The 57,596-nt window shown below is 45.9% G+C and overlaps 1 protein-coding gene and 1 pseudogene across 1 annotated transcript; both read right to left on the bottom strand.

Annotated features, from left to right (window-relative positions):
• Positions 1 to 16,093: 16,093 nt before the first annotated feature.
• Positions 16,094 to 32,976, bottom strand: Ino80c (INO80 complex subunit C). Its single transcript, XM_057788740.1, has 5 exons — positions 32,735 to 32,976; positions 28,284 to 28,394; positions 27,030 to 27,141; positions 26,041 to 26,108; positions 16,094 to 16,486 (listed from the first exon to the last, which is right to left on the bottom strand). The coding sequence occupies exons 1-5, from the start codon at positions 32,885 to 32,887 to the stop codon at positions 16,355 to 16,357; spliced, it is 576 nt and encodes a 191-aa protein (XP_057644723.1). The 5' UTR covers positions 32,888 to 32,976; the 3' UTR covers positions 16,094 to 16,354.
• An 11,194-nt stretch (positions 32,977 to 44,170) lies between these two features.
• Positions 44,171 to 44,981, bottom strand: LOC130886532 (tubulin alpha chain-like; annotated as a pseudogene).
• Between the last annotated feature and the right edge of the window lie 12,615 nt (positions 44,982 to 57,596).

The following is a 57,596-nucleotide window of genomic DNA, read 5'->3' as shown; positions in this document are numbered from 1 at the left end:
TTTCCAGAGGACCTGAGTTTGATTTCCAGTATCCACATGGTGCCTCACAACCATCTGTAACTCTAGTGCCAGGGGACCCAGCCCCCTTTTCCCTTCTCTATAGGCATCAGGCACCTACGTGGTGTTCAGATGGACACACACAAAAAAGCCACTGGTATACATAAAAAATAATTTTAAAAGAAAATATACAATGTATATACTACTGTGTAAATAGTTAAATATCGTTTATAATAACAATTAAAACCCACAAATATAAGGAATAAATTTAACAAAATATATGAAAAAAATCTGTATACTAAAAGCTATGAGAAACCGCTAGGAGCAATTAAGAAGGACTTATATTACTGGCCAGACAGGTCAAGCTTATATTTAGAGTACTCAGTACTGTTAAGATACTCAGTCTTCTCAAACTGATCTGTAGACTCAAATCAAAATCCTAACATGCTGTGATTTTCTAAACAAAACAAAAACCAATGGTCTGGCCAGGTGATGGTGGCACATGCCTTTAAAATCCCATCATTCAGGAGGCAGAAGCAGAGGCAGGAGGATCTCTGTTCAAGACCAGTCTGGTCTACAGAGTGAATTCCTGGACAGCCAGGGTAGGACAGAGAAACCCTATCTCAAAAAGAAGAGGAGGAGGAGGAGAAAACAATAGTCTGATGTACCTGTTATGTGGGGAATAACACGGACCTAGAGTCCCCGGAACAATCTTGAAAAAGACAGAACTGGAGCCTCACGGGACCTGGTTTCAAGACCTGAGTACATCTGTGGTGAGGCTGGTGAGGTGGGTCCGTGGGTAAGAGCATGAAGCGTTCTCGCAGAGGACTGGAGTTTGGTTCTCAGCTCTGTGTCAAGTGGCTAACAATTGCCTGGGAAGAGCTGTGGGGACGCAACAGGCACCTTCCTCACCTACGTGCACAAACCTCCATAGGCACCTTGTGTTCACATGCACTTCTTACCCTCACACACACACACACACAATTTGAAATGAAATAAATCTATAGTAAATATGATGACTCATTGCTGTGGAGAGGGGCCAATGAGCTACAACATAAAAGAGAAAGAATGGGTCCTCACACGGATATCCAACTGGTCATCAAGACAGGTAACTACTGTCCTTCACTGGGGAAGGAAAATCTCTTCAGCAGACATTACTTGAACAACAGAATGCCGATAGGAGTAGATAAAAATAACATTGCCTCCCACTTTACGTCCTACACAAAATAATCTGAATTAGGTCACAAGCCTTTTAGAAAGATAAAGCTATAATGGCTTCTGAGATAAGCAGGGAAGAATAGCTTCATGACTTTGACTGGTGTAGGGGCGATGCTTTCTTAGGACACACACAAAGAAGGGAAAATGAAAAGTACTAGACATACAAGAAGGACACAAAAAGGACATCTACGTAAAAATTCAACTCGTCAGAATGAAAAGAGTGAACACCATGGAGCCTCATGCAGCCCCAGCACCTAGGCAGCCTCTGCCTCTCTGCTCCAGAAGTTCGGATCATGTAAAAGCCCTGCTAACTCCTACCTGCCTGTCTGTCACATAGACTGACAGGGTTGACAGGTTGTGAAGAATGAGTGCAGCTCTACCCAATCAAGAGATTTCCCATCTAACAACCATGCCCACACTTGGAATGTCACTTTGGCAGAATCTTCTGGGCTGTGGTTTTCTCCTCATTCCCTTGGCTCTGAATTGATAGCCAATTTCCAGGCACATAAGGCATTCAAAATAACATTTTGAACATCACGGCGAAACTGACATTTCTGACACAGCCGTACAATACCCAGGCTTGAGGAGGAGCTTATACTGACGACACCAAAGAACTTCGGTGTGCATGTGTGTGTGTGTGTGTATGCGTGTGTGTGCGTGTGTGTGTGCGTGCGTGTGTGTGTGTGTGTGTGCGTGTGTGTGTGTGTGTGTATTTAGTCCTCCAGGACTATGTAGACCAAGTAGACCTCATGGCTATCCTCCTATCTGCACTAGGATCATAGGCATGAACAAACCAGCAGCATAGCTTCGTGTCAGTGGCACACTGCAGAGCACTTCCGTGTAAAGTCTCAGAAGGACCCTGCAGCGTGGAACCGTGCCTTTGAAGGTGGGAGCATCAAGGCTTCTGATGTTCTTCAGCTGACCCTGGCGCACTGACGTCAGTGCTAGAGCTCCAGACTCTAGTCCAGTGTTTCTGCCTTTTCTCAGGCCAAGGCCTAAGAGAACAGGGGATCAGCTACTGATTGATGCTGATAAATCAGGTAAATCTGCCTGGAAGTAAGGTTTACTGTAGTTACAGAATAGTGAGGGAAGCAGCCAGGCATTTTTGTCTATGTCTGCATAACACTGTGCTTAGTGACAGGCCAATCCTGCTGCCCCAGAAGGCCCTGGGAGCTCCAGCTTGTCTTGCAGTATTCAGTGCCTCAGAAAACCCAAAGCTAGAAGACCAGCTGATTCTGCATAACTTTGCTTCAGTGGGAAGCATTAAAACTCTTTTTAATTAAATGGCACAAATTATGACGATCGTTTGACAAAGGACTGAGCCTGCAGGAGACGTGATCAAATCTGATGGCTAAATCTCCCTGCTGCTGGTCATTTAGGGTTTGCTGTCTGTGTTGGCTCATATATAGGTGCAGGTCTCATGCTAGACAGTAAAACACATGAAGGCAGGAAGAGGCCAGCAAAGGGCAGAAAACAGGAGGCCAAGACACTGTGTAAAGCCTAGGAGACGAGAGAGCTGGAGAGAGGCAAGGCGAAACAACACTGTAGTCTGTGCAGGATCAGGCTTTTGGAGCTGAACCAAACTTGTTGAGGCTTCATGGTGTGTGGCGTATTTCAGTCTTTCAACGGTGTGTTTGCCTGATTGCTTCTTTCTTCTGTGACTTTAATTAGCTTGTGTGTGATGTGCCACAAATAGGCAAATCAAGACTATAGTTGCTGAGTATAGGGTAGGCACCTATGATTTGAGACGGATGGGGGATGAGAATCAGGCGTTCAAGGTCATTCTTAGCCACTTAGCAAGTTCGAGGCCAGCCTAGGTTACAGAAGTTTATTCCAAAACAAAGAGCTCAGGGCTGGAGAGCAGGCTCAGTGTCCAAGAACACTGACTGCTCTTCCAGAGGACCTGGGTTCAATTCCTAGCACCCACAACAGTGGCTCACAACAGTCTGTAAATCCAGTTCCCAGGGATCACCCCCATTCACTCTTCTGGCCTCTGTGGACACAAAGTATGCAAGACAATGACGACAACAAAGGGCTAACATGAAGGCTGTTGCAGACTACATGCTTAGCAGGGGTGAAATCCAGGGCTCCACCCCAGACCAGCATTTATTTCATAAACTGTGCACAGCAATGCATGCCTGTAATTCTAGCAGACAGGACCTGGAAGCAGGAAGACTGGAAGTTCAAGGTCATCCTCCGCCACAGAGCAAGTTTGCGGCTAGCCTGGAATATGTGGGACCTTGTCTCAAAATATAAATAATAAAAGTTAAATAAATTAAAAATTTTAAAAAGACTCTAGTGTTCTATTTAAGTCATTTCTCCTGGAGACAAGGAAACTTTTCTTCAAATTCACCTCTTGATTAGCGTCTCTCTCCCAGTGAAGTAACCGCAGCCTGAGAGACTCACAAATCACTGCAGGAAGGGATAGATGGGACTCTGTACTGCAGCCAGGTACAGGTTTGACATTTGTCACAGCTGGCTACCACTGGAAGCAACTATTTTCTCTCTGTCTCTACTGGGTAGAATGTAGCGCAGTGATTAGGCATTCAAACTCGTTTCCAAAACATCTATTAAGGGGAGCTCGGCAATACACAATTTCTTAAGGGAGGCAACACTTTGACAATAATTTCTTGCTTTTTCAAGTCCTATTCAACACATTAAACAAATAAGGAGCTGCCTTTTGAATCAGAAATAAGTTAATCCAGGATTTTAAAGTACATATTCACAGTTCCTGTGGGTTGCATAACAGACATCAGAGAGGCTGGTCAAGAGCCAAGACGATGAGTGCTTGCTCAGTAGCAGCGGCTCCATAGCATTCCTGTGGGCTGGAAGGCTGTGTGGAGATTCACGAGCGTGATGGATAAGCTTGGTAGCCTTTGGGATCACCTAAGACACTTACTTCTGCTCGTGTCCTGGAGGGCACTTCTGAAGAGGTTTAAATGAAAACACTCACCCTAAATATAGGTAACACATTTTGATGAATTGGGGACCTGGACTAAATAAAAAGGAAAAAGCGAGGTGAACACGTGCATTCTGCTCCCTGTGCTGCCTAACTCTGGATGCAATATCGCATGCTCCAGACAACATGCATGTCGCCAACCTGAAGACCTCATGCTCCTGACACCAGGGATGCTACCAACTTGTCCTGCCATGGTGGACTGTACTCTCCAACTGTGAACTAAAATAAGTCTTTCTTCCCTTAACTGACTTCTTAAAAAAATTATGTGAAATATATTTTAATTATTTTCTTTCCCCTCTCCATGTACTCCCGTCCTTATCACGTCCCTAGCCTTAAGCTTCATCTCTCTTTCGACTTCTCTCTCTCAGAACAAACAAATCAACATAAAACAGAGGGCAAACAACAAAAACACCTAAAACCAGTAAGGCAAAAATTACAAAAACAAATAAAAAGTTAAAATGTTTACTATTTGTAATTCAATAGTGAATCTTTTATTTATTTACTTTTAATCTCCGTTTTAAATTAAAGTGTTATATAAACGTATTAACACACAGCTCTCCTTTTATTAACTCCTTGAGTATTTCATACAATGTGGTTTTATTACATTCACCTCCTATCCCACCTTATCACAGATCCACAGCTCTATCTTTAATCAGCCAACATTGTGTCTACATTTTTTTTCTTTGAATCCCCACACGTCAGTTTTTGCTGGCCGTAAATTATTAGGTGTGTAGCCTTCTGCTCAAGCTCAATCCATCTACCAGGGGTACACTCTTAAGTCAAACGAATCTCCATCTCTTATCAGCTCTCAGTTTCCAATAGCTCTACCGCTCGTGGTGGGCTTTGTTTCTAACTCTCTTCTCTATGCCTACATTTCTCTGACTTTAGCTTTGTTATCTCATTTTCTACACCTCTGCTTGTTCAGAACTGTTTAGCTTCTCACCTGATACCCTTCTTCTTCCCATACTCTCAGTCCCGCTTTTCTGCCTAACCCTATCCTTCCTTGCTATTGGTCAGTCAACTTCTTTATTAAACCAGTCAGAGAATAATTTGCACAGTGTACAGGAGTATTCCACAGTAAATTTTGTCCAGTGACGAACAGGAAATACCTTTATTTCTTCTGATTAATTTTAGTTTGAAGTTTATTTTGTTAGATATTAGACTAGTTCTACCAGCTTGCTTCTTCAGGTCTGTTTGGTTGGAAAGTATTTTCCCAACCCTTTACTCCGAACTAATGTCTTTCTTTGAAGCTGTGGTATGTTTCCTGCACACAGAAGAAGGTTGACTCCTGTTTTCATACCCATTCTGCTAGACCGTGTCTTTTTACAGGCAATGTCTATTGTATTGCGGGTTATAAATGACCAGTAATTGCCTTAACTGACTTTTATGGGGTATTTTACCAGTGTAGTGGGAAAAGCAAACAATGAGTAAGATTCTGCTTCATGATATCTGACAAAGTTGTGGCTCCCCAACACCAAGTAGGGGTGAAGATGGCTTTCAAGTCTTCATTATTCTTTATCTAAGTTTTAAAATAGTTCAGATTTTCAGATAGGTGCAAAAGTCCTACACACCCTTCCTAAACCCACCTAAGTTTCCTTGTTGTATTCTTACCCTGTGTATGGTGTCTTTGTTAGAATTACTAAACCAATACGATGCATTATTAACTAAGGTGCATAGTTGATTCACATTATACCCAGTGCTCTCTCCCATCTCGTGACCCCGAAATACATTTAGTTGCCAGTCTCCTGGGCTCCTCTTGACCATCACATTTTTCAGACTTTCCGTTTCCAGTTCCAAGGAGTACTCATTAAGCATTTTGTAGCACATCCTTCCAGAAGAATTTTGTTCATGACGAGTCGGGGGTTACTGGACCAGGGAGGAAGATGATAAAAGGGGACGTGCCACCTCACTGTGTCTTAACCAGGGGCACATGCTATCCAGGTGACTTGGTACTGTGGGAAGCAATGGGTTGCTTTCTGGATTCAGCAGCGGAGAAAGGGGGAGAAACCTGGCCAAACAGGATCTGCCTGCCTCACTTGCCTCCCAGGGAGCTCCAGTGATTTACACCACTGAGTGAAGGTGACTGCTTCAAAGAAGGGAGGAGTTACCCTGCCTTCTGGAGTCCCTGGGTGTCCAGTGAGTAGATGCCCAGCAGACACGGACTGGGACACAGGAAGCGAGCGCAGGAATCCTGTGAGTGATGGGAGCAGCAGCAGTTCAGGTGGGTCAATGATCAGTGTGGCCATTTGCTTAGGATGCACGAATCAGGCCTTTTGAAAAGAGCACCCCACTTCTTCAGATCCTGGCTGTCATACTTTAGTACTGACTGTTAAGCTTAAGGCCCTGGGTATTCTAGGCAAATGCTCCCCCATGGAGTCATCCCAGTTCAGAGCACCCTAAGAGCATTAAGTCATAAGCATGGAACATGTATAACACAAACTGGAGCAGAAGCAGAAACATCCTGCAATTTGAACCATAGGTTCCAAGCTACAGGGCCTGGGAGCTCCCCAGAGTAGCCTTGGGGAGTGTTCAGCAGCACTGCATGAGTCCGGAGTCCGCAGGATCTGTACTGGCCACCCAGGGCCCACTGGACAGCAGCAGCTCCGGGCCTCAGGGTTGGAAGGGCACTCCCCCAGTTTCTTCTGCTCTTCCTCAAGCACTGTGCCTGGCATGCAGGCCAGAGTTCTTGGGAGCTGTGGGTTGTTCCCACATGGAAAGTCCCAAAGCCTCTGCAGGATGTCCTCCTCAGTGCCCCATCCTGTCCTTATCACAGCTGCAGGCTGCCTGCGCCACATTCCTCCTTCCTGAGTCACTGCTGCAGTCCTGGGCTCCTTGCTGGAAACCAGGCCACTGCCTGCTCCATCTCTGGCTTCTCCTTGACTTCTCTACACGCGTTACAAACTTTTTAATTGCTGTAGGAAATGACCACTATCCAGGGAAAGTTTTCTGTTCTTAACTTACCCTCTTGCCTTTTCTGTGTCCTCAAAACTCTAGCCTATTCCTTCCCTGCTTTGATTAAAGCATGACAATACATCTCTTATTTATATTCCCCCGAATATTCCAGTACCATTTTTGGTGGAGAGAGCCTACTCTGGTCAGTTCAGTCCAGGTCCCATCATCTTTCTGGTGCATCTGACCTTCATGCTTATCAGTGTCTCTTCCTGGCCGCCCCTAGCACCCTACAATAGCAACCTACAATAGCAGCTACCACTGTACCATCTTCACCCTGTCCATTTTGGAGACAACCCCCTGTGTAACTCAGGCCGGCTTGAATTTGCTGTATTGTTCGGGCTAGCCTCATAATCCTCCTGCCTCAGGCTCCCAAGTGCTAGGATTACCGGTGTGTGTCACCATGTCCAGCTACCTTGATCATCATTTAAATGCTCATGTGGCGGGACGTGTCTCGCCATTCCCAGGTGAATGGAGAAAGAAATGAAAGAGGGCAAGGTAGCTGGCTCAGCAGGTTAGGGAACTTGGTGCATAAGCATGAAGAAAAGGGTGTAAAGTTCCAGCACCCTGTAAAAGGCCTTGTAAAAGCTGTGGCTAATGTGCACCTGTCATCCCAGCACGGGGTGGGCAGGGGTGTGTGTGAAGGAGACAGGAAGGTCACTGGGATTTGCTAGCCACTAGCCTAGCTCCAGACTCAGCAAGAGATCTGCCCCAAGGTCTTTTAAGAAGGAGAATGATAGAACAGGATCACTCTGGCCTAAATATGTCCCACATGAATACATACCACACATGTGTGCATGCGCACACACACACACATATGAAAGGGAGGGAGGGAGGAAGAGAGATCGAAAGAAAGAGAGAGAGAGAAAAAGAGAGGGACGAAGAAAAGAAGGAAGAAAACTGCCAAACTTCTAAACCAAATTATTTTGAATTGTATCAACCAGCAATTTTGAAATCAGGTAGACTTTAGTCTCCTAAAATCACAGAAATCGCATGTCAAATTTCAAGTTCAACATAAGTAGAGCATAAAATTGGGGCTAAATTCTGTTTTAATTCCTAGATTCTAGAGAAGCAACGGAATGGCAGTGGATTTAGCAAGTGTATGGAAAGAAGACAAAGTTGCAGGCATTCTCTCTATGGGCACTGGCAACTTTACCCAAAAGAGCGGTGCTGAAGGGTTAGGGCATTGCCCTCAGAATACTCGCACTTTCAGTTACGTTTATTCATTGTGTGTGGGGAGGGCAGCTTGCAGGAGTCAATTCTCCTTCCTCCACATAGAATCAGGCGTGGATCATGAGACTTGATGACGAGAACCTTTACCCCTGACCCATTTCACCTACACCACCCCCACCACTTTGAAGAACTATTCATTATTCTGCAAGTTGCACGTGATGCTAAGTGCCAAGAAGTTTCTGGTTGTATTTCCTCCATTGGACACCTCCTTCTCTTCCTAGGTTAGCAATACCTAATAGTTACTAATACACATGCTAGACTGGCCAAGGCTGACCTTGAACTTCTGATCCCCCTGCCTCCACCTCCCAAAAGCACTGGTGGTTAGGCTTGGTTCCGTGTGGTTTTGCAGACTAAGCTTGGGGTGTCATGCATGCTAAACAAGTACTCTGAAAGACCCCCAGTGTGGGGAGGCTCTCACTCAAGTCTCGGGATAACACGACCCCCCCAGTAACTCACGAGAGACCGTCCTTGCTGCAATCACACGAGGTTTATTTGACAGGTACCAGTGCACTGGGGCCGAGACTCATAACCCACACGGGGGGGGGGGGGGAGGAGTTTGACCCCGAGTAACTGGGAGAAGGAGTTTTTTTGTTTGTTTTTTTGGTTTTTTTTTTGTTTTTTTTTTGGTTTTTCGAGACAGGGTCTCTCTGTGGTTTTGGTTCCTGTCCTGGAACTAGCTCTTGTAGACCAGGCTGGTCTCGAACTCACAGAGATCTGCCTGCCTCTGCCTCCTGAGTGCTAGGATTAAAGGCGTGCGCCGCCACCGACCGGCTGGGAGAAGGGGTTTTTAAGGGAAGAAACCACAGCCCAGTAATTCAAAGGGGTAGGGAAGGCATCATAGAACATTCCAAAAATACCAGTGATAATCACAAGGGGGCAACTCCCTGTATCTCAAGATTATAATCTAACTTTATCTTCAGCTAGTTCCTGAAACGGAACCGGCTAATCCTAGATTTCTGATTCTTCCCTCCCTGCTTAGATTTTTGGCTCTATTTTTTCCTGCTGGGGGTGGGGGTCTGGATTTATCCAGGTCTTTCACTCTACTAGGTGAGCTACATTCACCCCCTACTCCTCCTGTGGGTGTTTTTTTTTTTTTTTTTTTTTTTTTTTGAGACAGTGTCTTATGGAGTCCAGACTGGTCTCAAACCCAAATATATCTGAGAATAATCGCCTACTCCTGCCTCTACATTCCAAGTGTTGGGAAGACAGCTGTGCACCACCACAGCTGGGAGATGTTTCTTTTTTTTTAATAAGATATATTTATTTATTATATATACAGTGATCTGCCCGCATGTATGTCTGCAGTCCAGATGAGGGCACCAGATCTCATTACAGGTGGTTGTGAGCCTCCATGTGGTTGCTGGGACTTGAACTCAGGACTTTTGGAAGAGCAACCAGTGCTCTTGACCCCTGAGCCATTTCTCCAGCCCACAAGAGATGTTCCTAGAGCTCTGCTGCATTCAGAGTCTACATGGAGTCAGTCTCCCAGACCACAGGGGTCTCAGTGAACACAGCAATTATGGAGCGGAGATCCATGGGAGGATAGCAGGAGGGAGGGGTACAGAAGTTCTCCATAAAGAGGTAACTGCTGAACTAAGTGCTGAGGGACGATCGGTGACAGGGACTGAGAATGAGCTTGCCATGATGCGGGAAAAGAAATGGGACATTGGATACAACTTAGTTCAGGAGACACTAGACCAGAATCGCCGGTGGGACCTAAGAAGCACGCTTCGACACGCAGAACGCAGTTCTGAGAACCGTGAAGCCAGGATGCAAAGCCGCGAGTCTTCATCAGAATGAGGATAATGGGGTGGGGAGGCCAGGGAGCCAGCACACTCCTCCCTGACAACCCTTCCCTCCCAGAGGCCGCTGCACAGGCTTGAGCCACGACTCTCATGTAGCTTAGGTGAATGGACCACTGTCCCCAAGACTGTTTCCTTCGTGGTTAATAATGAGGCAATAACGTTCTGTGAGTACTGATGAGACAGCATGTGACCTGCTTACAAGAGCAACTGACACAACCTGGTTGTCACCAAGAGCAGAATGGGGGCTGGGCTCAGCAGGTTCATTGACACAAAATCCACCTCTGTTAGACTCCATGACTCCAAAGGGAACGTTTAAAGAAACATCACAGCTGACAAAGACATCAGACATCTCTGCTCTTGTAATTGTTGTTTTACCCAGAAATTTAAAAAGCACATATGATGTGTGAGACTCACTGGTAGGTCTGGGAATGCCAGTGAAAAGTGGGTTTAATTAAATGTATCTATCCAAATGTCCCTGCCAAGCAAGTGTATTGGTCAGGGTTCCTCAGGAAACAGCAGGAACGACACACAGTTCTGTAAGGTACTGGGAACCTCATTCTTTTTCTTCTTCTTGGAGGCCTTCAGAAGATCCGAGACCAATCTCAAAAGTACCCCGTCAGCGTTTCTCAATCTATGGGTCTCAACCTCTGTGGGTTGTCATGCTCAAATATCAGATATTCTGCATATCAGATATTTACATAATTCATAACACTAGCAAAATTACAGTTATGAAGTGGCAGTGAAAGTAATTTTATGGTCAGGGGGTCACCACAACGTGAGGAAGTCGCAGCGTTAGGAAGGTCGAGAACCACTGCTCTAGACACATTTGACTCAGTTCCTGGGGGCCGTCACCGCAGTGTGGGATCCCACACTGAGGATAACGTGGGTGTGCTTACCCAAAGTCCCTGTCTCCTCCTTACCCTCTTCAGGGGAAGCAGAGTCTGAGGTGCCCTGAGCACAGACAGTCAGGCCTGGCTGGTGACCCTCCCTGCTCCCTGGGAGCTGGGCTGTTTCACCCTTGAACTTCAGGCTCCCTGGGTGTGAGGCGAGCACTCTGGACTGCTGGGAGCATGCAGCACACTTGACAACAGATACTTTGTGCTCTACTAGGCGTGGCCACTGCCCTTCAGCAATGGCTGAAGCTCACTGACTCGGGGCAGAAGGGGCCCCGTGTCCTGATGGAGGAGGTGGGCTTATGGAGTAAGGCAGTAGAAGGGAGTGGGTCCCACACCAAGTATGTGAACCCGAATTCCGGGGGGAAACATCAGTAGTTTTTTAACCTTGAGTTAAAACAAATTTCTCTCTCTTTCCAAATATTTAAGCTCACCTTCTTGGCCACCCTTACCCTCAAAGAATCTATTCCCTCCCTAAAATTCACCTATGACCTCCCTGACAGGAACCATTGACAGGAATCATTTCAATAGTTTCTTACGTTTTTTAGACTATAAAATGGTGTTGGGGCTGATCTGTCTCCTGTCGCTATGTCAGAACACCACACACTGGGTAAACCGACAATAGCAGAAGCTCGCTGTGTTGCCGGTTCTGAGGCTACAGGGGAAGAGCACGGTGTCAGCACATGAGAAGCCTGGTGCTGCGCCATGGCGGAAGGGAAGTGGTCAGCGATGGAGCCCTGCAGAGTCAGCACACACCCTCCCTCGCTCTCCTTCCCTGAGGCCCCCGGCAGGCTCAACCATGTTTCCTGTGTGAATGGCCCAATATCTGAGACTGCTTCCGTCACTGAAGGACAAATGAGCACTCGGCGCACAAATAATCAGGCTACAGTTTCTCTACAAAGCCTACCACAGTCGAGTAAGAAGTGCGGGCAACTGTACACTTTGTACGCAGTGCACTGTGCTGTCTTTGGATAGATTCTTTGAAAAGACCAGAAGCTCTCTTCTTTATCTCCAGCTTCCAGTTTCCTCCCCAGTTGTTATTAGGGGAGATGTCACTCATCAAGGTCTCGACTGGATTGCTGCAAAAGCCCTCCGGTGTTCCACACCGCACAACTCTAGGCCAGGCCGTCCCACGTGCGTGATGGAGCGAGCCAAGACGTCAAGTCACCAGGCTGGTGGATGTGACTCATCATCTGACCCCAGTGAGGGGAGAGCTGTGTTCGGTGCCCACTGTGCACCTGTCAGCAGCCAGCATCCTGTAGGCCAGGAAAACATCAGCTCTTCCAGGAAGGGCTTTGTCTGTAGCTGGAACGGAGGCCACTGAGTCATGGAAGAAACCCAGGTGGATCCAGTTCTGTGTTTACAGCAGAAGAGTTCCCTGTCTCCACCCCGCCCAGTCACCAACACAAGCGGACAACTAGCCCTCATTTTTGTTTGCCTTTAAGCGTTTATGGCCTGTTATCCACAGGGAATTGACAACGGCAGGGTACACAAGGAATACGAAAGGAGGCATAAAGGAGGCTCAGCAAACACTTTTGCTGGGCTCCTTGTTCTTGCCTCAGCAGGAGCTTGTCCATCAGGGGCTCTGCTCGCTACCCACCATGCCTCACTCCCTCCTCATCTCCATCACAGATCCTGTTTATTTCCTCCTTTCCTCATGTAGCCTAGGCTAGCTTCAAGCTCACTATGTAGTTGAGGCTGACTTTTGAACTTCTGAGTTCCTGCCTCTACCTCCAGAGCGCTGGGATTAGAGGTGTGTGCACAGGGATGGTTTTCAGTAGCGCTGGGGATGGACGCCAGGCTTTGAGCGTGCGAGGCAAAGCGCTCGGCCACTCCAGCTACATCCGCAACCCCATTTCATTATTTACTTAGCTGCTCAGCTACTCCTTTTGACCCATGACAAAGAACTGGCTTGTTAAAACACACCGAATGAAAGGCAGAGTGAGTGTCTAGGATAAGCAGGAGGAGAACCGGCAGACCCGAGGCCAGCTGGTGGAGCTGCCACAGCATGTCCAGTTGCCACCCGTGGGTTACAAGTTTCCATCCAAGAGGAATGAGAAAAACAATCAAGGAGAAGGTTCGGGTCCGGAAAGACCCACCTTTCTAATGCACAGACTGAGGGAGGTGGAAGATCCCAGCCAGACCCTCAGGGGCTGAAGGTCACTCTAATCCTGTTTGAGTCTATCAAGGGCATTTTATGAGGGATTAATAACTTAAGATTGAACTAGAAACCGGACTAGACCACAGGGTTGGTAAGTTGTACAAGTGGAACAAAATGTAACTTGAGCTCAGGTCTGAGTGCTCCGCCAAAGAGCTCACCTGTGGGGCAGCAGGAGCCCCTGGATGTGTTTCTGAAGCAGACACAAGCGGTGTCTGTGCTGGCGAGTTTTATATCAACTTGACACAAGCTACAGTTATCTGAAAGGAGGAACCTCAACTGAGGACATAAAACCTCTGAAGATCAGGCTGTAGGCAAGCACGTGGGGCGTTTTCTTCATTAGTAATTAATCGGGGAGGGCCCGGCCCATTGTGGGTGGTGCCTTCCCTGGGCTAGTGATCCTGGTTCTATAAAAAAGCAGGCTGAGCAAACCAGCGAGCAGCACCGCTCTGCTCGGTGGCCAGGGTTTCAGCGCTTGCCTCCAGGCGATGGAAGTGAACGCTGACAGGCACGCTTCCCACCCCCAGCTGCTTATTTCAGCCTACTTTATCACAGCACCATGAACCCTAAGACAGCGTCTCCTCCCCTCCTTCCTCAGTGAGGCACAAGCCCAGCTGAAGTTCAGGGACTGCAGTTCCTCTCACCCCAACAGCTTGCCTGTGCTCAGTGCTTTGATGATCGAACTTCCTCCCGTGTGTTTGCAGGATGCATGCTGCCAAGTGCGGCCTGGGGTTTTGCAGTGTGGAATATTATAAGGGCTTTTTGCAGTAGGCCAGCCCAGCCTCGGTGACTGTTATCAGTCATGACAACAAATGGGAGGAAACTGCTAGCCAGAGATAAAGATGAGTTTGTGGCCTTTCTAAAGAAAAGGCCCCTTCAGGGACAATGCCAGACACTGAATACGATGTTCTGCATGTGTCCGTTTGACTGTTTCTGCCATACTCCTCACTCAGCTCTCTGGGAAGTTCTGGAGACAGAACAGATGGATCTGTGCTGACAGATTCCAGACCTCGTCTGCAGCTACTGTCAGGAATACGACTGACAGGTGTTTCCTCAAGTCACAGAAGCCATCGCAATGCATCCCAAACCCTGTCTCCTACGATTTATTATACCCAAAAAGCTGCTAGTACCCCCACTCCCACAAAAAGCTTATGCTTGGTCCCCGGATTGCGGCTCACTTGAGAGGTGACCGGATCGTGAATGTTCTAACTTTTTCAGGTCTTTGACACAGCAACAGAAAGCTGACCCACACAGTTCTCTGACTCCAAGACAGCAAAGATGACCTCGATTCAGACCACTGACAGGACAATGTCGCTGCCTCATGGTTCTTTCTCCCTAATCTCCTCTTTGTTTGAGAAGCTTCAGAAAGTGGGTACTTTCTCTCTTCAACTGTTGGTAATAAAAATACCACATCCTTGTTAAGTTTATTATGGAGAAATTAGAATGCACACAGAGTAGAACGGTGCAATGAACTTCCGTGTACTTAGCACACAATAGCTGACTCACTGCCAATCTTGTCTCAACACTCCTTCCATCGATTTCCTCTCTCCCACGTCATCCAAAAACAAATCACAGATACCATACTGCTCTGTCCATTAATGTTCTAGCCTCTGTCTCTAAAATACGAACCCGTTCCTTTAACATTGTGATACCAGCATCCCAATTAAAAGTGATCGTAAGTATCCCCACACATCTTCACACATCAAAACCTACGTTCAGAACTGTCTTGGGAGTATTCTAAGCTTTTTGTTTGAGCCAGGATCCAAATAAGGCCCACACATCCTCTCAGATGAGGACATTATTGGAAATAACATTGTTTCATGTAAGAAGACATCTGTGACCTCTCCATAGGGCACCTGTGCTGTTTGATGACAGGAGGCCTCCTCCTAAGAGGCGCCGGCTCAGAACAGTGGTACCTGCTGGGAAATAGTGTGGCCTCTGTTAGGTCTCATCCACTATAGAAGACACACACTTCCCCTCGGGAGACAGGGTGCCATTATCCGAATGTGGGTGGCCCAGTTTTAGGAGACTGTTGAGCTGTGCCACAGTGGTAGAGTCCCTCTGGAGGACGTGGGTCACTTGAGGCAGACCTTGGGGGGTTCCAGTCCAGCCTCCCTTGTCTGTTCTCTGCTTCATGGCCGTGGCTGCGGTGTGGCCAGCTGCCTCATGCCTGCCCCACAGCTGTGGACACGCATCCTCCGTGCCAGACATGTGGTCACTGCAGGAAAAGTAATGACTGTGCCGTGGTCCTCCTCTCCTCCCCCCTGCTCTAGCAGAGTCTCTGACATCTGGCCACTCTAAGGTGTACCTCGTGGCCCCTCTTCTACAGTGGAGACATGCAGCCTGTATTAGCAGGACTCAAGTCAGAGCAGTGTGGATACCAGTGTGGTCTTGAGAAGAAAACTCAAATTTTAAAAAATATTTATATTAATTTTATAATTATGAGAGTTTGTCTGCATGTATGTATGCACACACTCGGTGTCCTTAGAGGTCAGAAGAGGGGTTGGATGCCCTGGAACTGGAGTTAGAGATAGTTGGGAGTTACCATGTGAGCCCTAAGAACCAAACGTGGGTCCCCTACAAAAGCAACAGGTGATCTTAATTGCTGGGCCTCCAAAATCTGTCGCTTCGACTCTTTTCCTTTTAAAGCTGGATTTATCCTTTGGGCTCTAGCAGAGACAAATCACCAGCAGGCATGTCATGATGGATAAAGTCTTCTAAAGTTTCCAACTCCTGCCAGCACAGCAGAAAACAGAAGTTTCTGATCCGGGGAAGGGCTGGCATGCTGGCCAAGGTCCAGACCTGTGTTTGCACTGCACATTCATTGAAAATGTTTGACAAGGGTTTACAACTCGCAAACCAAATCCGGGACTTGCCTGAGTTAACTTAAATTCATAACTTTACTATATTTTCTTATCAAACAATTTTTACTTGCAACAACTGAAGTATGACTTAAAAGAGGTACATCACACTTGGAGGAAAAAAGTCAGAGAGACCCTTATGGTAAAGCCAGACAATCTTTGCACGACACAGAGCTGACACTCTTGGATTGACAGCAGAACACATCTGTTTCTCTGAAACAAAACCACAAGGGCAGAGTCTGTTTTCAAGGTCATTTCCACTTCATCTCCACTTCCCAGGCTCAGGGAACGATGCTCGTGGCCTTCCTCAGGGCCAGGTAGCCTGTGACGACATCAGACGGCAGCCTGCGAATGTAGGAGAACTCTTCAATGGTGCTGAACCGCAGCTTGCTCTGAGGGTCTGTGTAGTTGGCCTGGGAGAGAAACAGGCGAGGGAAGGACAGAAAGTTGTTGGTGGAGATATTTTAAGCACAACTTTAATCTTTTTCTACTTTACTCAAAGTAAAATACATCTTCATTATGCTTCACTGTCACCAAGAACACTAAATTGTGCCAGGCAGTGGTGGTGCACGCCTTTAAACCCAGTGCTCTTTAATCCCAGCAGTACAGGCAGGAAGATCTATGAGTTCAAGGCCAGCCTGGTCTACAAAGTGTGAGTTCCAGGACAGGCTCCAAAGCTACAGAGAAAACCTGTCTCAAAAAACTGAAGAAAACAAAACAAAACAAAACCACTAAATTGCTCACTTTGGCAGACTCATTCATCTTTCTAGACTTGAAGGATACTCCAGGCACAGTCTGGAGGAAGAGGAACGGCCCCACCAGATCCTGGGACACTTCTTATTGGTATCTCAAGGACTGCAAACTGCAGATCCAAGACTCGTTTCATGATGGTCACATATCCCAGCCTTCTGACTCCCACCTCTGCAGAGACTCAGAACTCATCAAAGTGCTGAGAATAAGGGACTGTGGAGTGCTCGGCAGACCCTAAGCGAACATCTCTCACCCCTTCTGAGGCTCAAGGACAGGAGCAGAGAGACAGGGAAGGGCCAGAGGATGGGAGGAATGCTGTCCCAAGCTGTCTCCCGTGAATTACGTTTCCTTTGATGACAGCAACACAGGGAAAGGCCCTATTTGAGAAGCAGGAACAAAGCTGTTTCAGAGAGCTCGCGGCTGTGCAGTAGCTGGGTGAGCTCTCTGGCGGGGCAAGCCATCCTCATGTTCTCAGAGGATGCAGGACATGAACTTGGCATGGATAACCTGACTCCACACATAAAGCTATGGCCAGCCTCACTGGGGCTTCATGTGTGGCAGCCTCACTCCTACCACTACACCATGCTGAGTTGGCCACCTGAGTTCACACCTCATGCCAAGAAAGCTGCCACATAAACAATTTAGAACACAGAGACCTTGTGGCACAGACAAAATGGTCACAGACAAAAGCTGAAACAGCCTGGAGCCAGGAGTCAACACAAAGAGTTCTGAATAGAAAGAAGTAAGTCAAACCATATCCCTGAGCCAGATGAGTAAAGAATATCCCACCCTCCTCTGGATTCTGTCCCTTGAGATTGGAAGAAAAAACAGGCTGCCTGCCCATGGGACTCAGCAAACTGCTTCTGCATCGCCCTGGCTTTAGGATGACAGGCAGTGTTCACAAGCCCCAGCAGTCTCTAGATTCACAGCACTCATCATAGCTTTGTAAAGGCAGGTGTAACATACTCATGCCTTCCTCCTGCCATCTAAAGAATAAAACTAAAGCTTTTCACAGAGAGAAAGAACCCTTCACCAGCATCTTCTACCTCAGAGTCTTTGGCTTCCCCCGAGAAAGCCACTGTTGGTGGGGATCCTTCCAGGCTTTCAAAATTTATGTCTTACTAGACAAACCAAGCAGAGAACCAGTGTGTGTGTGTGTGTGTGTGTGTGTGTGTGTGTGTGTGTGTGTGTTTACCATACAATCCACACTGCTGGCATCTTCTAGTCAAGAATGTACCCTGGAATGTTCCACATTGATCCAGCTCACAGAAAACAGCAACACATCTCAACAAAAGACCATCATGGAACCCCCCAACACTTTGCTAATAGTCGTTCAGAAACATTTCTGCCTAAGTTTCTTGGGCATCCTATTTCTCTGGGGAGCTGCATAGAAGGCAAACTGCCAAGTCGTAGGTTTCTTTCTTTCTTTGTTTTCTTTAAGAAAATGTGCCAAGCCGGGCGGTGGTGGCACACGCCTTTAATCCCAGCACTCGGGAGGCAGAGGCAGGCGGATCTCTGTGAGTTCGAGACCAGCCTGGTCTACAAGAGCTAGTTCCAGGACAGGCTCCAAAACCACAGAGAAACCCTGTCTCGAAAAACAAAAAAAAAACAAAACAAAACAAAAAAAAAAAAAAAAGAAAATATGCCAAGTTGCCATTCAAGGGAGCTGCATCAATGCCCTCTACTCCCAAAGAGCAGTGTATGAACACATAATCTCTTCATCCAGGCTGAAATATACAATCAAACATTCTTAGTCCTTCCATCTGATAGTGTTTTCCCAGCTACCGGTGAGGTGAACTCATGATCACCCATATTTCCTCTGTCATTGCCTAGCCCAGCTCTTCCCCACTTCTTTTAAAAAACTGTCAGAATGGGGATGTTCTATCAGGAACTCACCAAGGCCAGCTGGCCTGGGTCTGAAAAAGAATGGGATAAAACCGGACTTGCTGAACATAACGGACAATGAGGACTACTGAGAACTCAAGAACAATGGCAATGGGTTTTGATCCTACTGCACGTACTGGCTTTGTGGGAGCCTAGGCAGTTTGGATGCTCACCTTACTAGACCTGCATGGAGGTGGGTGGTCCTTGGACTTCCCACAGGGCAGGGAACCCGGATTACTCTTAGGGAGGATGAGGGAGGGGAACTTGGTGGGGGAGGGGGAGGGAAATGGGAGGTGGTGGCGGGGAGAAGGCAGAAATCTTAAAGAAAGAAAGAAAGAAAGAAAGAAAGAAAGAAAGAAAGAAAGAAAGAAAGAAAGGAAGGAAAAAAAATAAAAAACTGTCAGTGGTTTGGGAGTAGAGTTCTTCATACGTTCTTAACACCTTAATTCTTATAGTCAGAGCTTAGGTAACATATATATAGCAAGACCTCTGCTGATGCCACAAAAGCCTGGACTAATGGTCTTCAAAATGGCACTGATGCCTCTTCACAGGTGAGAACCACTGTACCAGCTGACGGTTGCTTGCCAGGGTTGAGGAAAAAATGGATATGCCAAGGAGCTAGCTTCTGAGTCTGTTCATAAACCATGACTTCCAGCTGCTCAAAATGACACAGAGCAAGATCCCCATTTCAGGACAGAACAGTAATGGGCGCCACACCAGGTTTCCTGCCTCAGACAACCACTAAAATGAGCACAGCACACATTCAACAGAAAAGAGGGTACAGAGACCAATGGCCAAGGAAACAGAAATCATGGGAGACTCAGGAAGTAGTTCTAGTGAAAAGCTGTGGGATCAGATTGCTAGATGGACATACACAACCCAGTGAAGAAGGCTGGGAATAGAAAAAACAAAGAAAAAATCCTTTAAAAATTTTGTTTCTCTAAAAGATAACACATGCAAGAACTAGTAATCTACTTTGTGCTATCTCACACAGAAGTAAACATGACAACAAAGAACAAGAATGTGCTGGAAAGGGATTAGTACATGAGCCTCACACTCCAGAAAAAGCAGTGTAGTGCTGAAAACAAACTCAGTGTGGCAAGATGAGCATTAGGTCTAGGAGGGCAACCACTCAGCTTCCTTTAAAGGGGGCATAAATAAGAATTAAAATGCCCAGTTAGCCTCGCTCCCTCATGAGGAAAGCGCGTGGCACAGTTCCATAGCAGAGCACTCTGTAAAGAACCTGACGCGCAATCAGCTGTGGTGGCACAGGCCTCTAGTCCCGCGGCTGGGGCAGAAGGTCACGTGAGCTCAGGAGCTCACGACAAGCTAGAGAAGTCCAGACAGACTACCCATCTCAACACACACACACACAAACCTCTGACAAAGCTGCCGAAAACAAGGAAAATTTGAGAAAGTGCCACAGTTAAAGAGTGGTCTAAAGAGTTATGACAACTAAAGACGATATGGTATCCTTGACAAGATAGTACACTGGGCTTGGGCAGAATCTAGAAATATTTGCCTTTCTTTCTTCATCTCCCACCTCTTCCCGGCCTGCCTTTCTCTCTCATGCTCCTTCTCAGCTGGTGGTACTGAGGATCAAACCATCCTTTGCACCTGAGGCAAAGCTAATCACTAGGCTACACCTGGCCCCAAACGAAGAAAATTAATAAACTGTGGTAACAATGCCATCTCTAGTGGTTCACTAATCGTAACAAACCCACTGCAGTTGTTAATAATGGAATGAGCTGAATTGGGAGCGTGAGAACTCCCCCTGGACAAGCCTCTCAGTCTCACTGTAAGCTAAACTGCTCCAAAGTGTTTAAAAGTGCCCAATTAGACCAACACAAGACCAAAACAAGGGATAAAGGCATGCAGATGGATCAAAGAAAACAGGTGGATTAAATTCACCCATATTGTGGAATATTTGTTTAATATTGTTTAATATTTTAACTATGCAAAGATGTGTTGCATTTAATTATGTAAAGATGTGTTCCTGTTTTACCTTGCCTGCCTAAGGCACCTGATTAGTCTCATAAAAAGTTGAATAGTCAGTATCAAGGGAGTGATGGAGGAGTTACTTTCATTTAATAAAGAAACTGCCTTGGCCCATTTATAGGCCAGCCCTTAGGTGGGTGGAGTAAACAGATAGAATGCTGGGAAAAAGGAACAGAGTCAGTGAGTCGCCATGATTCTCCCATTCCAGACAGACGCAGGTTAAGATCTTCCCTGGTAAGCCAGCTCATGGTGCTACACAGAATATTAGAAATGGGTTAGATCAATATGTAAGAGCTAGCCAATAAGAGGCTGGAACTAATGGGCCAGGCAGTGTTCAAAAGAATACAGTTTCCACGTAATTATTTCGGGGCATAAGCTAGCCATGTGGGCGGCCGGGTGCCGGAGACGCAGCCCTGCTGCTCTTATTACAACAAGGGAGGAGGTATAGGCAAGACTTCTGGGCAGAGAGAGTAAGAGGAGAAATTTAGGCTCAGAAAGAAAGGAAGAAAGAAAAGGATCCAACAGGGGCAACTGAACAGACACGGAGGAAGCAGGAAAGCAGGACATACAGAGAGAAAGAAAGTAAAAAGCCCTGAGGTAAAACATAGATGAAGAGAAATAGGTCAAATTAAGTAAAAAGAGCTAGTGGGGCAAGCCTAAGCTAAGGCCAACCATTCATAATTAATAATAATTCCCCATGTCTTTATTTGGGAGATGGCTGGCGATGCAAAGAAAATTGCAACTACATACAGCGACCAATGTGAGGCCCAAATTTCCATATAGGGTCTGAGGAAGCTGACAAAAATGCATCAGAGCACTTGAACAACCAGTACGCTAAGTAGAAACAGCAAGCTAACTAAAAATGCCTGCCCTGGTGCGCACCTAATTCCTAGAGCTGGGGCAGTTAAATGCAGCTCTTGGCTTAAGGCTCGGCTCTCATGAACCTGAGGAGGTATGTAGGCAGCCACTAGAGCCGCACAGTGGAGGACCTGGCTGCCACTTAGTAGTTTAAGGTTTTGCTCACACGGTCAGAGAACACTATGAATGAACAGTAAAACAGGTCCAGACTGGAAAAACTTTAAACAGGTTACAGTGTAAGTAGGTGCTTAAGAAAGAAAAGAAAAATGGGTAAAGACAGTCATAGGAAAAAATAGCTTAAAATAATTAAGTAAAGTCTTTAAAGAAGGAGTAAAGTAATATAAAAAGAATAAGCCATGTAAGGATGGGAAATACAGAGGGAATCTGGATCCTGAATGCTGCTTTGTTGACTTTAAAGTTTTTAAATGCTGATGAGTGAACAGCAGCTGCTGAGAGACATGGATTGTAAAAGGAACTGCTGAATTAAACCAGCCTAGACACTTTAGAGATATCTTAACTTTAAAGTGGAATTCAGAAAGTGTATTGTGTTGGGGAAAAGGTTAAGCTTTTGTTTCCACAGGAAAAGAAAGACTGTGGATTCCTTCAACATTAATAGAGACCAGATTTGATTGGGGAAGACTCCCTGAAAATCTTGGCTACAGACATAAAGAATTAAACCTAGAAAAACTACAAGACAGGTGACATATGCTGATCCCTTGACGTGGGAACAACTCTGAGAAGGATGAGACATGGTTACAGAGTCCTCATGAGTTATCATTACACGTCATCCTTTCCTATGACATGGACAGAGGTTTGCTTACACAGTCCAAACAAACATAAAGCTGACAGATAGCTTTACCTGACCAAACATAAAACAAAAATCTTTGGCTGGCTTCTGTACAATGTACAGTCCATACTGTGTTAATACAGATATGTAGGCTATCTTTGAAAATTTGTGTGTTTTCAGAGCAAGGGGACCAGATACCAATGAAAACAGGTGGCTGAGGTGGTCCAGGCTTTCAGATAAAGTTCTGTTACAGTTTCCTCAGAGTTCTGTGTTCAGAACAACTTCAAGGCTGCTGGCTGAGATGGTTCAGTCTCACAGACTATTCTAGCCAAGACTTCAGATAAGCCTTGCACTTTCCCATGACAGAGACTGAACAACAAATATTATATCTAGTTTTCTTAGGACCTGACCATTATCTCAATTGTCTTAGGGTTCCCTGGGGATGCCATCGCCCCCCAGACAACAGGAAGCAGTCTAGAGAATATAATGCCCACATTCTCAAGAGATGGGGTGGGTGATTTTTGGTTATTTGGTGGGTCATGTTTGTCATCATCTAGTAGAGATATAGAAATATAGGGTATAAAGACAACTATTCATCTCAAATATTTTACCTTATTATGGATTTTTGTATACTGATACAAATTTAAGGTTATTTTTGCTATACCATATATATGTTTCTACTGTTCTTTAAGGTATTGTACCTATGAAGTTCATTTTAAAATGTAATATAAAGTTCTAGTCCTTGAAAGTTATTATTACACACTATTTAGGATGATTAAAACTGCAGGTTAGTAGTTAGTCACCTATAACAATCACACTTGCAGTTATGTTAGGTAAATTTTCAAGGTTAAACATATATTTTAGATAGATAGGTGATCTTCAAATGCTTCAGACACCTAACAGAATATGACATTTAAGATGTTTAATTATCTAAGGTTTTTCATGACAGTGAGACATGTCTGCTCCTGGCAGAACCAATCTGCTTGATAAAAGGATAATGGGTGTTGAAGAACCTCTATATGGAGTTTGCTTTCATTGTGGCACAGTTAGCCATTTGGGCAAGACACTGCCCTTGCCTTGACTGTTGACAGATTGGGTGACTATCCAGGCAGCCAGCTGTTTCTGTCACTTCTATAGTTTTGGAAGTTGCTTGTTTTTTACTTCCTGTTTACTCAGGTAATATTATATCCTTCTTTTGTCTCTGATGGAGTTGAAAATGAGATAGTTATAGTTTTCCTTGTTACCAAACTTAACAAAGAAGCTTATATAAGAAATGTAAAGTTTATAAGGCTAAGAAATATAAAAGCTGGGGACCGGAGAGATGGCTCAGTGGTTAAGAGCATTGCCTGCTCTTCCAAAGGTCCTGAGTTCAATTCCCGGCAACCACATGGTGGCTCACAACCATCTGTAATGAGGTCTGGTGCCCTCTTCTGGCCTGCAGACATACACACAGACAATATTGTATACATAATAAATAAATAAATATTTTTTTTAAAAAAAAAAAGCTTAAACTGTTTATCTAAGAAAGTATTTTGAGGTCTACAAAAATTTTGAGTTGGTAATACAAGCTAGGACAGAAAGTAAATTAGGTATACAACTTTGAACTCACCAAGATAGGACAAATAATGGAGCATTCTCTCTGAATTTGCCAAATGCAAATGGACTGGATATTAAAAATGTAATCCTTACTTGATAATTGTTCTTATTACATATAGTCTTATTATGTTGAAGCTAGAACCTTTCTTTAGTCAAAAATGCAGAAATGTTGTAGAATATTTGTTTAACTATGTATAGATGTGATGCATTTGTTTATGTTGCATTTGTTTACTAATATAAAGATGCGTTGTTGTTTTACCTTGCCTGCCTAAGGCGCCTGATTGGTCTAATAAAAAGCTGAATAGCAAATAGCGAGAGAGGGGACTCTTGGACAGGGAAAGTAAGTAGAAGTAGGAATTTAAGCTCAGGTACAAACGAAGAAAGAAAAGGAAATGACAGGAAGATGACAGGGGCCAGACAGACATGGAAGACCAGGAAAGTAGGATATACAGAATGAAAGAAAGGTAAAAAGCCCCACAGTAAAACATAGATGAATAGAAACAGGTTAAATTAAGTTAAAAGAGCTAGTGAGACAAACCTGAGCTAAGGCTGAGCAGTCATAATTAATATGATTTTCCGTGTCTTTATTTGAGAGCTGGTTGGCTGCCCAAAGAAAATTCCAGCTACATACCCACAGTAATGCTCACTGAAATGTGAACCACATAAATCTATCTGGTGTCACACTGCCAGGTGGGTACAAAGCAAGACCCATTCTATAGGAAATTTCCTCTAAATACAAAGATACAGACAAAGGCAAAACACTCACGAGAGATAAGCCATGCAAACTTGCACAAAAAGAAAGCTGAAACTATGTTCTAGTTCATTCTGTATTGCTCTCTTAAAAAAGAAAGTGAATGCTTTATGAAGAAATGTGGCTTACAATGCTGGAGAGAGAGCTCAAAGGCTAGGAGCACCTGGGTGCATTTCAACATGGTGTGAAGAGAACAGGCCAAGCAAAGGAAAGGCATGTGTGCAAGCAAAGACAGAGAAAGGAAGAGGCTCTTTTCATGACAGCACTCTCTTGCAGAAACTAGTCCATCTTATGGGAGCTGACCTGAAGCGATCCATTTTCAAGAAGCATCATTATTTCATCAGGCCCACCTCTCAACAGCTCAACACCATAATGGGAGCCAAGTTCACAGCAAATCAACAAGTTCACAGTTGTTCTCCTTCAGGAGAACAAACACCCTAACCCAAGCACGTAGCTCTATGAATTCAGACAGAAGCAGACCTCAGAAAGAGTTGAGAGAGGAGATTATGCAATGACGGAAGAAGCACACTTCCTGGTATAATGTATAGAATTAATCTGGCCAGTTTGTGACAGATGGTGCAGCTATCCTCATTAAACTGCAAAGCATTTAAATGATATACAGGTAAATTTTAGAAGTAGCATGCTTCATCATTTCTATAATTTGCAGAAAAAAAAATCTCACTTTTCAAATTTACAAGAGATGAAGAAGGATGAAGGTGAGCTGAAATCTCCTTACAGGTTCTGCACCCACTCTTGGTTCGGCAAGAGTGGAAGCTGGCGCTCAGTGCACTCCACCCCCATCAACAACGCTTGCCTCAGTGCAGCTCTGATGCAGCAGCATGGGAGGGGTCAAGGTGGTGAATTAGGAAGGAGGAAAGAGGACCAGATCCAGAGTAGCACATGGAGAGAGGGGCTCTGGCTCTTTTAGATATGTGGGTTACATATACCACTTCATTGGAGAAAAGGCTGAGAAACTGTGTTTGCCTGTTCTGACTTAAAGATGCACTCTTCGGTGTTAGGCACGCTAGACAGGTGCTCTACCAGTGAGCTACATCACCAGTCCAGGAGATTTTCTTTAAAGTACCACCAATTGTGTAAAATCAGTATTTTAAAACCTTAAGAGTAAAAGCAGAAATGGCTGTTCATTAATGCTGTCTCACACAGTTAACTATCAAGGAAAAAAGAAGTGAGAATTCTGTGTCATGCTTTCTGGAGCAATGGCCTCTCCCGACTACCCAGAGACTCAGGTCACAGCCTGCTCCAGGCAGGGCCATTGGTTTAGACAGACTTGACTGTGAAATCTTACATTTAATGATAATATAGTCAGATGTAATTATACTCACAAGAAGGCCTGAAACATCGGAATACTTCTTAGCTGGCTTAAAGGAAGGAGGAGCATCAATACTAAAGTCTAAAAAGAAGAAAGAAAAGAAAAAGGATGACCAAATAGCCTTCAAACTATCCGAATTCCTTCTCCTTTATTCTAAGGTAACATGTGATAATAGTCCTGAGATTTCTTTTGTGATTACACGCTTACAGAAACCTCCGGGGATTGACCAGGGAAACAAGGGAGGTTTCTCAAAAATAGCAGACTATGTGTGTCGCAGACTAAGTGCCGGCCTCAGCTAGGGTCCTGCCCTGCCCCCAGAGACAAGCTACCCCAGTGGAACTGCCAGGTTCATCTACCCACAGGCCATGTCACAGTCTCCAGTTCAAATGGGCTTCCAGTGATGAAAGGCCACACAACACTAACTGGATCCACACACCCAGATTCAAGCGGTCCACACCCAGATGACTAACTTGTCACCATCTGAGTCACCCCATGGAAGACGCTCAGCAGGACAGGAGGTGGTGAGATCTTGGAACCTGAAGTTTCCAGTGTAGTCGACAGAAACATCTAACGGGCTTTGCCCAGGTCTGGACATACTAAGGCAGGAGGTATTTACTCAGAGAGTAAGTGTGTGGCCTGTAAGCTGCTTGATGGAGACTCTCCCAAATCCCACATCACAGGTAGGCTACGCTGCTTGTGAAACAAATGTAAGGAGGAGATGTTTAAATGAGAGATCTACTAGAAACATCATCATTATCACAGCAGGACCTGCTTCTCCAGATTGAAATTTCCAAATAATGACACTAAAAACTAAACCAACGGACTCAACACAGACACAGAGAAGAGGGGATGCATGCATAATATTCCTGGATGGGTGCCACCCTACAGTTCTCAGGCTAAGAACATCACCCACAATAACACAAACAGGAGCAAATAACGTAGGCTTGTTGTAGGGAAGTTCCTGTCTGCATTACCAACACATGGAAGGCTCTGGATGCTCACAGTTAGGATCATTCAGTTGCCATGGCAACGCCCTTTCGGCAGCGAGGATCTGTTTGAGGTTCTTCCAGGTCCTGTTCTTCTTGCCAGCTGCTGCGCCGCCGTGGCCAGAGTGCTCAGACGGAAAGTGGGTTAGAAGGGACAAGTCAGTTTGAGATGCGCCTGGCAAACCCGACACCATGCCCGTTAGAGCTGTCAGGCACCTCTCAGTCTGGAAGCAACTATTTGTGTCGCTGAGACTTTTAAAAATACCTCACTGTATACTTTTATCTTTGTTTGGAAGAACATAGTTTTTAGCTATTCATGATGGAGGCAGGACTGGAAGTTCAAGGCCAGTCTCAGTTACAGGATGAGTTTGAGGCAAGCCTAGGCTATAGGAGACTTTTTTTCAAAATAAATAAATAAATGAATAAATAAATAAACAAATAAATGGAAGAAAGAAGGAAGGAAGGAAGGAAGGAAGGAAGGAAGGAAGGAAGGAAGGAAGGAAGGAAGGAAGGAAGGAAGGAAGGCAACATATGGGAAAGAAAGAGAAAGCAAGCCAACAAATGGCTATTTCTCAGCATGTACACAGGAAAGCAAATTCCTTCCTCGGTTCAGCCTAGTTGAATTCACTTATGATCTCATCCCTTTAAAATAAGTTTGCCACAAAGTTGGTTTTTGCCTTAAGATCACATCTCTAAACTCCTCTCTGAGGGTGTGTCACTTGGCCTCCTAATCACCAGTGGTCCTGAAAAACCCAAGCAGGCTTTAATCATGGTATGGCAAGCCTTCTGGAAATTTCCGTTTGTGCTATAAAGATTAAAAAATAAAATGGAAAAGAATACTAACGTATTTGCAGACTCCAGTTACAATAGATGCCAAGACTCATTAATAAAAAATAAACGTTTAAAGGTATAATTTGAGTGACTAAAACTGATTATTTAATATAGCCCTCATGAATGAAAGGGATCTAAAGAAATTAGTGAGGAGTGCTCCTATTTCAGTTATCTATTTCAAACTTCTTTTAAAAGTGAAGGCCAGTAAAAGCGTAGGGGAACAATCATGGGTAAGATCACCCTCCAAGTTCTATCCTCTGGGGAATTCTGGAAAGGCCTGGCACACTGGGAAATCACAAAGGCCTTTCCAGCCCCACCCCATCCGTCCATCAAATGAAACTGAGGGAGGAGGGCCTCCAGACCCAACTCAGGCCCAACTCCATCGGAGCTGAGGTGCAGCTGTTCACCCCTGTATTTGTATAGCATCTTATATGCTTACCACGAAGTTGGGATCCTTAAAAGGCAGTGGTTTGGCAGCTTTTTCCACAGGCCCCGAACTAAACTCAGAGGACGCCATTTTATTCTCACTCACGGCTTCAATGCTGACACCCTTAAAACACAGAAAAAAAAATTTTTTTTGAAGCCAATCCAGGTGGGTTCTTCACATCTGTTTTCAACAAGACAGACATGCAAGGGGCCCAGGGCTCCAGCAGGCGCCTGCCCTGGAGGCCGGGGAACACTATCTATACAAGCAGGAGCACTGCGGGCACAAGCAGGAGCTGCGGAGCCCAGGGACTGCTGTCCTGTGCCAACTGTCTCATAACTCTGACAACTGCTAAGGAGGTGAGGCTATCCTCATCTTACAGAAAACTGAGGCACAGGCGGACTGGTTTAAGGCTACACAGCACACACCTTTTCAATTTAAATCCATTCTATGACACCACATGGTCTTTATATTTCAATGATCTTGTCAACTATTTCTCAAAATAGGAAAGCTAGCCTTAGGACCTGGACCTCAAGGGTCTATTTTGGTCAGAAAATCCAGGCTGGAGCTAGTCTGCATTTGGGGACAACAGGACACGGGAATTCTGAAAAAGAGGAAGCTGGAGGGACGTGGGCCAGCTGGCTGTCGCTGGAACACAGTGTCCTGCAAAGCAGTTTTAAAACAAGCCTTTACGCTGACAACACAAAAGAGGCAGAGGTAAGAAACGCTGTCTGGCTTCTAAACCAATTTCCGAACAAACATCTTAGGAATAGAGGCATTGTCTTCACGGAGCGAGCTGCATATGAGTCAGGTAGAGGTTTCACAAGTTTCCAGCGCTGACACTGGTACAACCAAACCCTTCCGAGGCACCGAACAGCACCGCCATTCCAGAACACTCTCCTACCCCTTCCTGGCCAATCCCTCCCAGACCCGAGGGCAACCAACATGCTGATTCTGCTACATCACTTCTACTTCTTCCAGAACTTCTTCCAAAAGAAAGCTGACAGTACAAGAGGCAGAGGCAGGCGGATGTCTGTGAGTTCAAAGTTAGCCTGGCCTACAGAGCTAGTTCCAGGGCCAGGGCTTCGTAGAGATCCTGTCTTGAGAAAAAAAGGAAGGAAGGGAGGGAGGGAGGGAGGGAGGGAGGGAGGGAGGGAGGGAGGGAGGGAGGGAGGGAGGGAGGGAGGGAGGGAGGGAGGGAGAGAAAGGAGGGAAGGAGGGAGGGGACTCACACTGAAATCTCCTTGCATGTATTTTTGGAGCACATGAGAGGACATGGGAACTGCTACACTAGTCCTTCTACCACTGAGCCACCTGCCTGGCCCTGAAATCTGTTTGAAGAGGCTGTGATCCAAGGTAAAAGGGGAAAAGACAAGCTGCTAATTAGAGGATCTCAGGAGACCTCCAGTCAGGAGGAAAGAGGTCATCTAGGCCAAACAAGGTGAACTGCTAAGGAAGCAAAGGGATGCTAAGGGGAAAGAAACCTGGTCCTTAACATCTCTCACGACAACTGTGACAAGAGTGTACCAACCATGGACACGGCACAGCCAACTCCAGCGCCCCAGCCTCCAGGGGCCCCTGGGGAAAGCAGTCATGGCAGCAAGTCAGTGTAGATTAGACAGACAGTTGTAAAGTTCTGCCAGGGAGAGGTCACCCCACAAAACAAAGTGCTTCTGCTGACTGTAATGGGGTGTGGGTGACCAGAGCTCACTGTTCCAGGCGGCAGTCTAGGGAACGCCGGTCTGGGAATTGGCTCAGCGGTAGAGTACTTGCTGTGGAGCGTGGAAGGCTACTGCTTCTCCAGCAGTGTAGGGCTCTAAGCCACCTCGACCCAGACAAACCCCAGGGAGCTTTCTGGTTTCTGTTTGTCTTTCCTCTTAAACCCACTCCCTTGTGACTCCACCCTTACTTCCCCGTTCTCCCATTCACAACCTCCAAGTCAGTACTGAGTCAGGATGACAGGAAGGCCTTTAGTCAGAGGGAAAATCAAGTCTACGATGCTCTGCCACAGTTAAAATAAGACACACGATGATCTGCGGTTTCCATGTCATGAAGGTACCATTAGCACCAAGAGACTTTAAGAGATGGAATATCCAGCCCTGAGACATGGAAGGCCAAGACAGACAGGGAAGTAATGCCCAGAACTAAGGGTTATGCTCTCTTCCCATTACTAAGGATGACGGTGGAGGTCCCAGGGTAGCGATACTAGTCTTGCTGTAAGACACTGGAAGACCCGCCTCTGCTGAACAATGGCTTCTGCTAACAGCAGCCCTCATGACTGGGTCTGGGACTTCAGGACAACCTTGTCTTCCTCCTGGGGTGTTTTGTCATCATTTAAGAATCAAACATAGCAGCCTAGGGGTGGTGGTTCACGACTTTAATCCCAGCACCCAGGAGACGGAGGCAGAGGCAGGCAGATCTCTGAGTTGGAGGCCAGCCTAATCTATACAGCAAGTTCCAGGACAACCAGGGCTACACAGAGCCCTGATTTGAAAAACAAAACAAAACAAAAAGAATCAAATACAACAGATTTGATTGATTTGATAGTAATTTGGAATAAGAATCCCAGCCTGGAGTATAGTCAGATTAGGCTATATAGTAAGATTCTGTCTCAAAAGACTGGAAAAAAGAAAAAAGAAAATGTTAACTCAGACCAGGTATGGTATAGCAGATATCCATAAGAAGGCTGAGGCAGGAAGACCGCTACAAGACCAGTGATTTCAGGCCAGCAATGTCTACATGGCAATATGATCCTGTCTCAAACCAAACCAAACCAAAGGTGGCCCACAAAGAGCAGGGCATGGTAAAACTGGTCTTTAATCCCAGAACTGGAAGAGGCAGGTGGATCTCTGTAAATTCAAGGCTAGCCTGGTCTATATATCACAAGTTCCAGGTCCAGCAGGGTCTATATTGTTGAGAGTCTGAATCAAAAAACAAAACGCAAAAAAAAAAAAAAAAAAAATCAAGAACAGAAATTCATCTTAATGTAGTGACTGTATTGCTTGGTCTCAGCATAAGTGAACATTAAATCACATTATGGATAACTACAAGAGAATACACATTACACAGCTCATGAAGACTCAAATCAAGAGTACATAACAGAGCTGGGCATGATAATGCATGCCTGTAATCTCAACATTCAGGAGCCTGAAACAGAGGATTAGCAATTTAAGTCTGTATTCCAACCTGCAATACATACTGAGTTCTATGGTAGCCTGAGAAACATAATGAGATCCTGTTTCAAAACACGAAACAACCAAAGATATAATAATGATGATAATAATAATAATAATAATAATAATAATAATAATACCCCAACAAAACAAACAAGCCCGGAGTGGAGCATTCAGACAAGTGGATCCCTGAGTTCGAAGCCAGCCTGGTCTACAGAGCAAGTTCCAGGCTAGCCAGGACTACAGAGACCCTGTTTTGGGGAGCAGAGGAAGAAGGGGTACATAAATAAAGCTGAGGTAGAAGAAGGCAGAAAAGTGGTTACTTGTGGCAGGGAGGGAAGGGCATAGTGACAGAATTGCAAGGCTGAGGCAGGAGGACAAGATCAGAGTGAGTTTTCTGGGCCTCTCAGGAATGTTCTTATGTGGAGACTATGTATGCTTTGTGTATTTCAATGCATGCAAACACCCCAGAAAATGCAAAAAAGGAGGTGGAAGTGGTGACAATGACAGAGTCGCTAAGCAAGCGCACCACACAAGTTGAAGAGCATAACCATCTTTATAAACAGAGAGTGGGTAAAACACGAGCCCAACCAAACCACTGCTGGTCTCCGCCAGCTGCAGTCAGTCTCCGCACTTTCGTCATCGACCTCAATCTCTTTCTTTTCTTCCTTTTTGTTTTGTTTGTTTTTCGAGAGAGGGTTTCTCCCTGGCTGCCCTGGAACTCTATAGACCAAGTTGACCTGGAACTCAGAGACCTGCCTGTCTCTGCCTTCGGGGTGTGGGTATTAAAGGCGTGTGCTACCACCGCCCGGCTTGACCTCAGCCTCTTAACCTTCAGATTTAACACAGGTAAAAAGAACGAAGGAAGCCACAGGTATCAGCATCTTTGTATTCCTCCATGTTGCACACTGGGGCGACCCCTCAGGCTCTCAGGATTGTCTGCTGGAGACGCTCGCTATGGGTGTCTGCGAACTTCCCTTGCTGAGAGATACAGAAAACAAGTTCAAACAGAACCGGGCGGTCCTTCTACTAAGCCGATTATAACCTCCCACCTTACGCTATGATGCGGCTGACTTCTAACCAAAGCCGTAGGTCCGGCCTATGACTCAAAAATACTAATTTCCACCAGGAATTCCGACGTTCTCCAGCTGGAACCGAGCCACACCTCCCAACCAGCACCATCCCACTGGACTGCGCACGCGCCGCAGCTTCCGCCCCGCCCCGCGCAAGCGTTCTCGGCGCCTCTCGAGCCTGCGCATGCGCTGTAGTCCCCGGGCCGTGTGGACAACGTACCTGAGCAAAGCTGGAGGCGGAGAGCTTTTTCTTTTTACTGGTGCCATATCCCCCGCCGCTGCCGTTGTGGGAAGGGCTGGCTGGCCTCTTCTTGCTGTTCCTGGCTATGGTCGGGGTAGAAGTGGCAGCCACGATTGGAATTTGAGCCGCCATCCTGCCCGCAGTCCGCCTGCGGCTCCCCGCCCCCACCCCTCCGCAGGCAGGCCCAGGAACTTCCGGCTGAAGGTTACTTCCGTGTTGATGCTCCGAGACTGCGGGTCACCAGGAGCCTAATGGACTCCTCCCTCTCTTCTCCTAGGAGGCGGGGCTTGGAAGTGTTACTTCCGGGTCGGTAGGCGTCGAGCTGGTGGCTGCTGCTGAGATTGTGAGCCTTGGTCTGGGCACCTTCCTCTAGGGCCCCAGTGAGCATCCTATCTTTTAGTAACTTTTTTTTTCTTGATTTTTAGACAGAGTCCTGCAGCTCTCTGTGTAGACCAGGCTTGCCACAAACTCATGTACCCAAGGTTAGCTTTGAATTCCAAACCATTCTCCACCTCCCAAATGCCAGGATTACAGTCAAGTGCCCCAATGCCCATCTCAATGACTGTAAGAATAAAGAAAGTTAAATATCAGAGCACTAGCAGATTACGAGCTATTTGTTCGGTCCTATTTCTTATTCGTGCTGAAGTTTTTGCAATAGACTAGAAAGGTAGCGTTCTTCAGTCTTTTAGGCTCCAAGACTACTTGTTGCCGTTCCTGACCTCCACTCTCTGCACCAAGTGCGCATTAACAGACAAAATCTTACATACACATGTCGGGGAGGTTGCAGATCTAAACAAATTCAGGGATCACAATTCCTCACAATGCCTCATCCTGCGGTGTATTTCTCCAGAGCCTTTATGCCATTATCTACCTTAATGGTTTCTAACTAGGCAATGCATGTCTTTTGGCTAGGATATAATAATATTTCTGTAAGGTGACTGCCAATTGTGTCTTTAGACTAGGGATAAATTTATCTGTCCCCAGTTACAATGACTTGCACTATAATTATGTTTGGGTGACTTTCAGAATAAAGGAGTGTGTCCCTACAAGTCAGTAGCTAAAGCAGCAATCCAAGTCCATGTTTGAAACAGGCTTTCGACTGAGGCAGACGGAAGGACCAGTTAAGGGAACAGGAACTGACAATACTATGACTGGCACCTCCTCTGGTGTTGAAATGTTGCTTCCTGTGCCAGCTCTCCTTCCCATCCTCATCTAACTCTAGTCCCTGTCCCAAGGACTTGTGCCTCCAGCTGGCAGTCACTTAGCAAATCTTATTATTCCAGTCTCCACCCCTTCAGCCTAATCCCTATCTTCACTGTTCCTATCCCAGTGCCTCAACCAACCACATGATCCCTGTGTCAGCCTCCAAATGGAAGTCTGAGCAGTCACTCTTCCTAATCTATCCTTGGCTCCAAGGCCACTTCCACAGCCCGCTAGAACGGGCTTTTAAATCTGACTGTAGCACTTAACATTCTTATATACAGGACCCCTTTATCCTCTAGATAAAAACCAGATAACTTTTTAGTTTGGTACATTAAGTCCTTAATAACTGAGGCTTAACCCTCTTCTTTTGTTCAGTTCCCAACAACAAATTCTTTGTGCCCCTGCCAGGGACAAATTCTATTTCCTAGAATATTCTGGTCTCTGAACTCATACTTTGTTCCCATTGTTTTCTTTCCTGAGGATGCCTAGCTCCTGGGCTGGTGACTATCCACTTTTTGCCTCAGTTCAAATTGTAATAAGCAGCCGATGAACCCAATTCACCTTGACCCCCAATCTGAATCTTGTGCATGTATCTCTGAGGACATTGAGCATGGAACATCCTATTGACCTGCTTCTTGTAATGTTTACTGAGTCCCAGTAGGAAGGAGTCAGACAAGTGGGTGTAACACCATTTGGTTTCCAAATACCAAATTCAATCTTCATCTCACTAATTGCTTTCTTGCTAAAATTCTCCCCTTGGTTTCTAAAATGTCACCTCCTTCTAATTTTCCTCCTAAACTCCAGTTGTCTTTTTGACAGCTGTCTTGTTTTACCAAATGCTTTGTGGTGCTACTATGGGATTTTCAAAATTATGTCATACGGTCAAATCCCTCTAGACACACATTTTTAGTGTTTCCTGGGTGGTGTAGGAGGTCCTTCTGTATTTGTGTTGCTTTCATTGGTTATTAAAGAAATTGCCTTGGCCTAGTTGATAGGGCGGAACTCATGTAGGTGGGAAGACAGAACAGAATTCTGGGAGGAAGAAAACAGAGACAGGCAGACACCATCGACCACTGGCCTGAGATGGACATAGGTTAGAATCTTGCTGGTAAGCCACAGTCAGGTGGTGATACACAGATTTAATAGAAATGGGTTAATCAAGATGTGAGAATTAGCCAATAAGAGGCTAGAGCTAATGGGCCAGGCAGTAATTTAATTAATACAATTTCTGTGTGATTATTTTGGGGGCTAAGCTAGCCAGGCAGCCGGGACAAGCAGCCTGACGCTCAACCTACTACACCTGGGAGTCATTATGAGTAGCTGTGATTGAACCAGAATCTTCTTGCTCCATTTTTTAAATGGAGAATCCCTTGATGTCTAAGCCCCTCGGCCTTCCAAGTCTATACATTTCCCAGCCATTCCTATAAATCCGAAGGCCTGAGCTACCATCTCCCTTATGGGCTGTCTCCTTGCTTCCAATTTTGGTGCTTGTGGCTGAGTAGTTTCATTCAATTCCAGATGACAGGCTCATGATTTTCAGATCGTGCTCCCTATTCGAAACCCTCCGCTGTCTTCTTTTTTATTTATTTATTTATTTAATTATTAAAGATTTCTGCCTCTTCCCCGCCACCCACCTCCCATTCCCCCCCTCCCCCAATCAAGTCTTCCTCCCTCCTCAGCCCAAAGAGCAATCAGGGTTCCCTGCCCTGTGGGAGGTCCAAGGACCACCCACCTCCATCCAGGTCTATTAAGGTGAGCATCCAAACTACCTAGGCTCCCACAAAGCCAGTACGTGCAGTAGGATCAAAACCCAGTGCCATTGTTCTTCAGTTCTCAGTAGTCCTCATTGTCCGCTATGTTCAGCGAGTCCGGTTTTGTCCCATGCTTTTTCAGACCCCGGCCAGCTGGCCTTGGTGAGTTCCCGATAGAACATCCCCATTGCCTCAGTGTGTGGGTGCACCCCTCGCGGTCCTGAGTTCCTTGCTCGTACTCTCTCTCCTTCTGCTCCTCCTTTGGATCGTGAGACTTCAGTCCAGTGCTCCAATGTTGGTCTCTGTCTCTGTCTTCTTTCATCGCCTGATGAAGGTTAATATTCAGGAGGATGCTTATATGTTTTTCTTTGGGTTCACCTTCTTATTTAGCTTCTCTAGGATCACAAATTATAGTCTCAATGTCCTTTATTTATGGCTAGAAACCAAATATGAGTGAGTACATCCCATGTTCCTCTTTTTGGGTCTGGCTTAATTCACTCAGGATAGTGTTTTCAATTTCCGTCCATTTGTATGCAAAATTCAAGAAGTCATTGTTTTTTACTGCTGAGTAGTACTCTAATATCAATATATTCCATACTTTCTTCATCCATTCTTCCATTGAAGGGCATCTAGGTTGTTTCCAGGCTCTGGCTATTACAAACAATGCTGCTATGAACATAGTTGACCATATACTTTTGTTGTATGTTAGGGCATCTCTTGGGTATATTCCCAATAGTGGTATTGCTGGGTCGAGAGGTAGGTTGAACCCGACTTTCCTGAGAAACCGCCACACTGCTTTCCAAAGTGGTTGCACAAGTTTGCATTCCCACCAGCAATGGATGAGTGTGCCCTTTTCTCCACAACCTCTCCAGCAGAGGCTATCATTGGTGTTTTTGATTTTAGCCATTCTGACAGGTGTAAGATGGTATCTTAATCTCCGCTGTCTTCTTGCAGTCCCTAGAATGAAGCTCACGGTCCATAGTCAGAAACCCGCCATCTCTGCAGTCTTGCCTCCTCCTTGGGTCTCTGCATTCCCTCGCAGTTTCCATTTTTGTCGATCTCAATAACTGTGTTTCTTCCTCCCTCGGGGCCTCAATCCACATCCCTCCTCTGGTATGGAAGTCACATTTCTTCTGGTTCCAGCCTCCTACAGTCCCGGTGACTTCCACTCACCCGTTTGTTCTTGGTTGATATTGGCTCATTTTTAGTGTTCCCTGTCCAGAGTCCCCACAAGACTTAGGTACACAGTACCTGTTGGTTGCCCTTTATACACTACTTCTGGAGGGTGGAGAATATAAGGAGCAAGAAGACTTATCAGTTCCTGTTCTTGGGGATCCCCAGTCTAGTATGGAAGAAGAGATTCTGTCTTCCCAGCTGGATGTGGCTGCCTGCGTGTAGTTGTCAAAATCATCAAGAATTGAGCCACAGAGCGTTGACAGACAGTGGCTATAAAGACCATGAGGTGAATGCTGAAGGAAATCTACATACATACAAAGGCTTTAACTTTGCTGGAAACCTCTTCTTCCATCACGGACGCACTCGTCACCGCCCACTGCCAGCACACGAAGTGTGTACACCTCACCGCATGCATAACTCCCACGTGACCTCTGAGCACTGAAATGGCGCGGTGAACTGAACGCCTGTGGCCCATATTCAGCTAGCTGACTTTCTTCTAAATGTCCAGTCATGCCTGGAAGCTGGGAAAGCCTGTCTTACCTCTGCTGCAAGATGTGCCCCTTCTGTGAGCCGCCTCCCTCGCCTCCTTACTGCTCCCTGAAGCTCCAGGGTCCCTCCCTCACCAGTGCCACAGTTCTTTCACTAAGGCTACTGGAGCATTGCTGCAAAGCTAGCCACAGCAGACCGAATGTACCGGTTAAACAGCCTTGATCCCGGTTAAGACTTAAAGACTGCAAGTAAATATCGTGCTTGTTAAGCCGCTCCGTATTTTGAGACATAGAGTGCCTGGTTTATTGTCTCAGAAAAGCTCAGGAAATACAGTGGATATTCAGGATCAGGCTGTTGTTGTTGGTTGGAAGACAAGCTGTTCATTTTCTTCTGATAATGGGCTTGAAGTTTGAAAGTCAGAGCATGCCATGTAAAAGGTGGCTGACGGAGGACTCCCCAGTGATAGGGAAAACTTGGAAATTGCTGGTCAATATGCTTAGAAAGCTCTCCCAGCTACCATGAGTCCCTTGCTCAATAGTTCACCATGACATGTGAACACACGTGGAGTTCCATGCATCAAACCCCCGCCTCCTGTTGGCCACCTCTTAGGACCTGAGGAAATGCACTGAACCTGAGAACAAGGTCTTCAGTGGCCCTGAGAAGGGTACAAGTCCATTTGCACGAGAGTCTCCGGGGTCCTCAGTACCTAGAGTAGGTTCTCCAAGTGTAAGCCAAGAACCTGGATAGACACTACTCCTCGTTTCTACCTCCCTGCTCAGTGTAAACAGACAAGGAGGAGGGCCTCCTTGCCCACCTCAGACACCACCTGTAGAACAGGTCTCAGCTCAGAGAAGGCCCCAGAAGAACTTGAGTAATGGGTAGGGATCTCCGGTTTTCCTTCCTGCTGGACTGGGGGAACAGAAGGTAGGTCCAAGCAGGACGCACTGTTATTTGAGGTGCTGGGAAGTTGGTGTGCTCTCTGTCTCTTAGGCCCAGTTTCCACAGGAAATGGGGAGAGGAGGAAACCACAGCACATGCTAGGTGGAGAGAAGGTATCAGAGCTCAGAAGGCTCAGCAAGGCTTGGGAAAGCCACACTAAGGTGCTGTGAGGGACGGCCTCCTGACAGTATACCTGCCCCAGTCCACTTCCAGGACACCCTATAGCCCCTACAATGTGAAAGGTCAAATATTGCTCCTTTCTGCAGACACCTGGCACACCTGGGCCATGCAGTCTCCTCTCTAAACTTGATCCCCGCAGGTTGCTGTTTTACAAAGTCTGAATAAAGGAAAATAGGGTTTTATGTGTCATTTTGCTTACTGGAATGACTTCCTCAATGTTAAATAATTACTAAGTTAACATTACGAATACAGCCCCAAAGGGGCTGACAAAAGACTTCCCAAATAGCGGGCTTCTTCTGCTAGAGGTCGGACCTACTAGCAGAGTGACATTTCGCTGGCCCTTGGTACCCACCCTTGACTCCGCCTCTGGGTGCTGGTCTTCCCTTCTCTCTTACCAGAGGTCCCACCCATCACTTAGCATGAGCTGTTATTTTTAACACATATTCTTTGTGCATACCATAGAGAAAGAAACCCATGATTACTGTAATTCTCCCATCTCTGAGGTTCTCTTCTTTTTCAAACTTGTTAATCCTCATCTGTGACGCATTTGCCTTCCTAGATTATCAGCCTGCTTCATTTCCCCTGTATCATTTTCCTAACCGCTGCTAAGCTCTTCATTTTCGTTTATCTTTCTTGATGCCTAACTCTTGGTTTCTGTTGTGGCATCAGCACACTGAGGTAGTACCCGAGAAGGTTGATCTACAAGTTTTGGAAATTGTTGCTTCTGGAATTAACGTAGATAAAGACTCGTTTTGTAAACTCAAGGAAAACAAAGCAAAACAAAAACTCCCAAACGCTGAGAAACCAAAGCCTCTTCCAAGACGTGCTTAGTCAACCCTCTTCAGACCTTTCTGCTCCTGCCCTTCAGTAGCTGAGCCAAGCAGTCCAACTCCCACAATGCTCCAGCCTAGGCACACAAGGGGCAAGGCAAGTCGAGGGTATGACTGGGCCGGGGCAGGGGCAGGAATTCATTCTGGGCAAAGGAACAATAAGAAACAGGTTGGCAGCAGTCCTCCTCCCGGACACAGCCCTAGACAGCGCCCAGAGCTTGGCAGAACAAAAATAGCGCTGTTCTCTGCCTTGTGCAGGGAACTGCTGTTTGCAAGAGCGAGAGATTTAATGCCCTCATGTTTGTTTGTTGCTGTTTTTGTTTTGTTTGTTTTAAATCTTTTATCCTATAAAGACTCAAACTGCATAGTATGGCCCACATCCTGCCTCTTCATCTTTCTTTTGAAAAGCTGATCAGGAGCATTTGATCGCTGAGCAGCTGCTGACCACGCAAGCCGGGCTATCAGGCTCCTGCAGGCTGAGCCCCATCCCGGGCCTGGATCTGCTGCTGACTTGGCTCTTTTGATTCCAGTTCCTGGACTGTGTGGCTAGTGTTCCTGACTTCTTCCCTCAGCCCCCTCACTTTCACAGTCCCCAGCCCTGCAGTGGGACACTTTTGGAAATTTACATTGTGTTCTCCAGCCGTTCACACTATGTCTCTGAACTTCTGAGGAGGAGTGCAGATTGTTGGTGTGAGCTGCAAGGCTTTGGGATTCTGTCCTGACAGGAGCAGGTGTATAGAGCCCTTTCCCCCAACTACACAGTCTGCATGCAGATGCAGTCGGGTGCTTGGGTACTTGCCTTCTGGTTTTCCATGCCTGCCTTTGAAGACTGGTTTTAGATATGTCTAAAATGGCCCAAGGTGTCCACCAGTAAGGCCCCAGGGTGCTTGTCCAGAGACCAAAGGTACACAGCCAATGTCTTTGGGGGAAATTTAGTTTGTCTGATAAAGAACTCTGTTTTGCTAAGTCTTGTACCTTCCTTTTGCCTGGGGTTGGAGGAAGAAGGAAGAAGGGCTTCAGTTTCTTTATCTCCATAAGGAGCTGTTTCATGCCAGGTAGAGAGAAAGAGGAAGAGAACACACGTGCTGTCTACAGGTACATGGAGGCCAGAGGTCGGTGTCAGCCTTCTCTCCACTGACTGCTTTTAACATTTTGTTTACTGTGTGTGGGGGTGCCATGGCGCATGTGTAGACAACAGAGGTCAACCCAAGGCTTTCAGACTTGGTGGTTTCAGACTTGGTGGCTTTCAGATTTGGTGGCTTTCAGACTTGGTGGCAAGCACTTTTGTCCACATGGAGCCACTTGCTGGCTTCCCACCTCACTTTTGGACTCAGCTGAACCTGGAACTCTGGTTCAGCTTGGCTGGCAGACCAGCAAACTCCTAGGACCCACCTGTCCCTGCTTCCCATGGCACGGGGATTACAAATGCGCATTGCGTTGCCTGGCTTTTTTGTGGTCTTCAGGTTTGTGAAGCAAACACTTTATTGCCTGAGCCCCTCTTAAAGCACAGCTCACAACAACAACAACAACAAAATCCCTGAACTGTATGTAGATAAGGAGGTAAAGTTTTACAAAATAAATACATCCGGTGATTCAAATGAGATTAAGAAATAGAAGGTTGCTCTTCTGGTCTCTCTGGCCGCGGTGGCAGAAGAAACATGAAGGGAACATCATCCTTTGGAAGTTGTTGCGATGATATCCACACATTGTGCCACCTCTGTGGCTCTAAGGCAGTGGTTCTCACCCCTCCTAATGCTGCCACCCTCTAATACAGTTCCTCATGCTGTGGTGACCCCAACCATAAAATCTTTTTTGTTGTTGTTGCTACTTCATAACTGTAATTTTGCTGTTATGAATCATAGTGTAAATATCTGTTTTCCCGTGGTGTTAGGCAACTCCTATGAAAGGGTTGTTTGGCCCCCAGAGGGGTCACGATCCATAGGTTGAGAACTCCTGTTCTAAGGCCTATCATCTTCAGAAGTTGAGGCAAAAGTGGCTGCCTTGGCCAGGTTCAAGAGAAAGTTCAACTGGAGTGCCATGGCTAGAAAGAGAATATGCCAAGACAAGTGAGACGCCTAAACACTGTCTATCAGATTCAGACAGACTCCTGAATTAACAACGCTCTAAACCCCAGAGGATGACGACAGCACCCAACTCATCTTGAGGATTTCAACCATCAGCCATAAAGTAAGTGAAGGGGCTCAGGTAGGGCTCGCCCTTCCCCCATCCCTCTGCCTTGCTAAAAACCGTTAGATTACATTTTAAAGCTAGCCACAAAGGTCAATTCCCTTATTTGGCCACTTCCTCCTCCTGATTCTGACTACCAAGGTCCAGCTACCAAAGTATTGAAATCTAACAATCAAAAGTCCCCTTTTTCTAGCCTAATTAACTTGTCCAATCAAAATTAAACAGCTCATCCTAACATAGGGTCTCCTCTCTGTCCAGAGGCAGTCTTTAATCCTGCCAGAGCAAATGTCCCTTCCCCCACTCCCTTATTCCTCCCTCCCCCCCCCCATCCTTTATCTTCTGTCTTTGTCTCTTATTCCCTGCCCTTTGTCCCTCCTTTGTGTTGAGAACTTGATCTTAGGGTTTCTTGTTTCCCAGGGATACCAGTTCTTTTAGTAAATCTTTTGGTTTCAAAACTGCAGAAATTACCAGCATCTTAAAATATATTATTCCCATTGTCAATCCAGTCACTAAAAACTACCATACCTCAAGACATCACCGTCCCAGTTCTAGCTCGGCAACAATCCGGAACTTCATGACAAGGCAGTCATGCACACATTGCATGTCCTCTCATGTGTCCCTCTGCTCTTGTGAGATGCCTTTCATGGGATGGGGCAATCCCTCACTGTCACGCTGTGCAGTTCTATGGTGACAGCATTCTGTAGGGCGTCTGTTCTACAGGACATTTAGGGTCTTTTCAAAGAGCTTTGAGTAAGACTGGGGTATTTAGTAGCGGAGCACTAGCCTAGCATGTACAAGGCTCTAGGCTTAATCCCAGCACCAACACACACATGCACACACACGCACACACACACATACACAGAGAGAGAGAGAACTAAAAAAAATTAAGCCTTGAATACAATTATTTAGCCAGCACACTTTCAAAGAAAGTGCTGTGGACACCGCCTATCCATGTTTTGTTTTAACATGAAGGTACGTGAGTTTAAATGAATGTAGGTATACATTCATGTTGGACTATGGCATTTTGAGGTAGTAGAGTATGGTTTAACTCTTATGTAAGAATTAAGATAAACAGTTGTGTCCGCCTACCTTCACGCCAGCTGAAAATGAGAGTTCCAGTTTTTCCACGACTGAGGGTTTTCTACTGAACTTTTGAATAACTATTTTTACCAAGTAAATGCCCCTTGCAAGTGAGAGGCTATATGCTATGTAGTGAAGCAGACAGTTGTTCTGGACCATAAAGCACTCGTGTCTCAACCACTTTCACCCTAAGTACTGGCTCATCGTATACCTTTCATAAAAAAAAAAAAAAAAAAAAAAAAAAAAAAAAAAAGCTTCCTGTGGCATGCACTCTCTGGTGTCTTGTTGAATGCATCCCAGGACCAGCCCTAGATGGACGCTGAGCAGGTTGCGCATGCGCCATGCAGGCACCGCCTCCAGCGCAGGGACTGAAGTGGTACCAGGATACTGGCCAGCTGAATTGCTTATGAAAGGTGGGTGGGAAGTAAGAGGGAACTGAGCGCGAAATCCTTGGTCTCAGAATGGTGGTTATTTTACTCCAGGCAGCAAAGCAGAACCGAGTTCCAATGGAGCCAGCGACAGAGATGTGAGTTGTTAGAATCATCATGGGTGAGCTGTCTTAGTCTGAGTTCTGTTGCCGTGAGAAGACTCCATAACCACAGCAACTCTTATAAAGGAAAGCATTTATCTGGGGCTTGCTTACAGTTTCGGAGGTCCCGTCCGTTGCTACCATGATGGGGAGCACATTGGCACCCAGCTAGAGATGGTGCTGGAGAAGTAGCTGAGAGTTCTATTCTGGATCTGCAGGCAGCAGGAAGAGGGAGACTCTGAGTTTGGAATGGGCCTTTGAAACCTCAAAGCCCACCCCAATGATACACTTTCTCCAAAAAGGCCACACCTCACAATCCTTTCAGATAGTGCCACTCCCTGGAGATCAAAAATTGAAATCCATAAGCCTATGGGGGCCATTCTTATTCAAACCACCGCACTCACTGACTTGGTGACAAACACCTGCTCCTTCATGCTCAGACAAGCAGACCACACCTCTGCCAGCCAACCGTGAATCTTTGCCTGAGTAAAGTTTGATCTGGTGGTGGTGGCATACACCAATAGCGTCCTGGTTAGGTTTTCTTTGTGTATTAAATTGACACTAATCAGTCGTCTGGGTAGAGGAACCTGAACCGAGAAAATGCCTCCTTCAGATGCCTCTAGGCAATTTTGGGGTATGGCAGGCTTTCGTGACTGGATTCACAATGTTCTACTTTATAAAAACATCTGGCTTTGGCATGGCTGGGTCTTCCTCTTGGGGGCCGTCAGTGGGAAGACGGCTTAACAGCCACATGCTGTCTCTACGCTGTCCTTCCCTCTTCACTGTGTGGTGCTTTCTGCACAAAGTGACTCCTTCTCACCTACCTCCACTACTCCTTGCTCTGGGGCAAGCAAGCAGTCAGTGCAATTGAGAACAGGGGACTGTGTGCAAAGAATGTGACCATGCAGGAGCCCTGGGCCCCGGTCACATCCTGGAGAGCTACTGTGGCCACTATCTATTTTTCTTAAAGTTTTTACTTTGAGACAGCATGGAAAAAACCTACACATGGAGAACACATGATCACGGAATAAAGACAACACAATTAGAAGCATCAATGCCTGCCACCCAATGTTGAACCTGAAGTAACAGGAGTTTGATGTGATCCAGGGACTGAAAGAATGGATTGGTTTTCCTCTCTTTCTTCTTAACACTCTCCTTCAAAAGAATCCATACCAATCTCCTCATCATCCTTCTCTAGGGCAACCATGTCCTCAGGGGTCTCAGAAAACTCCCCCTCCTCCATGCCCTCACCCACATACCAGTGCACCAAGGCACACTTGGCATTCACCAGATCAAACTTGTAGTCTAGGTGAGACCAGGCTTCAGCAATGGCTGTGGTATTGTTCATCATGCACACAGCTCTCTGGACCTTGCCCAGGTCTCCACCAGGTACCACAATGGAAGACTGGTAATTAATGCCAACCTTGAAGCCAGTGGGGCACCAGTCCACAAATTGGAAAATGCACTTGGTCTTGATCATGGCAATGGCAGCACTGACATCTTTAGGAACCACATCATCATGGTACAACAGATAGCAAGCCATGTATTTACCATGGTGAGGGTAACATTTCATCTCTAGTCTCGCTCAAAGCAGGCATTGGTGATCTCTGCTACAGAAATCCATTCACGGCAGGTTTTCTCAGCAGAGATGACAGGGGCTTATGTAGCTGGGGGGAAGTGGATGTCAGGATAGAGGACCAGGTTGGAACTCGGTCACTTTGATTTACATTCAGGGCTCCATCTCATCAGAGGATAGTGGTGATGGAAGACACAGATGGCTAATAAGGCAGTTCAGGTTAGGGTAGGTCGTGCTCACAGACAACATTTCTACAACAAATATTACAGATGGCCGCACTGTTTACCGTAAGACACAATCAGAATGCGCCAAGGTGCATCACGACATGCTCCATGTTGCATCACGGCAGCAGGCACACAAGGCACCTGGTCACTTGGACCTGCAGTCAGGCAGCAGAGAGGGTTGGGAGTGCTCTGCTCACTTCCCCAGTCTTATTTAGTCCAGGACCCCCTGCTCATGAAATAGTGCTGCTCACATTTAGGGTGGATCAGCTAACCTCAGCTAACCTAATCTAGAAACTCCCTCACCCACGTGCTGACGCTTGTCCCTTAGGTGATTCAAGACGCTGTTAAACTGACACTTTTGTCCAAGGAGGGGGCTTGCTAACACCTCACCCAGGGCTCTCAGATGTCCTGCCCCTCTCCAGTAACCCACTCTCCACCTTTGACCCCCTTTGCCCTACCAGAGAGAAGAGGCAGAGCTCAAGCTGACGTCCCACCCAGGAGGTTCTGTGCCTTAGTCCTGCTACTACATCACAGACACTGGGCCACATCTCTGGGCATCTGGCCCGATGTGAGTTTACTAAGGGTTTTTATTCAGGAGTGAAGGTTGGATTCCATCAAATGTTTGCTTTTTCTGCATCTAGTAAAGACATCACATAGCTTGTCTTTTTTTTTTTTAGAACATTATTGTGACAATTAATTACTGGCTGGAGAGGTGGCTCAATGGTTAAGAACACGTACTGCTCTTGTAGAGGACGCGGGCTCACGTCCATGTCAGGTGGCTCTTCCGGCCTCTGCAGGCATCTGTATTCACATGTGCATACCCACACACAGACACACTTGTATACACATAAAAAATTGTTTTCTGGTTTGTCTTGTTTTTTGAGACAAAGTCTCACTATGTAGCTCTGACTGTCTTGTAGCTTACTATGTAGACCAATCTGGCCTCAAACTCACCAAACTCTGCCTCCCTCTACCTCCCAAGAGCTGGCATGTACCACCATACCAAGGCATATTTAAAAATGTTTTAATGACAAATTAGATGTCCCCTCCCTCCAAAAGTTAAACTAACCTTGAATTCCTGTGTTAAAATTTCTCTTACCCTTTCAATATTGGATTTGATTTACTACAAGTTTATTTGTAAAAATTTGCATCTATATCCGTGAAAACACTGATCTGAAATGTCTTTTCCTGTCATGTCTTCGGTGGGTTCAGATTACGTAACACCGATCTCACAGGCTGAATCACAGGTTGGGTCTTCCTCTTCAGCTTCCTGTAAAAGTTTGCATATTATTTCTTCTAAGTGTATTTGGCTGTGTTCACTACTGAAGCCAATTGTGACTATTTGAGGACTATTATTTAAAATAATTAATATGAGGAATCCAGCAAACGCCAGTGATTCCAGCTGCCATTGCTAATGGCAACACCCTAACCAACAGTAGACAGTGTCATTGACTTTAATCGTCCCCACCAGCTCATGGGAAGAGGAGCTGGCATCTGAACGGCGCTCTAGTTGTGACTTGTGGGATGATTCAGAAAGGGCTTCTGTCACTGTTGACCTAAATATTTCAGAAACCAATGGCTTCTGACATGAGTGAGTTCTGTTTAAATTGCTTGAGGATTTTTTAAAATTTTATTATTTACTAATTTGCCATCTAACGCCCACATTGTGGCCGAGTCTCACCTCTTTTCTGCACAACTACCATCTACCCTACAAATATGAGACTCCCTCGTGTGCCTGCTTCAGATTCTCTGCCTCCTTCTTAACCCGGTTGTTGCCTTCTCACCTTCCCCAAGAACCTGGCAGAGGTCTCTCTGACTACCTGACGCCCTGGCAGCCAGAATGACAGCACCTTTCGTTACATCTTTCTTGTGCTTTTATTGCTGGCTTCTGTATATTTTTCTAACGAGGCTGTAAACTATTCACCTTATACTTAAGAGTACCTGATGGGAGGGGGATGGCTTCATAGCTAATCGTTACAGCTGGTGTATGAGAGTTCTCATTTCACAAGCTTGACCATTTTACAATTGTTCCACTAGAAAGCAAATACTAAGAAGATGGTTTTCCCAAATACAATGTTCTCATACATGTTTTCTTTAGTTTTTGTTTTGTTTTGTTGAGACAAGTTCTATGTAACTCTGGCTGTCCTGGAACTCACTTGTAAACCAGGCTGGCCTCAAGCTCAGTTATCTGCTTCCTTCTGCCTCTGAGTGCTGAAACTGAAGGCGTGTGCTCCCACTCCTGGCTTATTGCATGGGTTGTATATCAAATCTGTGCTTCTGTTAAACATAACTTCGCTTTCTATCAGCAAAATGAAAACAAAGAGCATGTATCAGTTACATCTCTTCTGATGTGAGCAGCTTAAGGGAAGCAGGATGAGCATGCTGCCCATCCTGGTAGGGAGGACACTCAGCAGGGCAGAAGCAGCAGCAAATGCTCCAACAGTAGCCCAGGCTTGCTTGCTCACACCCCCACAGATTAGCAAGCCTGAGAGAGCAGGAAGTGAGACCAGGCTATAAGCCTCAAGACCCACCCACCACTGACCCACTTCCTCTAGCTACCTTACCCCCCTACAGGTTCAGTAACCTTCCAAATCAACTGTGGACCTAATGTTCAAATACGTAAGCCTGGAACACTTCACATTCAACTTCCTGCAGTCTCCTAATATCTGAAACATTTTTTACATTCTATTATGAGAAAGAGAACAAGTTTCACTTCTCCATGGCACTACCATACTTAGTCTGTACATATGTTTGATCCCCACTACTCCTCCCTGCCCCCTGCCCTGCTATTCTATGCCCAGGCCTCACTGTTTTCTAGGATTGGAAATCTACCAGGGTCCATTACACGCACATGCACACCCCGCAAGTGAATGCTGCCTAAGTGGAATTAACCACTGAATACCAATCTATTGTGAAAAATATATGCTCTCACTCGGCATGGTAGTGCACAGCTTTAATCCCAACACTTCAGAGGCAGGGAGATCTCTATGAGTTCAGGACAGCCAGGGCTACACAGAGAGACCTTGTCTGAAAATGTGCCTCTGCGTTTGTGTGTCTCTCTGTGTGTCTCTGTGTGTGTGTCTCTGTGTGTGTCTCTGTGTCTGTGTGTCTGTGTGTCTATGTGCATGTGTCTCTGTGTGTGTGTGTCTGTGTGTGTTTGTGTGTCTCTCTGTGTGTGTCTCTGTGTGTGTCTCTGTGTGTGTCTATGTGCATGTGTCTCTGTGTGTGTGTCTATGTGTGTGTGTCTGTGTGTGTCTATGTGCATGTGTCTCTGTGTGTGTGTCTGTGTGTGTGTCTGTGTGTGTCTGTGTGCATGTGTCTCTCTGTGTATGTGTCTGTGTGTGTGTCTGTGTGTGTCTGTGTGCATGTGTCTCTCTGTGTATGTCTGTGTGTGTCTGTGTGTCTCTGTGTGTGTCTCTGTGTGTGTGTCTCTGTGTGTGTGTCTGTGTGTGTCTATGTGTATGTGTCTCTGTGTGTGTGTCTCTGTGTGTGTCTATGTGCATGTGTCTCTGTGTCTGTGTCTGTGTGTGTTTGTGTGTCTCTGTGTGTGTCTCTATGTGTGTGTGTCTGTGTGTCTATGTGCATGTGTCTCTCTGTGTGTGTGCACATGCACACACTTTCTTACCATCAATACCCATTAACTCAGCATTATCTCCTCTTTTTCCACTTCTACATTTTCTAAATCCTTGTTCATCTGGGAATGTATCCTGAGTGTCTCTCTGCATCTGTCACAGCCCTGCACCTAACTCAGCTTTTATCCACACTTATCCGGTTTTACAAAATCCCTGGAGGTCAGCTGCTAGTCCAAGTTCATCACAAATGCCAAGAGCCTTAGAATCCCTGATCCTGGGTGTAAGAGGGCATCAGCTCACACACACACACACCCCCAGGTCACATGAGAATTTATTCACGCTATGGTAACATGGCTTTTTATGTGATTATAGTTTTGCTCCTGTTGATAGATTAAAAATACTTTGAGATAAAATAGCCTTCCAGCCTTAAAAGTGCAATTGTACATCTTTTATGTCTTTGGCTAAGCATTCCTCTGGTATCTGAGAGACTGTGGACTCAGCTGTCTGATGTGCTTATTGAAAATGAGAACACACTCATCCTCTGACAAGTTATCTTTCTCTTCCATATACACACACACATTTGCTGTGGGACAATGGTCTGTACCCTATCACTTGTATTTTAAATAAACACTGATTGGCCAGTAGCCAGGCAGGAAGTAGAGGGAAGTTTCAGTCTGCAGTCATCACCCAGACACAGAGGAAGCAAGATGTGACTGCCTCGCCGAAAAAGGCATCAAGCTACATGGCTAACACAGACAAGTATTATGGGCTATTATAAGATTTAAGAGTTACTAAGAAGCCTGAGCTACTAGGCCAATCAGAGCATAATTAATGTAGATCTCTGTATGATTTCTTTGGGACTTAACAATTGCAGGAACCGGGCAGGACAGAAACCTCAGTCAACTCTCTCTCTCTCTCTCTCTCTCTCTCTCTCTCTCTCTCTCTCTCTCTCTCTCTCTCTTACACACACACACACACACACACTCATATACACACAAACACACACTCACACACATGCATGCACACACATACACACTCACACATACACAGATGCGGTTGATTAGATAAACAACTGAAAACCTCTCCTAGCCTGTGGCTACCGAGTGGGTGAACAGGTCCGGGTATTTATTCTCTTAGCTCCCCATGGACAAAGGTTCCTTTGAGTAAGCTACAGCTCAGCCTAAGATTTGGAGGGTGTGGTTCTTTCCAGGTGGCTTCTCCTTCCTTGTTCCCATAACGGCCGGCTGTGTGGTGGTTGCACTATTCCTGTGGTCTCTTGACTCCCAGACTCTACCTTTCTAGACTGTTAAGTCATTAAATTCTCCACAAATTTTCCTAATTTGAGCATGCCATTGATTTCCTGCCAAAAGATTCTGAGGTACAGAAATCTTTATTCAGAAGCAATAGCAGGTCGAAATGTCACACCACACTGGGGTTTAGACAACTTGGCATGTTCTCTCAGCAAAGGAGCACGACCAAGTCAGGTGAGAGATGTGCAGGTCCTTTGATTTCACCCAAGCACGACATCTCAAAACCACAACCTATAGAGACCACTTCGATGGCCCAGTGAGGAGAGGTCTCTGCTGCCAAGCCCAAAGATCTGAATTCAGTCTCTGGAACCCACATGATTCCAGGAGAGAACAGACTTCTGTAAATTGTCCTCGACCTCCAGATGTGCACCGTAGCGCACACGTACCACCCAAATAAACAAACAAAATGTAATAAGAAAGTCAAGGCTTGGTTGAAGTCTAAATGCCATGAATTGCTATGAAAGGAGCGGATGCTGGCAATGCTGTTGCGAAATGTGTGTTTTTTTTTTTTTTTTTTTTTTTTTTTTTTTTTTTTTTTTTTTTGGTTTTTCAAGACAGGGTTTCTCTGTGGTTTTGGAGCCTGTCCTGGAACTAGCTCTGTAGACCAGGCTGGTCTCGAACTCACAGAGATCCACCTGCCTCTGCCTCCCAAGTGCTGGGATTAAAGGCGTGCGCCACCACCGCCCTGCCCTCCTCCTCTTCTTATTCTCTTCTTCTTCTTGGAAGACCAACTGAATATAATATAGGTGCATACATGAGGTGTCAGTACAGACACATGTGTTTTAAACTACTATCGGATTTTAGAATCATGGACATTTTAAAATTCTTTTCGTTTTCTCTGTGAAGGGTAAGGGCAGGCATGCTGGTATAAACGACTCCACAGTTAGGATAGCTGAAGCCAGCTGGGAAAGGTGGATGGAGCCTCGGAAATGAGGATTTCTGAAAAGAAGCTACAGAGACCGATTAAAGCTGTAGTGACTGTGTAGACTTTGGAATGTTACCGGTCCGGGCGTTTAATCATCATTTCTCTACCTTTAGCCCCACAGAGAGCCATTCCTGCACACTGCTGTATCAGACCTAACATCCTGAGAAACAGAGAAAATCCTTCAGAATGTCTTAACTCCACAAAACCCCACCCACACCAATGCAAGGGTTAAGAATGCCATCAGAGAGCACCCAAAGCCTGTAGCTGACATCTCCCCATTGTGCAGTAACCCAGCTCTGGTTTTCCCACTAACGTATTTTTCCAACGCCTTTATTTTATAACTCTCTTTGCTCTGTTACCATGAAAACGCTATAAAACTGCTTCCCTGCTTCATCCTTACACAAGGACACTTGCCCAACCATGTTCATTGCTGCTGTAGTCATAACAGCCAACAACTGGAAACAACCTAGATGTCGCAGAAGAAAAAAGAGAGAAGACAGAAGAATGGATAAAGAAAAATTGGTGTATTTCCACAATAGAGTATTATTCACCCACTTAAAAAAAAATGATATCATGAAAATTTGCAGGGAAATGGATGGAACTAGCAAAAAAGCATCCTGAGTGAGGTAATCTGGACCCAGAAAGATAAACAGGGTTTATAAACATATTTGCTTATATGTGGATGTTAGCCATTAAATAAATGATAACCACCCTACAGTCTCTAGATCCATAGAAGTTAGGTATATAACAAAGGATGGGGGGCGGGGGTCCAAGGATCTCCTGGAAGGGGGAAATAGAATAGACTTTGTGGGTGGACTGGGGCAAGGGCAGAGGTGACAGGAGTGAGAGGGTCAGGCAGGGAGGGAAAGTGGGGTAGAGGGAGGGGATGAAGCTAGAATCGAGGAGCATTTGAGGGGTGGTGTGGAGACATAGTGTAGTATAAACGTCCTAGAATAAATAAAGACTATCCTGATAAAGTCTCCAAATAATGAGGGAAATGGAGTCCCATCTGTTCATCTCTTGTCACTTAAGGAAGCTTCCAGTACCAGGTCTGGATTACGTCCATTGGCCAAAGTGGTTTCATGGAAATCCCCATTAACCCAGGATGTTGCCAAGACGATAGGTTGTTCTCCACAGACTGACAGCAAGGCCCCATCGCTGAAAACAACACCCACACAACTCCTTGACCACGGAGAGGTCCAGCTGGTGCCTACACAGGCCTTCACCCCTACGTTCTAGCAGCCTTGGCGCAGAAAAGTACTCTGCAGGCTACAGAAAGTGGAACATAAGCACTGACTCAGCCACAAAAGCTACAGTTGTTTTCTTTTTTTATCTATAATGCTGTCCTGCCCGCTAGGGCAATGGTGGCGTCAAGCTTATGAGAGTACCAACCAAGTCTGATTTGACTTAAGGCCCACTCCATGAGATGGAACCCATATCTGACACTGTCTATGTGACCAAGAACCAGAGACTAGACAGAACAGAGACCTTGGGTAAAACCAAGTACTAATGCTCTAAAAAAGAAAAAGGACCAATATAATGACTCTTGATACCTATACTCATAGATCAGTACCTTATTCGTCATCAGAGAAGCTTCCCCCTGAAGCAGACAAGAACAAATACAGCCAGACATCACACCCATAGAGAGACCTTGGAACACACAGCTCTAAATGGAATGTCTCCATCAAATCCCTCCCCTCAGAGCTTAGGAAACCCCTTAGAAGAGGAGGTGGAAAGAGGGTGAGAGCCAGAGGGGATGAAGGACACCAGGAGAACACAATTCTCTAGATCAGTTGAACAAAGCTCATATGACTTCACAGAGACTGAAGCGGCAGGCACAGGGCCTACCCAAGTCTGCACAGGTCCACTGCATATATGCTGTAGCTTGTAACTTAGCACTTTTATGGAACTCCTGCACGTATGAGCTAGCGGGCCTCTGATTCTTGTACCTTCTCTTGGGGCTCTTTTTTTTTCTGTTGGCTTGCCTTGTCCAACTTTGATAGGATGACTTTTGTTTTATCTGGGTCTACAGTCCAGTCTTGTGGAGGCATTTTCTCAACTGGGGTTCTCTCCTCTCAAATGAATCTAAGCCTGTACCAAATTGATGTAAAATTAGCCAGCTCAGCATCCCGAATGCTGAGATTACAGGTTTGTCCTGCCACACCTGGCCCCTTGTGCTGCTTAGAGTACAGATGTTTTCTTACTGGCTCAAACTGGCTCAGCGACCACCATTCCCTGGATAGCCAACCCTAAAATGGATGGATGGTGGGAAGACTGAGTCCAAACTAGTGTCTTTGCTAGACATGGTAGATCACACCTGTAATCTTAACTCTTGGAAGACTGAAACAGGAAGACTGCTATGAGTTCCCAGAATAGCCTGGACTACAGTCTGGGCCCTGTTTCTAAAAGCATAGCTTGACTAGTATGCATAGTGCCCTGCCTCTAATCCCTAAGGCCACATAAAACTGGGTGTGGTCATGCAAGCCTGTAATCCCAACACGTAGGAGGATCCAAAGTTCAAGTCATCTTTGGCTACATAGTGAGTTCCAAGCCAGCCTGGGATACATAAGACCCTGTCTCCAAATAATGTGATAAATTAACTAAATTAAATGTGAGTGCCCGGCACTGAGTGCTGCTTGCTGGTAAAGAGCGTGGTCTCTCCTCATCAGTGCTCCTCCCTGCCCAGGTGTCAGGATTGGGGCCTGGAGGTGGGCAGTGTTGGGTCAACCAGCTTCTGTCTTCTGACTTAAATGACCTGTTTGGATCCTGGGTTCCTTGAGAATCTCCATGCCATGGATACCTTAGGAAAGAGACTCTGGGGCAAAGCAGTTTGTGGCCTAGAGTTCACAATTCAAATTGTTTACAATGCCTTACTCAAGAAGACATCTGCCTGGATAACCAAACCTGAACATGGTCTCCAGCTGCCAAACTTTCCTCTCTGAGTCTGCTCTCTCTCTAAAGGCTGCCAAGTAGTTCCATGTAGCTTCTCTAGCTCCAGGACCACAGAGATGGGGGGGAGGGTTCCCCTCCCACTTCCTTCCTCTTGTTTCCTTATTTTGTTTATTGTTTGTTTTGTTTTTCAAGACAAGGCCTTACTCTAGTCAAGCACTTCTTGAACTCTCTATAGCCCAGACTGGCTTTGGACTCATGACAGTCATCCTGCCCCAGCCTCCTGCTCCTGTTGGCATCCCCAAGAGCAACCACAGAACCAACTGAGGGAAGACTCACCTGGTCCTTCCACCTCGGTTCCACATTCAGGTAAGAAGAGGACTGAAACTCAGAAGGAGAGTTCCCTGAAGGAACAGAGTGGCTCAAGGGTGAGGTGGCTTCTCCTTGCTTCTGGAATGCACTGCAGAATAAGGGGGAGTGGGGTGGGGGGGAAGGGAGCAGAGAAAAGAAGGAAGCTGACATTTTCCACTAAATGCCTCTGAGGCTCCCAAGCCTGAGAATAAAGGTTATCCTGAGCTGTCACAGAGTCAGGAGTGGAAATTCAACTAAATGACTCTGAAGACAGAAAGAGAAAATAAAGCCATTTCCTGTTTGCACCCCAGTGAGCTCAGCCAGCTCAGTAGGCTGACTTTCTTTAGCCCCCAGAGACTCACACTAGCTAAGGAAACCCTCCCTTTGTGGATAGCCAAAGCTCTCTAAGTCTGAGCTAAGGGCACAGATTTTTGGAAGACAGTTCCTAAGGGAAATGAAGACAGCTAACTTCAGACCAGGAAAGAAGGAAGGTAAAAACATAGAGGAATTATTCTCACTGCTCATTGACCCGGGCACACCAGTGGCTAGCAAGCCGAGATTGCACCAGTAAAGAAGAGTTATTCTAAGGTCCCTGAAACCTTCCTGTGGGCAGAGTTGGTGTCTTCAACTTACAGAGGACCCGGGGGGGGTCAAACCAGTAAGGCAATATCTATCTGGGGGGATTTCTGACTGCTCAACAGATCTCAAGAATGGGTTCCAACAAGGTCATAAAATGGCACGGAGTCAAACACGATTTCATGGACTTAGATGAAAATGAAGCTAAGAACTCGGTGTTAGGAATATTTCCTAACTGAGCCTCTCCGCCAACACAAAGAACTCCAATCAAACCAGAATAGACCCAATCAAAAATGCCCACGTTTAATGTATGTTGCGCTCTTGGGTGGCCAGGAGCATGGCAGGGGAAGACAGAGGGAGAGCACATGCAAAACCCGAAACCACAGGTTCCTTTTTCCAGTGCAAGCCTAAATACCCTGTGGGACTGGTCCTGACCATCCCCAGGGAGGGGTCAGCACTTGGCAGGCTAGGAGTTGGAGTCCAAGTGCTTGGCAATTCCCAGGCCAGGGCTGAGGTGACACTTCCAACTCAATAGTACATTCCAGACTCTTTGGATATAGGGGTGTTAGAGGGCTGGGGTCTCTTTTTTGACCAAACACCCGGCACACAGCCACTCTGTCCCCAGTTGTTACTGGACGTCGCCATCACCTGTGGAGGATGTTCTGGACAATGGCTCCATCTAAGAAAATATTCCAGGCATCCCTCCAGAGAGCTCTTCAGAACTTTGACATCCAGTATTAAGCTAATTTTAAGTGGACACAGACCCAGTTTACAAACAAGCTGTATTCCAAAAGTAATGTTGCGTGTTGGTTACTCGGCACTCAGGATTCCATTCTACATAAAACCTAAGCTCAAGCTAATCCACAATACACATGAAATCACAGTCATGGAAAACAATGTTGTAATGGAAAAGATGCCCGTGTGTGTGTGTGTGTGTGTGTGTGTGAGCGCGTGAGTGCATGAATATGTGGGGGGACACAAGGCTGAGAAGATGGTTCACTAAAGGCACTTTGTGTGTGTATGTGGAGGACTGAGAAGATGGCTTAGTAAAAGCACTTAGTGTATATATGTGTGTGTATGTATGTATATGTGTGCGTGCATGTGTATGTGTGTGCACATGGGACACAGGACTGAGAAGATGGCTCACTAGAAGCACTTTCTCCCAAGTCTAATGAGTGCAATCCCCAGAACCTACATGATGGGAGAACCAACTCCTGCAAGTGTTTTTCTGGCCTCCACATTTGAACTGTAACACACACACACACACACGTGAGTGGTGCATACATTCAAGGCTAGGGAGATGGCTCAATGGCTAAACCACTTGCCATGCAGGCATAAAGATCTGAGTTTGAACTCACAGAACTCGTATAATATGCGAGCCTATAATCCCAGTGCTTCTGCCGTGGAGGGGGAAGAGGAAATCTGGGAGCTTACAGAGCTGAGGGGCCTAGAGACTGCAGCAGTAAACAGCAGGAGCCCTGCTTCAAACAAGGTGAGGGCTGATGACTGAGACCCAAGGGTCCACCAGTCTCCACACACACACACACACACACCACACACACACACACACACACATCACACACACACACACGCACGCACATGTTCATATGTACTAGCATAGACCAGATACTTTGACACTGTTCTCATGCTTAAACTTTGCTGGGTTTTGCCTCTTGAAGGTTTGTGCAAGGCAAGACAAGCTGTAGAAAATTGCGGCAGAATTCTTGGCAAGTCAGGGCCACCCACATGTTCCCCCTCTAAGACCTCCTTGAGCAACTTTCTGCTTCTCCTCCCACCATCTCTCGCCCTCCACCTCTGTCCACTGAGCACTTTTCTGGCTCTACCTCACCTTTCCTCCATTTTCCCATCCACCCCCCTCCCCACCCCACTGAATCATGGGACGATAGCCACACAGGAGGTATGAGAGAACATTTAGGGAAGGGGAAGGTTGACATTTCTGCTTTTAAATTTACTAAAACAACTTAATTGCAAAGAGAGAAAATTGCAGGTTTCCAAATGCTAGGTTTCTTCCTCAGTCTGCTTGGTAATGGCAGTGTGTGTTTAGGTGCTACCACACTGGGAGAGGGGACTCCTGGGTCCATCCAGGCCCATTCTAGAGTCTGTGTTTCTCTGTATCTCCACGGCTTCCACCACTGAAGGCCAGGACCAGTTAACACCGTCTGTAGGTTTCAGTGTGGATGATAATGCTGGACTCTTTCTTTTTTATTTATTTATTTATTTATTTATTTATTTATTTATTTATTTATTTTGACTCTTTCAAAACATTTAATCATTTCAAGTTGGCGGCAGTGGAGCCTCGGTACAGATAAGCGTGTCTTTTGCTTAATGACTCTTTACTCCTCTCTCTTCTTACCGTGAGAATCAAGAGCTCTGCTGAATACTCTACATGCATTTGCTAATTCAACACTACGACCCCGGAGGTTAAGTGCTAGTATGGCTGGTTTCAGTGTGTGTGTAGTGGAAACAGGAGCCTGTGTGTGCCAATGTTGTTGGGTGTTTTTGTGCCCTTTACTTTTTTGAGGGTCCACCACCCAGCTCCCAAATGAATCACATGGAGGCTTGTTCTTTTTTATGAATGTCTGGCCTTAGCTTGGCTTGTTTCTAGCCAGTTTTTCTTTTTTGTTGCTTTTTTCTTTGTTTGTTTGGTAGGTTTTGTTTATTTTTTTAGTTTAGCTTTGTTGTTTTTGTTTTGTTTTGGTTTGGTTTTGGTTTATCGAGACAGGGTTTCTCATGTAACAGCCTTGGTTGTCCTGGGTAGCCAGCTTTTCTTTTAAATTATCCCATCTACCTCTTGTCTCTGGATTTTTATCTTTCTCAGTTCTATATACCTTTCTTTACTTCTTACTCTGTGGCTGTCTGGGTGCCTGGCCACTGATGTCTTTTTCTCCTCCTTTTCTCGCTCCTCGAGCTTCTCTTTTTCTCCTTCTATTTATTCTCTGCTGGCAGCCCCGCCTATCCCTCTCCTGTCTAGCTATTGGCCATTCAGCTCCTTATTAGACCAATCCGGTGTAATAAGCTTCACAGAGTTAAACA

The sequence above is a fragment of the Chionomys nivalis genome, chromosome 14 (genome assembly GCF_950005125.1).
Source record: "Chionomys nivalis chromosome 14, mChiNiv1.1, whole genome shotgun sequence".
NCBI lineage: Eukaryota > Metazoa > Chordata > Mammalia > Rodentia > Cricetidae > Chionomys > Chionomys nivalis.
This window is presented reverse-complemented; position numbering and strand designations above follow the sequence as displayed.

Coding starts and splice junctions, on each gene's coding strand:
- Ino80c (XM_057788740.1), bottom strand. CDS start 32,887: ATGGCGGCTCAAATTCCAATCGTGGCTGCCACTTCTACCCCGACCATA. Junction 26,109..27,029: donor GCAACTGAATGATCCTAACT/GTGAGCATCCAG, acceptor TCTTCTTTTTAG/ACTTTAGTATTGATGCTCCT. Junction 16,487..26,040: donor CCGATGTTTCAGGCCTTCTT/GTGAGTATAATT, acceptor TTTCTCTCCCAG/GCCAACTACACAGACCCTCA.